We start from the raw sequence: 71,496 nt of genomic DNA, 5'->3' as shown, positions 1-71,496 counted from the left end.
GGGTCATGCTGGGGTGGCATCCCATATGCCACAACTGGAGGGACCCACAACTAAGAATATGCAACTATGTACTGGGGGGCTTTGGGGAGAAAAAGGAAAAAAAAAAAGATGTGAGCTAGGTCAAGTTTAAAAAAATAATAATAATAAAAAAATAATTTGCCAGGAAATGCACCCTGTCCCAGTGTGCCATAACTGCATTTGGCTTCGTATGTGATGTCATGTCAGGAGAGCACAGTGGTTGCATGTTCCTGTGTCTGTCTCTTGGATGTGTCTGTGACTTTGGGCTCTTTTGAGTTAAGGGAAATCTCTGCACGGCTGTTTCCGCCCCAGTAAACGGCCAGCTTTTAGAAGTCTGCTTGTCTGCACCCAGTTCCACAGCGGCTCTCCTCCATCGTTGGTGACCAGAACGGATTCTTACAAAACAGTCACAGCAGGGGGTGTGTTCACACTTACAAATGCTGAACCCACTAATTCAGGAGGAAAGGCACTGAGGTTCCAGCCCAAAGCAGCTTCTCACCTGCTGGTCACAAATTCCAGCATGTTCTCCCCACTGGAATGCAAGCAGGTACTCTACGTTTGAACAGGTTGACAGTGGCTGTATCACTTCTGGGGGCTGCCACACTGAGAAATTTTCATCGTACATGATCTTCAAGCAAACAAAAAATGAGATTTCTAACTAAAAGCAGGCCGTGCCCATCAGCCTATCCCACTTTGCTGCTTCATTTTTCTCCATAACACTTACCACCATCATATATAGTAGATTTTAAAATTTATAGTATAAAGATTGTTGATCACTATTTTTCTTTTTTTTACCTGTGCTCCTGCATTGGTTTCCTGTGGCTGCTGTAACAAATCACCACAAACTTAGTGGCAAAAGCAATACAAATTTATTGTTTTATAGTTCTGGAGATCAAAGTCCAAAATGAGTCTTGCTGGTCTCACTGAAGTCAATGCATCAGCAGGATTGCATTCTTTTCCAGAGGCAGAATCTGTTTTTTGCCTTTTCCAGCTTCTAGAGAGTGCCGGCATTTTTTAGCTTCTGGCCCCTTCCATCTTCACATCACTCCAACTTTTGCTTCCGTCATTTCATCTCCTTCTCTTCCTCTCACTGACTCTGCTGTCTCCCTCTTTCATCTTTTAAGGATACTTGTGACTATATTGGCCCTACCAGGATCATCCAATTTAATCTCCGTGTTTCAAAGTCCACTGATTAGCAACTCTAATTTCATCTGCAATCTTAATTGCTCTTTATCACGTGACATACTCACAGATTCCAGGAATTAGGGCACGAACATCTTTGGGGGACCCTTATTCTGCCCACCACAGCCTCCTGTCCCCAAATGTAGGCTTCGTGAAGGCAGGAATTAAAATACGCACGTGATAATGTCATTTCCCTATTTAGCCTCCTTTTCGGGGTGATGGTGCCTCAAAGCAGTGGAGATGCATGGGACACACCTCAGAGTTGCCAACCCAGAAGGTACGGCAGCTGGGGTGTGCATCTTCCAACTCCTATTGAGGACGATTTCTGCAGGTGTTGACTCCCCTGTGCTCCTGGCTGAGACAAGTCTTCAGGGGGAGCCGAAGGTGCTTTCAGAAGGACGTTGATGGCTCACGAGCACAGAGGGCATTCACTGGGGTACCTACAAAGGTGGCTCACGGTGCCAGTCAGATCTGAATACGATTACTTCTTGTGTAAGATAGGTCCATTTTACAGCGAACTGCTACAGCTCCATGCAAATCCGAAGCTTCTTGAAGATGCTTAGGCACTGCCAGGATGACTAACTCATCCCAGTTGGCCTAGGAATTTCCTGGTTTTCGCACCGAAAACTCCCCTCATTTCCAGGAAAACGGGGATGGTAGGGTCACCTATTTGGTACTGACTCATGGACAAAACAAGGATGAGATGAGCTAGTTAGTGACTTATAGGGCTCTGTTTAAAGTTTGCATCTCTCCTGGAGGCACTGGGGGCTGGCTTGTCTACACTGTTTATCCATGTAGAGAGTGATGCTGGACATCTGCTTTAACCAGTTCCATAGCTTGGTCTGGCTCTGAAAGACCCAGCTCTAAACTGGCTGGTGCCCCCAAAATTGAAATAATGTGCACACATCTTGGTGGTTCATAATTTGGAGACAAGTGCATCCTGCGTAACTGAGGAAGGGCCATGGGGGTCTGTGACTGGAGGTTTTTGGCTCTCTCCTTGGTTGCCTCCATTTTCTCTTACTGTTGTGCTGTATCCTTCCCTTTATTAAAGCCACGTGTGACTATGCGGACGTCTGTGAGTACTTTCAGTGACTGGATCCTGTGTGAGGGATGTGCTGTTCTAGGCTAATCCCTCACCTCTCCCTCCTTACACTCTCCAATGCCCCAGAAATAGGGCGTTTCTAGCCCTGTTGAATGTGCTCTGGACCTTTGCAAGGATTTTGCCCTCATATTTCCAAATGCCTTTATTAACCCCCCAGGCTTACAGAGCTCCCCTCCTCTGCTCTCAAAGCCCATGGTACTGGCCTCCTGGCACTTACGGCATTGTTTCACAGATGCTTGTCCTCTTGCCCCAACCCCTACTGGACTGTCTTGGTCAGCTTGGGCTACCATTAAAAAAACCCACAGTCTGGGGGACTTGAACAACAGAAATTTATTTTCTCACAATTCTGGAGACTGGAAGCCTGAGATCAAGGTGTCAGCAGGGTTCAGTTCCTAGTGAGGGCTCTTTTCCTGGCTTACAGATGTCCACCTTCTTGCTGTGTCCTCACGTCTTTTCTCCATGTGTGCAAAGAGAGAGAGAGATTGAAAGAGAGACTGGGAGATCTACCTTCTCTTTTTTTATAAGACCACCAACGTTATCATTGTAAGACTCTACTCTTATGACTCCGTGTTACTGTAATTATCTCCTAAAGGCCCTATCTTCAAACACAGTCATCTTGGGGGTAAGGGCTTCAACATATGAATTTGAGGGGATGCAATTCAGTCCATAGCATAGAATGTAAGCTCCTTGAGGGCACAGACTGTGCCTCATTCATCATTGAGCTCCTGGTACATAAGTAGCAATAAATAAATATTTACTGAGTAAATGAATGAATGAACCGATGAGGATGTCAGAAGATTCTGGCTATATTCCTTCCAACACCTCTATGAGGTAGCGTGGCACGTACGACAGGTCTCGTTCATTCATTTCAACCTATTCCACCAGGTTTTCCTTTTCTGCAAAGGCTGGAGAGGTGAAAACTGCATTTTCCAGGCTGCCTTGCAAACAGGCTCCACGCATGACTCGGGATCGGCAGATTAGATGCAGCCAGGAGAGTGTTGGATTTGGAACAGGATTAAGTGCATAGAGAGCTGGCAGTCAGGGGCATCCATTTGTTTTGCTTGTGCAGATCCAGTAGGTGCAGAGAGGCCACCCAAAGCGTTCTGTGGCTGGAGGCAAAGGTTGACTCAGAGGTTCCAGCTGTGCAACTTCTTGATCCCAGAGCTTCCTGCTGGAGTGAAAGAGGCATCTCCCCTGCTGAGTTAGTTCTGCGTTATTATTCTGTGAGTCATTCCTCGAAGCCTCACCTGCAGCCTGCTTCTCCAGCCCTCTTGAAGATTTTGTAAGCACATAAATTTGGTATTAAATCCATTTCTGCTTGAGATAGCTAGACTGGTTCCTACAACTGTGAGTGGACCCTGCCTGAAGCCCATGGGGGGAACTGTTACACTCACTGCACAGATGAGACCTGAGAAGATGAACAGCCACTTAAGGACATAGAGGTCATAGGTGCCTCCGCTGGTGTTTGAACCCAGGAGTGACCCCCGTGAAGAAGAGGCCCATGGAGTGGTGCGGATCCTGAAGACACAGTGGACTGGGTGAGAGCTGGAGCATACATCAGCAAAGGGGAGACAACGGAGTGGGGACAAGAAGAATTAAAAGAACAAATGACCACAGACACCTGCACCTTAGAAGCTGGCTTAGTAGAAATGGAACATGAGGCCTGGGGATGCCACAGGCATGAGGGCAAGGAATGAAGCGTGGGGTACATGTGCATCCCTCTGGGCCAGGCAAGGCCTCGAGTTTCAAGGGACATCTGCTCCGGGTTTCAGATGTAAGGTTGATTCAAAGCTGTCTTGTGTTTCTGAGCTTCCCAGGAGCTAGTGGGTAGCGGTGGTGTGACTACGCTGGAATCTAGTGGCTGACAGTCCTCTTTCAGAGACACGCAGCTTAGAAATTCCCAGAGACCTAAAGCTGAGGGCTGGAGAGGGCAACCCCTCCCCCGCCCTTGGAAGAATTCACAGTGCCCCACCTGCAGGTTCCAGGACGTAGAGAATGGATTCTGAAGCAGAGCATGCAAACCCACCAGCATCAACCAGGAGCTGATGTAGCAGCTCATGACACCTGAGGCCAGGTGGATTTGATTGTTCCCCTGATGGTGGAGCTCAGGAATTTCATCATCCTCTGATGGTCCTGGACCTGACACCTCAGTTGTATTTGCAACAGGACTCAAACGACCCTAAGTGTGAGAAGAAAGAGGACTCTGATGATGGTGTGTCAATGATTGGTGCAGGTAACCTCCTGCAACACTGTATTTTGTTATGGGGCCATTTGCCAGAGTTGTTGAAGCCACTGTGAGATTTCTAAGACTGTAGACATCCTAGTGTTGATGTTGATAAAACTGATGTTGTGACACAATTTGAAAAAATGAACTAATAGCTTCTAACAAAGCATAACTTCTTTCCATCAGGAAATTGATGTCTAAGGCAGGGTTTCCTGAATTGGATCCAGTGACCACATGCATCTGATACTGGGGACGTGTGTTAAACACTCTGATTCCTGAGCCCAACCTAGACCTACTGAATTGAAATTTCCAGAAATGGTGCATTTATAAAAGACTTAGACGATTTCAATTCATACTAAAATCTGGAAGTCACTGTTTTTAGGCATTCCTGTCATCAGAATAATCTGAATAATAATAATAACCTGCATAGAGATGTCCCCACTTGCCCTGCATTTGGTCATCTTTTGATTCTTCACAATGTCCAAGGGTCTCAAAGCTTTGGCCTGAATTGGGGCTGAATCCAAAGACCCACAGAGCTGAGCTGTCAGTGTGGGGGCTAAAGGCCGTGGTGAGTGGAAAAGTTTCAGAAAAAGCACCAATAATGAAGATAAAGGCCTGGAAAGGCAGATGGGTTGGACAAAGGGAGGCCTGAGGCTGAGGACTCTGATTTTATCCTTTGGTCAGAGGGGAGCTGTCCAATGTCTCTGAGAGGGCAGAGCAGTGGACTTCCTATGAGACACAGTGTTTTGCTGTGGTTGTTTTAAGAAAGGTGGGCTGCGGACCTGGCCCCATGGTCGAGTTCACTCACTCCTCGTCGGAGGTCCAGGGTTTTGCTGGTTTGGATCCTGGGGGCGGACATGGCACCACTCATCAGGCCATGATGAGGCAGTGTCCCACATAGCACAACCAGAGGCACTCACAAGTAGAATGTACAACTACGTGCTGGGGGGCTTTGGGGAGAAGAAGAAGAAAAAATAAAATAAAATAAAAAAGAAGGGCGAACTAGCATTTTTGCCCCACCTCACTCCCCAGCTACTTCATAAATTCTTTTTATTGTGAGTTACATATTAGATATAAGAGAGTATAAAATATATGCACATATGGTTCATGAGTAATAAAACAAATATCCGTGTATCTACCACCTAAATTCATAAAGAGATCTTTCCAGTAACTTAGAAGCTCCAGCATATCCTCCCTGCTCACACTCACTCCCCCAGCCTAGAGGTGACCCCTATTCTGATGGCATAGAGGAGGGATCGGGGGGCCACATAGTGGAAGGTGCAGGCGAATGTAGCTGAAGGACTTCCCAGGAAAAGAGTGACTAGAACTTCCCTTTGGGACTTTTTTGCTGATGGTACTGCAACATACCTGCACAGGCAGACCCGAACCTGCATCCAGTGGGCACTCTCACTTGTTTGGGGTAAAAGGTGTTGGAGGTGTGTTCCATACACTTGCATGGGTCTGTGGAGGAGAATAGCCACCAACGGTGAGACATGAAGGCATTGGAGACTTCAGGGGAGACAGGAGTATGAAGCACAGGTCCCTGTTTCGGGATGCTGTTGGCCATAAATAGCAGATTGCCCAACTCAGACTGGCTCCAACAAGTGGCTTCCTGATTGACTCACCTAACGGTAACTGTAGGTCTAGGACCTCAGCCCCCTCTCCCATAGTTCTCTTGACTCTGCCCTTCCATGAGATGGAGGCAGTGCTCTAGATCACTTCCAGGCATGACAACATCCTAAGGAACAGGAGAGTGTTTCCTTCTGTGGTTTTCTCTAAGAGCAAAGGATCTTTCCCAGAGTCCCCCCAGCAAACCTCCTTTCACTTCCGTCACCCAATGGGTCCATGGCTGAACGAATCTTTGGTGTGAAAAATACCACCTGTGGATTGACTCAGGCTCAAGTTCTTGAATCCATTGCTGATGGGGACATGAGATCACCATGACCAGCTTAGATTAATGAGACTCAGCCCTGGAGTGGAGGCCACCATTACCATGGGAATGATTGTTATCCCTGGAAAATTATCAAGATATCAGTGAGCACGTTGGACTTCTCTCCAGATGAAAGATAGGGGGTTCATGTCAATTTTAGGTTACAAATGTTATAACAAAAAAATTGAATATGTATTCATTTATTTCATCCTCCAAGCCCCTTTCCATTACCGTTTAGCATCTCACCAAATACCTCAAGCAAACAAGTGTGATTAATAGGACACAGCCATCCTCTCCTGATAGGACAAAATCAGCCTCTTCATACGCTTTCCCCTGAAGAGCTCTGAAGAGTGATAGTTTAATAACACGCCAAAGGAAGCATCACATCGCTACGATATAAAAAACTGGATGGAGCCCTAGGGGTCAGAACCTAGAGATGATGGTCAGAGTGGACTATCCTGAGGGACTCGGGGGTTTAGGAACAGCCTGGGAGAAGCAGCAGCTTTCAGGGAACGCTAGAACTCTGCTCCTGGAGACCTGTTGGAGACCAGAGCAACAGAGATCTGTCACCCCCGTCTCGCCTCACTTGCAAGTCCCACTCCAATGTGGGGAAGAGGTATTATATATCCGTATGTGTATGTTTTACTGTTTTCTCTATCTTGCTTCTTTCACTTAATACTACCTCCTGGAAATCAATCCACAGGTGTACAGGGAACTATTCCTCCTTCATTTCTACATCCCACTGTGCACCTGTGCCCTAGCTTACTCAGCCAGTTTCTATCTTATTGAACCAGTTCCCTACTGATGGACATTTGGGTTGTTTCCTGCCCTTTGCTATTGACAACAGTGCTTCTGTGACCAGCCTTGTGCATAAATCTCCTCTGTATTTTGCCCATATATCTTTGGGAAAGATTCCCAGAAGTGGGATTTCTGGGTCAAAGGGCAAATGCAGATATAAATTTCCTGGATAATCCTACTCTGTAGTATCATACCATTTGAGTCACAAGGTTTTATGTCTCTCTCTCTTACACTGGTCAACCAGAAGCTTTATGTTTAACTTATTTGTACAATGTCTCACTGAGTTAGAGAAGAAAAATCCAGTCTTTCTGTGTGTTTCTTTTACTTTCACGCAGAACACTTCTGACAGTTCTGATCATTAAATGTGTGGGTTTGTCTTTTGCCCCGTGCCAAGCGCTCCTGTGGCACCAGCTAGGTGTCCTATAATTTAACTCAATTCTGACACTATCTACCTGGAGGTAGTACCAAATCCTTGTAGGAGTGAGGTTCAGGGCTCACTCCTACAAGACTTCCCCCTCCACCCACCCGCGCTTCAGATGCCGGTCGCAAGTGCAGATTGTTGCCTGAGCTTCTGACCTATTAGCTATAAATCAGAGGTTCCCATGACCCCCTCCTAGCTTTGATTAATTTGCTAGAGCAGCTCACAGAACTCAGGACAACAGTTCAACTTACACTTACTGGTTTATTATAAAAGGACATGATACAGGATTCAGATGAGCATCCAGATAGAAGAGATGCATAGGGCAAGCAAGGTATGTGGGAAGGGGCACAGAGCCTTCATGCCCTCTCCAGGCCCACCATTCTCCCAGCACCTCTACGCGTTCACCAACCCAGAAGCTCTCCGAACCCCACACTATTGGGATTTTCATGGAGGCTTCCTCACGGAGGCATGATTGATCATTAACTCCATTTCCAGCCCTTCTCCTTTCTCAAGAGGATGGGGGGCAGGGCTGAAAATTCCAAGCTTCTCATCATGGCTTGTTCTTTCCAGTGACTAGCCCCCATTGGGAGCCCACCCAGAGATACCTCATTAGAACAAAAGACACTCCTGTCACCCAGGAAATTATAAGGGTTTCAGGAGTGCTGTGCCAGGAACCAGGGGCAGACACCGCTCAAGAGAAAAACCATGTTGACAGACTAAAATTTTAGTTCCTATTATAGGTTTCACTCAATGTGTCCATGAAACAGTGTCTTTATTAGTGTATGACAATAAGCCAATTTGGCTACTTAATTATTAGGCACTTACAAAGGTGCCCTAATGCCCTACACTGGGAAATGTTAATGGCTGGCTATTTCAGCTCATTAACATATTTGCACCTTGAAATTATTTCTTTTTTTTCTTTTTTTAAATATTTTTCAATCCTGGTTTTCTTTTTTTTTTTTTAAGATTGGCACCTGAGCCAACAACTGCTGCCAATCTTTTTTTTTTTTTCTGCTTTATCTCCCCAACCCCCACCCCGTACACAGTTGTATATCTTAGTTGCAGGTCCTTCTAGTTGTGGGATGTGGGACACCACCTCAACGTGGCCTGACGAGCAGTGCCATGTCCACGCCCAGGATCCAAACCCTGGGCCGCTGCAGCGGAGCGTGCGAACTTAACCATTCTGCCATGGAGCCGGCCCCCGAAATTATTTCAATAGAAAAAAAATGCATGCTGTCCCCAGGGGGCAGAATTCTGGTGCTGGAGTGTCCTCTGAGGGCATTACAAGTCCCTCAAGTCCCATAGGAAAGGAAAACTCCCTCCTGCACCGGATGTTGAATTTCCTCCTGCGTCCAGTCCCCTCTTAGCTTAGTCCCACAGGTCCAGCCAGGACTCCAGATCCTCTTTGCCTCCCATCACCTCCAAAAAGAGTCAGCTGAGGGCCAGCTCCTGGAAAAGTGGGAAGGCTTTTGGTTCCATTTATCTGGGCATAGTGGAGGCATGCCACCCTGTCTGATACAGATAGGTGTGTCATAAATTCCATGGGCTGACCCCCCAAATCAACCAGTTTGGGCCCCATGATCTAGGGCTTTGGGGAACAAGTCAAGGCTTCAAGTTCCTGGAGGTTGAGCCCCTGCCAAGAACCCCTTCGCAGGTGGATGAGTCTTGAAAGAAGGGCTCACACACCTTGGATATATGATCTGTCCTCTGTGAAGGCACTTGGTGGCCTCGGGAGAAAACAGGAATTTTGACCTCTCGGAGCCTATGGATTCCAGGGAGAGATCAGGTGATCGACTCCCTCAAAAGCTTCCCTGTAGAATAAATACGTGTCACAGGTAAGTCCTGGAACAAAACAAAGTTCCCTGAAACCAGACCACTGTTGGCCCCAGGAAAGATTAAACCTTCCGGGTGAGCTTTTTTAAAGAAATAGGGTGCATATCAGCTGTGTCAATTTCACAGGAAGGGACTATCAGGCAGTACAGTGTTTTGATAAAGATGCCACCAATAAATAAAGATTTATTAAGAAGATGAGTCATCAGAAAAATCCAGAGTTTACAAATGAAGTTCAGAAGCGATAAAAGTTTGGAAAGCTGAATTGCTAACCTCTTTTAAAAAATTAATTAAATATTGTTAGTGAATTGGGAAAAAGAATTTTTAACATTTAATGTTTAAAAGTTTTAATATAATTAATTGAAGGTACGGGATTCAAAAGTCAAAGCCCCACTAAAAAGGTGTTCACAGAGATGACTCACTCCCCGCCCCCCACCCCCTGCCCAGTACCTATATCTTGTTATTTTTCCTGCGTTGAGTCACCAGCCGGCTGCAGCCTTTCTGGGAATGTGGGAAAGGAAAGGAGAGAAAGGCTTGATGAACACGACCCTCCCCTTCCAGTTCTGGCAGGGAAGCGGCATCTTTCAACCAGGCTCCTTTCCCTCCAGAGCTGGCAGGGGTCACCCTTACCTTGGTGAAGGGCGGAACCTCTTGGCAAAGGGGAGCGAGGCCCCAGGACTGATTGCTGAAAATCGAATCATTGCCAATTGTTTCAAGTCTACATTTGCCATAAGCTAAAAAATCTCTTTAAGGGAAGGAGTTGAATTTTGGGAGGGTAGAAACCTCTGGTCTAAAAAATTTTAAATAAAACAACCATCCCAAATCACCCCATTCCAGAGCTTATGCCAACCAACAGTCTATAGTCAATGCCAAGTTTTGTGGAGTTTTTTTGGTGAGGAAGATTAGCCCTGAGCCAATGCGGGGTTTCTCAATGTGGGCACAATTGGCATTTGGGGCCAGATCATTCTTTGCTGTGGGGGGCTGTCCTGTGCCTTGTAGGATGTCGAGCAGCATCCCTGGTCTCTACCCACTAGATACCTCTAGTACTCTCCCAAGCTGGGACAACCAAAAGCGTCTCCAGATTTTGCCAAATGCCCCTGGGCGGCAAAATGGCCCCAGCTGAGAACTACTAGTGGGAAACCACAGCCCCACAGTTGGGTGACCCTTTTCAGATGTCCCCTACCTCCCCCTTACTCTTCGATATTGAGCCCAGTGCAAATATTCAGGCCCTAGACCTCCAGGTTGGAGCCCTCCACTCTTTAGAAAGCTGTTGCATCTGATCCGTAGAGAAGGGTGGCCAATGCCCTCTCCTGGACCACAGCCACATCCTCCTAACTCATCTTCTGCAAGTGCTTTCTCTAGAAGCACATCAGTTCATACCAGTCCCCTGGTGGACAGCCCTTCAGGTACCTCATTGATCTTTGGATAGAGCCCAGACTTTCTGACTGGGCTCACAGGGACCCCATCAACAGCTAGTCCTTGCTCCCTCTCTAGAACCTAAGCCCTTCACCAGCCCGCCCCCGGCACCCCTCCACGCTGTGTTCCATTCACACTGAGACGATTTGTTTTTCTTGGCGTACTTCTTGCTCTCGGTTTTCCCCCATGCTCTTTCCTCTGCCTGGAATGCTATCTCCCACCTTCTTTTTGGCCAGCTAAACTTCCAGTCTTCCTTCAGTTACCTTCAACCTGACCAGGCCTCACTCCAACACTACTCAGTGCCAGATCAGGGTTGGGTACTCCTCCAACATGCTCCTGGACATGTGGCCCTCTCCTCAGGGAACATTTACTTCTCCAGGTTGTAACTGCTTGTCTAATTGTCTGAGGCCTCCTAGGGCTGGGGCTCCATTAGGCATAGGCTATGAAGCCTTGTCACCCCGGGTCCCCAGCCCCAGCACAGTGACTGGCATGTCAGCAGGTCTCGGGGCGTATCTGCTCAATATGTGCACACACTGTACAGTGCCTGGCACTAGGCACATGCTTCCCAAATATTAGGAGGGGTCAAGTTCACAGACTGGAGCCAGGCTGTCTAGGTACATGGCTGCTCTTTGCTGTTTTCTGATTGGGTGTCCTTGAGCAAACTCCTTACCTTCTCTCTTCCGGTCTTTTCACCTTTATTGTGGGGTGGTGAGAAGTATTTACCTAAAGGATTATCATAAGAATCGTATGAGTTAGTATGTGTTATGTGCTTAAGAGTGCTTGGCAGACAGTCAGCACTACCTTTGTTGTTAGAGTTTCTGAAGACTCAATGGAACTTACAGTAAGAGGATAAGAATTTTGGTAAGAGGGGGACAGTGGATGGTTGAGATGAAGGGGGGATGGGAGACAAGGTAGGCTGGGAGTCTTCATGTCAGTAAAAGAGAAAACCAATAGCCTGGAATTCTTAAGAATAATATTAGGACCTCAGAGAGGAGTGCAGAAGAGGGTGGGAAGGTTCCAGAAGCTCACTCATTTTTACAATTATTTGGGGTCCAGGAATGGAGAATGAAACTCTCTTTCTTCCTTCCCTCCTCTCCTATTTGGCCCTCTCTCCCCAGGTCTCACATGAGGAAGCTTCTCTGGTCACCTGATCAGCATTTATCACATCGTTTCCATGAGAAAAATGCATTTCAAGTTCCTACGTTTCCGCTTGTCAACACATCCATTAGAAAAGAAGGGACTGCCAGTTGTATGAAACCGTGGTGCATTTGGTTGAAATGGAAAATTCAAATCTGCCTTGGAGGCATTTCAAATTCTCCATATTTATGCCATGGGACAGTGAACTAAAACCTGAATTCTCCTTCCACATTTTCAGTTTGCATTCACAGGTCTGGAGTTAGAAACAACCCGGTGTGGTGCCAAGCCTAGGTTTTAATGTCTAGAGGGGAAACAACTGCAAACTTCTGAACAAGGTTATTCTGGCTTCTGAGAAGCCAAGAATTGGAAGAGTGCTTTGATTCTTGAGCCTGCTTTCAGAAGCTCATCCTGACCTTGACTGATTATTCGAGCTCATGCAGTTGCAAATGCAATGGAAACAATGGGGTTATTTGGCAGCTGTTGAGTTAATTTGGTTGTTTGAACAATTAAATCAAGCAGCCAGACAGCAAACATTTGCCTGAAACCTGTGCTAGGCGCCCTGGGACAAAGCGAGGAAGGGCAATGGCAGTTCTACAGGTCAACCGTGCTGTCCCAGAGACCTGAGTCAGACTCCTGGCTCTGCCTCTTTCTAAGGTTATTTGTTGCCTCTGAAACTCAGTCTGCTCATCTTTAAAAGGGGGATGGTAATTTCAGCTACCTCACAGAGCTCTGAAAGGATGGAATGAGATGATCCACACGCGGAATTTAGCACACGAATGTGTCACTAGGCATTAGCTGTTAACGTTACTCCCTCTGTTTTGGAGTTCAGGAGCAGACAGAAGGATCCTACCAGGGGAGAGAGCTAATTAGCAAAAGCCCCTTGATGGGCCTTCTGGTTTTGGAATAATAGCTCTCGGCGTAGGCAGATGGGGCCGAGGCAGGAAACAGAGAGTGGGCTAAATGGCTCTGTACAACAAACGAGTAGGGATCTGGGGGAATCCAAAAAGAATTCAGGACGGGGGAAGAATTCAGGACGAGGCCAAGAGGAAGAGTGGGCGGGTGTTACAAGCTAACGGTGTAACCAGTGAAAATTCCAGGAGCTGGGGATGGCCTAAAGCCCTTAAGAATCTTTATGTCTAATTTTCAACTTTTTGTCATTTTTTTTCCCTGTTGTGGCTCTAATGTAACCAACCCCAACCACTGCTTATCATTAGCCCCAAATCTTAAGTAAATATCTCCCATGTCATGGAGCTATGCATCCTAATTTGTTAGAACAGTCCCTTGGTTTACGCCTGTAACCCCAGCATAGTTACTTTTGATTTTTACTGAGTTTGGCTATAAATTGTGTCCTAACTATGCCAACTACCTTTTGTGAGGTTATGTGTTTCAAAAACCAAGGAAAAGACACTGGGCTCACCTGGGCTGCGACGAAGAGGATGGGAGAGCAGGGCGGGTGGAGACAGGGTTGGGGTGGGACAGACAGAGGCACCCAGAGCCAGAGGTGACCAGGGGAGACGGAGTGGAGGCAACGAGAAAGATGCTGGGCTGCCCTCTGTGCTCAGGATGAGGCTTCTGGTTACTTACATCTTTGGGGAGAGCTGGAAGATGGGGGATATTCAGGCAACTAGTGCATGGGTGACAGTTGACTTTTTAGGTAAATTTACATACATTGAAATGCAAAAATTCCATCAGCCTCCCCAAAACCTGTGTGTCCCTTTGTCTGCAATTCTGACCCTACTCCCTGCCCCCCCCCCCCCCCCCCCCCCCCGCCAACTGTGGATGTGTTTTCTGTCTTTATGGTTTTGGCTTGGAAATAGTGTCATATAAATGGGATCATACGGCATGTAGCCTTTTGACATTGGTTTCTTTCATTTTCATAATGCGTTTGAGATTCATCCATGCTGTTGGTGGATCAGTAGCTTATTCCTATTTCTTACTGAGAAGTAGTCCATGTATGGATATACCACAGTTTATCCATTCCCCAGTTCAAGGTCGTTTAGGCTGTTTTCATTAACTGTATAATTTTGACAAATCGATATGCCTATGTAACTTGCAGTCCTCTTAAGACATACATATATGTGCATCTGAAATACCACTGAGAAACAAGTTCTAGTTCAAGGGTTCCTAATCTCTTCTGAGGTATGGGTCCCTCTGCTAGTGTGGTGAACTCATCTCTGAATAACGTTTTTAATGCGTAAAATAAAATGCATAGGATCCCAAAGGAAGTCACTTATATTGAAACACAATGATCAAATGTTAAGAAGAAATTGTGATGTGGTAGCATATGTATTTCTTTACGAACACATCAAATAAAATCCCAGGCAGGTCTAATATCTATTGAAATTTCCAGGTAATGATGAGTGTAAGTGGCACTTTGAGATAACTCACTTCTGGAATGAGATATACAAATATCTGTGATTTTTATTGGGGACAAAGTCACGGACACGATAATTACTACTGTTGTTTGATTCTCACATTCATAATTGAAGGAAATGATGTTTCAATTTGAGGTTCATAAATATAAAAATATTTTTTCCCATGAAGTCCTGAATTCTATCCATATAACCTGTGGGGACTTGGATTCTGGCATCTTGCTCTAATTAGATCATGCAGCTCATTTTGTTGGTACAACCTTAAAAAGGGAGGAGAATCAACTCCTTGTTGCTGACGTCCATACCCACTGAGATAGAGCCGGGTCCTTTTCTCTGCTGGTTCACAGCTGTTGATGAGTGTATAACCTACCTATTTTAAGCACGTACCTGATCCCTAGTCATTTCTGTGACTTCAGAAACTGCTCAGCTTACAGCAGCCTAACAATTATGCCTTCATGTCCCATGAAAGAGAACAAAGCCCCCAAAGTCCTCGGAGAGGTGGACCGTCTAACGCGATCTCCACAAGGAGACCTGCCACCTGCATTTATAGCAGTGTACACGCTCTTAAAGCAAAAGGGTGGGTGGAGGTGGGGGGAAGGCAAGAAGAATTTAGCTTGGGGTAGAAAAATACAACCTGTATTTTGTGAGCTCTGAGTTTCTATTGAAACATGAGCCCGTTTGATTCTGGGAAAATTCAACTTCCTGGTCTGGAGACGGGCTTAAAAACCAGCTTTCAAGTTTTACGTGTATCAAATGCTCCTGCACTCACCCAACGGGCTTTTTTCAGATGTAATGAATATAAGTGCACCAGAGACACAGACCAGTAATCCCTAAAGACACTGAGATTTATGAGGGGAAAAAAATGTCCAAAAAATAAAATCTTTACTAAATAGGATTGCTTTGAAGTTTAGCTTTTCACCCTTTTTCTCACACCTCCAAAAAAATCTAGGACTTTCCCCTTGCTACCACGTGCCTAAACTGCTTTTAGTCCTACCAAATTCCTTATTTGCTTCCTCACTATAAAAACTCATACGGTCAGAATATACCTTGATTGTATTCTTTCACCCAAGGTCCCAGCTGGGTTAACTCCAGGGAACTGTCACAGATGCTCTACCAGAATAAAAATAGGTTTCCTGAATGAAAAATAGGTTTCTTACTTGATCTTGGGTGCCCTAAAAATTTAATGGGTGCAAAGCTTTTATTTCTCAAGTAGAGATAGGACTGAAAGCGCTAATACCCTTTAGCGTAGTAGCTCATTGACCCGAGTTCACATCCTCAGGGCTGTCTCCCCAGTCCTAGAAGACTGTGAGACGTTCCTGTGGAACCTATGGAACGGACACCAGGGCCTCAAGTCTGACGGATCAGACAAACCACTTCCGGAGACAGGGCGTAGAGATCTTTCATTCTGACACGCTTCCCTGTCATTCTGAGGCACGGCTGAGGTTGGACCCCACAGGCTTTGAGCACCAAAAGTCTGATGAAGAATGCCTTATGTCTGTGTGTCCACAGTTTATGGGTGTTGTTCACACAGACTTCTTGTTTGGGCCCAAATAACCTTGTGAGGGCAGGGCAGAGTTCACTTCCCGAGAGTACAGGTTGGGGAAAAATGTCCCGAGGTGTTTAGGACTCATCCAAAGACACCCAGGTGCCAAGCTCAAGGAAAAGAGAAAGAAAGAAGGGCTGGGTCTGCCCTCAGCTTATTTTGAAATTTTGTTTAGAGGCAATCCTAGATATTAATAAAGGATTATGAGTGTCATCTGTGAAATTCAGGGGTTTAAATATGAAATGGAATTTTTAAAAAAGCAGTCTTTCATTTAGAAATGCAGTCGGGAGCCTTCCAAAGGAGGGCTGTGTTGGATGTTAAGGGTGTATTTTTTTTTCTTGGTGGGAGAAGCTGCCATCCTCAGCAGAGGAAGGGCTGGTCAGTTATCTGGGACTCACTGAAAGGTGGGTGCAGAGGGGGTTGGCCTGGGTTACCTGGGGACGGTAGAGTAAGAGTGGTTTTGTTTTGAGGGTTTAAAAGGAGCTAGCCTACTCTAGAGGAGGCACCGTGGGGTGCTGGTACTGGGTTGCATTCAAACCTCAGACTCTTGGGATCAGCATGGGCCCTGGGAAGGGGCCGGGTGTCCAACCCACAGAGGACTGTCTGAGAGCTGTGATGTGGGGCACTCCCTCAGAGGCCATGGAATTGGGTTGTCTCCCCTCCAAGCTTTACCCCCTGAGGCTCGGTGGGGACTGGGATGAGGCCTCTCTGCAGAAGCAAGAAGGGTCCCTAGCTTGAGCACCAGCATGGGTGAGGGTGGAAAACCAGAGCAGTTTCTCACTCCTTTGGCATGAGGAGACTTCTGGGGTTCTTGGGTAAATCAAATGAGAGGGAGGCCCAAGAAACAGATACCTGACTTCCTCTTAATGAGACAAATGAGTCCTTGGAAAGAAAAATGAGAGGGCTGTGTTTTGGTCTTGACTTTATAGACAGTTCAGAAGCTAAGTTACTAGTTCACCTCCACCTGGGCATGAACGACAGAGTAACTTTGCCAATGAAAACATCTTTGATGGTTGACTGACTGAATGAATGAGTAAGACACTTGCTCCCTAAGAAAAAACGTTGGCTTTGCAAACAGTCCTGAAGCATCTAGTCAACTTAGACAGCAAGTCAAGTCAGTTCAATCAAAGTAACATTCATTCATAGACCAAGTGATTATGGAGAGCCTTCTGGGACCGGGCACTGTTCTAGGTGGTGACCAGACACCAGTGAACCAGAGGCGTGCTCCTGCCTTCCCCTAATGGGGAGATAGACAACCAACAAAGAGAATAGAGCTGGGTAGGAAGATGGAGAGGGAGGTGTGGACGGGCAGCTGTTTTCACAGGACAGTCAGGGAAGGTGGCCATGAGGAGGCGATTTACGTTCTTAAAAGAAATCAGAACGTGAGCCATGTGGAGAGAGGGGTAGGGAGCTTCTGCCAGGGGGCCTGGTTTAGATCCAGTGTAGGACAATGATGGGGGACAGCAAGGCAGGAGAGGGAGTGGGAGGCGATGCCAGGTTACACACGCAGAGCGTCAGAGCCCCTGGAATATCTTTGGATTTAGTTCTAACTGTAAAGTGAAGCCATTGGAAGGAGTCTAGTGGGGGAGTGACCTTATTTGGTTTGCATTTTTAAAGGATGACTCAAGTTGTGGCGTTGAGAACAGACCTAGGGACAAGCGTGGAAGCAGGAAGAAGAGTTAGGATGCTCTTCTAGTGGTCCAGGCTAGAGATGGAGATGGCTTGGACCATCATGTGATAAGCTAGTAAGAAGGAAGCCAGGGTGACACATCTGGTCCAATGCTGCCCCAGAACCCCACCTGCTGCTCTGACACGCTAAGAGGGCCAGGCACCATAGGCCTCCACGTCACTTGTTTTTCAAATTCATCTGCCAAGAACACCTTTGGCATTGAGATCTTTCCAGAACATCTTTTTATTGTTTTTAGGCTGTAGTACAAGGTCGGAAAAATACGCTGCCTCTCATTGTTGCTCCCAGTGGGCCAACTGTTAACATGCTGAAGAACAGGAGACCTCAGATTCTGGGGCTCCCAGTAGGCTCTGTTTTCAAGAAGAAATAAATAAACAAAAAGAAAAGAAAAGCCTATTTAAAAGAGAACAGAATTTAGCAGTAGTGTTTGGAAGGCTGGCAGGGGCCAAGGGAGGGATTTGGGTAGCGGCCTTCATGGTGAACCTGTGTGAGGAAGGCTGTGGTCCAGAGCCAGCGATTGGCACAGGGAGGGAGACGGGCTCCCAAAAGAGAGCTCTACACAAAAGTGCAGCACAGTCTCACTTACATGCGGAATCTGAAAAAGCCGCATTCTCAGAAACAGAGAGTAAAGTGGTGGTTACCGGGGGCTGGGGAGGGGGAAATGGGGAGATGTTGATCAGAGGGCACAAACTTCCAGTTATAAGATGACTAAGTTCTGGGGATGTGATGTACAGCATGGTGACTACAGTTCATAACACTGGATTGCATCCTTGAAAGTTGCTAAGAGAGGAGATCTTAAATGTTCTCACCACACGAAACAAAAAGGTCATTATGTTAGAGGATGGAGGTGTCAAGTAACCTTACCGTGGTAATCATTTTGCAATATAGGTGTGTCAAATCACATATTGTACACCTTAAACTTACACAATGTTATATGTCAGTTATATGTCAATAAAGCTGGGGGAAAAAAGGGGGAGCACAAAAACTTACGTCATGACGCTCAGGGATATTTATATTTCTATCTCCAGCAGGATTGTTATGGCTGCTCCTGGTGTCAGAAGTGAAGGTAACGTGAGAATGAGAAGCCAGCTTGTCATGACAGCTACATACGCTCCCACCCCGTCCTTCTCCTGGGGCTGACCACATTCTATCTGAAGCCCGCAACACTCCGTCTTTCCTTTGAGATTATAGACTATCTTTCCAGAAGGGGTTTCAGCAAGTGGTTGGTGATAAAATTCTGGAGACTTCTCCTCCTCCCCCCACCAACAGCCACTTCCTCTTCCTCCTTCTCCTCCTCCTCCTCCTCTTCTTCTCTTTATCTCTTTTTAAAAATTTCCTGTATCATCCAATAAGCATTTGTTCAAAATCTAGTTTGTTTTAAGAAAACTGCAAGAGCGTGTGGAAAGAGAACAGACAAAACTCTCACTAGCTAGATGAGTTCAAGGTAGGGGGACCAGATAATTCATTGTCCAAATTAGGATGCTTTTGAGAGTGACAGGGCACACTCTTATGATCACACTGCTGAGACAACAGGCATAACCCAGGACTGTCACGGGCTAAGCGGAATGAAGTGTTACTCTGGTTCTCTGTGGCTCTTCCAGCCCTTTAATATACCATCCTGTCAAGACTCAATAACTCTGCCCTCTGCGACAAGACTAACAGCCAGGTTGTAATGTTAACAATAACAAGAGCTGTGCTGAGTATGGTAAGGACATTCTCTGACTTAAAACTCACAATGGAAACGGTCCTATTACAACACCCACTGTTCTAGATGAAAAACTTAGTCAAGATCACACAGTTAATACAAGGCGAAGTGAGATTTAAATCAGGCAATGTGACCTGAGAACCCATCCATTTCACCACGGCATTGTTCACGTTGTGTAATGTTCTCATTGTCTCGCAGGATGCTATATGGTGCTTGAGTCCCTGCCTCCTAGGTTCAGCCTATTCTGCAGCGACATCCTTCTTCTGACTCTAGTATATCTTTAAAAGGAACTGAACGAAGCCAGGCAGGTTTGGGGCCATTCTTAGGTGAGCAGGAAGAGCTGTTTGAAGAGAAATCTTTTGTTCTGCCATCAGTGCATCCTGTGATCTGAATGTTATCAGTACATCATCATCCCAAGGGCTCTTCTGAAAGGAGCAGAGACCAGCTAGAGAAAGAGGGGATCTCTGTGGAAACGAGTCTGTTCATTCTGGAAAAACAGCAAAAACAACAAACCTTTAAATTGTTTATTTATAAGCCCTTGAGGTTTTCTTTGTAATCCCTGAATTGCCCTGCTTCATCATTCCTGGTAATATATGGTAGGAAAACTATGATTCCTAACATCTACTTAACTATCAGTACTTTTGCCTCTTGCTTCCCATCCTTGAATTTGTCACCTATGTTTAACACTCCTTGGTATTTAAATAGCTAATCTGGTGCTGGCTGCCGAGTTAACAACGTGCAAATCTCTTCGTGACTTCATTGTCACCTTCACGACTCTGTTTATTCTGTATTTCCTTTTGTGTTCTTTATATGAACTGACTCGGCCTTTGCTAATGATTACAAGTATTCGCTGAAGTATTCACCAAAGTCAGTAGATAAGAATTTCTGTGAACAGTGTGTCTTGTGACACTAGCTTGTCCCCTGTTGAATAAAACCAACTGAGAACAGTATTTTTGAAAACTGGTTCAGGTTGATACATATGTATATGAAAGCATGCATGTATTCATTCATTCAGTAAATATTTATCGAGCTTCTCCTATGTGCCCAGTCCTGTTCTAGGCAGTGACAAGCAAAAACCGATGGAACCACCATCCCAGTGGGGTGAAACAGGGGAGGGAGAGAATAAGTAAGTAAAATATATTAGATGTCATATGGAAATAACTGCTTTGGGGAAAAATAAGGCAGAAAAAGGTGACAGAGAGTAGGAGTGTGTTTTAAATAGAGTGTTTATCCATGTTCATGGCAGCATTACTCAAAATAGCCAAGATATGCAAACAACATAAATGTCCTTTGATGGGTGAATGGATAAAGAAAATGTGGTATACACACACAATGGAATATTATTCAGCCTTAAAAAAGAAGGAAATCCTGCCATTTGTGGTGACATGGATGATCTGGAGGGGATACACTAAGTGAAATAAGCCAGACACAGAAAGACGAATACTGCATGATCTCACATATATGTGGAATCCAAAATAGTCAAACTCATGGAAACAGAGAGTGGAATGGTGGTTATCAAGGGCTTGGGGGAGCGGGAAATGCAGAGATGCTGGTCAAGGGTGCAAAGTTTCAGTTACATGAGATGAATAACTTTTGGAGATCTAATGTACAATAATGTGACTATAGTTAACAATATTTTATTGTATATTCTAAGAGGGTAGATCTTAGGTGTTATCACCACAAAAAAATTAAAATAAAACAGAATAGGGTGCTTAGAGAAAATAGCTCACGAAAGACCTCAACAAGGTAAAGGGTGAGCTACAAAGATATAGAGGGCACCCAGGCAGGAGAATGCCCAGTAAATTCTAGAAACCATCGAGGCTGGTTGGTTAGGAGCCAATGAAGCCAGAAAGAGATTGGGGTGCTTGATTTCATAGGACCTCATACTTGGTGTGTAAAGACTTGACTCTTTCTTGGTGCGAGACAGGAAACCTTTGAAAGGTTTCAAGCATAAAAGTGGCATGGGTGGACTTGTGATTTCAAAGGAGGATCCTCTGGCTGTTGGGTGGAGAACAGACTGAGGGAGGGCAAGGGAAAAGAAGTAAGACCAGTTAGGAGGTGATGGTGGCCTGGGTCAGTGTGGTAGCAATGGAAGTAGAGAGAAGAGATTGGATTCTGGATATATTCTAAAAAGTGGGGACAACAGGATTTACTGGAAGTTTGGATGTGGGCATGAGAGAAAGGAGTTAAACTTTTCAGTGTGTGCATGCACATGACTATTTGTCTATATAAAGCTTAATATTATCCAAAGGCATTTAGCTAATTGTTTACTTATTTATTTTTGCTCCACTCCAAAGCCAAAGAAGGGACCTTCTCAGTCTTATTCATTCGTGCATGCCCAGTGTCTAGAACAGTCTTTCTCGCTCAAAAATGGAGAAAGTGTTTATTGTGGGTAATGGCATTCGAGAAAAACTGTAAAGAGCTCAGTTATTGTCTGTCTTTCTTATTTTCAGCATTGAGCCTGTATTCATTTAACAATAATACATTTTGTTTACTTATAGAAATTTTCAGAATTATATAACATAAAATTGTTTTAAATTCCTTCTTAAGACTATCACTAAAAAGTGAGAGATTCTGCATTCTACAGATGGAATGATGTTATTTTGAGAGCCAATGTCATGAGCAAATGAATCCAAACAGTATAAAGGAATAAGTCCAAATCCTATAGAATAAAAAGCTTACGTGATACACAGGATTGGGTACCAGGACAAAATTTATTAGTGTTGGCTTTCTATTCTTTTTTTTTTTCCTCCTCAAAGCCCCAGCACATAGTTGTATATCCTAGTTGTAGGTCATTCTAGTTCTTCTATGTGGGATGCCACCACAGCATGGCTTGATGAGCGGTGTTACGTCTGCACCAGCAGTGGAAGCAGAGCGCTGGAACTTAACCACTCGGCTGCGGGGGCCAGCCCTTAGTGTTTTGTCCTACGAGCACACTACTGGGGCCAGCTCTCAGCCAGCCAGTCAACTGGATGGAGTCTGCATTGATTAGTTAATCACGTCTCGGCTCAATTCAAAAGGAGCTTTTTCTAGAAATGCCTACCTTCCTTTAATCGGGATGTTTCTATCAACTTTGCCTGAATTAAAGTTTATGGAATATTATTATTCACATAAGTATGTGCCTTTAATTTGTTTGTTTTTTTTGTGTGTGTGTGTGAAAGTTGAGCCTTGGAGACCACTTGTTATTAAGAGCAAACTTACAGACGTAACTAATCTTGGATGTTTCCAACCAGTGCAATATACCTAGAACCTTTCAATGGGTCGCAGGACCCAAATCCATTATATATATTCTGAAATCCAAAGGGCTCTGAAAAATGGCAAGCTTTTTGGGGAGCTCATCTGGAAGCAAAACCAGAGTGACCAGAACTCATTTGATGGTGCACTTCAACGAGAAGACCTAAAGCTATGTATGGGTTTTACATATCCCACCTGATGGGAATCTTCATCTGTTTCACTGCAGGATATTAATGTGTTTGATCACAGGTTTATGTGCAGTGTTACATAATATAGACTATAAGCACTCAGTTATCTTTGTAAGAATTCTGTTTTCTATAGCACATCTGGCCTCATGGGGTTTGCATAAAGGACTGTAATCCTGTACTGTGTTTGCTGTTTGGGGCTGAATGTGCTGGCTTCACTCTTCCTTAAGAAATAAGGCTGATGGCTGTTTTCTCGCCTTGTGAATGGAGCAGGATTTCTTTTCTAGGTGCCTGGAGCTTCTGCAGAGCAGGATCTGGATCTGACATGTCTGTCTAGCTCACATGTGTGAGTGCTTTGTGATGATGAAGCTTCTTCTTGTTCCTTCCCAGACAGGGCACAACCTTGGAGAAAGGTAGCATGAATCTGGGTGAAACTGGGTTCCTGTTTTGTTACCAATCAGTGATTGGCAATGGGAATTAAAGGGAAACATCCTGATGATGGGCCAAATGTGTGACTCCAAGCCACATCAAAGACACCCCCTGACCTTTTAGTGATAACAGAATCCTCTGTGGTCCTGATCCGATAATGTGTCTCAGGGCAGTATGAAAGCCATCAAGAGCCTGACAACTCAAAACAGTCTTGAGTTGGGATCCTTGCTCCATCACATGTAGACTGGGCAACCCATTCCTCACCGTAACCCACAAGATCTAGCCTAGCTCATGACAAATTTACTACACAGTTTTCATCATAACTTCTTTTATTAGGGACAAGATGTCTAGTCTGCGATCTTGGGAAATTCCTAACCCAGTGAATTCCACAGCTCTCCTCTGTCAAATCTTGTATTTTCTGCTCCCCAAGCTTTTAACACACAACTTTGAGGGTGAAGCACTGGGCAAAGGTTTAGAAAATCTAGGAGAATCCGCAAGATAAACAGACTTTTAGGGGCTTCAGGAACTAGAGAGATGAAGGATGTAACCTTCTCCCATCACGGGACCCTTTGTATCGGGCGAGGTTGAGCACAACACAGCCCATTCCTGACCAGAGCACCTCGACTGGCTCCTTCTGCTTCTATATCGGGGCCTCTGGAACTTCTCAGGAGGGCCTTGCAGAAATTGGAAGGTGGCGGTGTGGCCTCCTCTTCTTTCTTCCAGGATCCGCCACCTTGCTCTTGGACACGGAGACACGACATGGGCATCTTCAGTTGGGTACCAGCTGAGCTTAAAACTTGGCTCCTGGGTAAGCGGGGATTAGGTGTTTGGGTGTGGGACTGTATGTTTGGGGGGTGATTTAAATGGCTCTGGAACTTGAGGCTGTTACAGAAAATACCCAAGCGGCCCAGATCTTTTCACTGAAATCTAAAGGGCCATGAGAAAGGCTATCATTGGCTAGGCTTCCAGGCCTTTCAAACAAGCAAAAAGGCGGGGGTGCAAACCCCGCCCAAGCCCCAGACGGATGGAGCTGGCACCAAGGACTTCTGGTCAACCCCAGGACAGCGGGCCAGGCACGTCAGAGGGTGCAGGAGGGCAGCGGCCCACCGCCTCCAGGGACCCCGGGTCGGAATTAGGGTCCGGGTGGGAAGCAGACGCGGAGCCGGGGAGAAGCACGAGCCGAGGAGAAGAGTCTAGAGAGCTTAAATCCGGGAGAAGAGGCACAGTGTCTCGGGGCGGAGCGGATTTCGCCTTGCGCGTCCAGCGCACGGCCGGGCGCCTTCAGAGCCCGGAGCCGGGCGTCCTCTCCGAGGGGGCGCAGTGGCCACCCGCGCCGCGCCCTTTGTCCAGCGCCACCTGCCCCTTCAGCAGCGTCAAGGAAGGGTCTCCGGTCAAGGACTGGGATCTACGGCCATGGCCGAGGCCACAGAGCCGGAGGGGGGCGCCCCGGGTCCCCAGGGGCCGCCCGCGGGCTCGGCGCTTCTGGCGGAGAGACTAGGCGAGCAGGAGGCCGCCGGCCCGGAGGCGGAGGGGGAGGAGGCCGGCGAGGGCGCCGAGGGGGCGCAGCGGGCCGAGGGGGCGGACGCAGCCGCGACGGCCGCGGGGAAGGAGGGAGAAGGCGCGGGGTCGGCCGGAGGGCGCGCGGGCGAGCTGGCGCCGGGCGCGGGCGGGGACGTGGGGCCCGAGACGCAGGGCGCGCGGGCTGCGCAGGGCGAGGCGGAGGCCGGGGAGGGCGTCCCTGCGGGCCCCGAGGCACCCCCGGGAGGGGAAGCGGCGAGCGGCGCGGAGCAGGTGGAGGAGGCGAGCCTCGAGCGCGGCGCGCAGAGCGAGGCCGCGGAGGAGGCTCAGGGGGAGCCCGGGGACCCCGCGGCTCCCGAGGCGGAGGGGGAGGCGGAGCGCGGGCCGGAGGAACCGGGAGGCGGTGCGCCCGGGGTGCCGGGGGCAAGCATGGACGCGGAAGGGCCGGCGGAAGGGCCGGAGGGAGGGGCGCACGGAGCCCAGGGTGAGCCCCGGGACGGAGGGCACCGCAGCCCCCAGCCGCAGGCGGAGGCGATGGAGGCCGCAGTGGCGGAGAGCGAGGAGCACAGCCCCGGGGAGCTAGCGGCGGAGCCTCGGGGTGCAGCGGGGGAGGCGGGGGCCCCCAGGGGAGAGGAGTCGGAGGAAGCGGCTCCCGGGGAAGGGAGGGCAGACGCTGGCGAGGACGGGGACCAGAGTGGGGCCCAGGAGGAGATGGAGGAGACAGAGAAGGAGAGGCGAGAGCAGGGTCTGGAGGAGCGAGGCCAGGATGCTACAGCCGGGGACGAGAAGGAGCCCCTCGACGGCAGCGCGGATGGGGAGGCGGCCACGCCGACGGGGGCCGCGGAGCCGGAGGCCGAGCTCAGCAACCACCTGGCGGAGGAGGGCAGCGCCGAGGGCGGCGACGAGACGGCGGCGCGGGTGAACGGCGGCGGGGAGGACAGCGAGGCGTCGGAGGAGGGGGCCCCGGGGCAGGATCACGACATTACTCTCTTTGTGAAGGTAAAGCTCGCTTCCTCCAACTCCCGGGACGCTCCCTCCCATCCCTAATCTTGGTCTTCCAAGGGGGAAGCGCCGCGAGGGTGCCTTAATGTCGCTTCTGCTCACGGGAGGGAGGTGGGACAGCCTGGGGTTCATGGAGAAGAGTAAAGGCGGGTTTGGGGGAGGACAAGATGGTTTGGAAGCAAAGAAGTTGGAGTGGGAGTGAGGGGAAAGGGGGATGTGGGGCCAGCATCCCACTGTCCTTTGTCCTGAAAATCCTAACTGGCCATTCTAGACAGGAAGTTATTAAAGAGTAAACTTTAAAAAGAAATAAAAAGCGACACGCCCTTATTGATGTTCAAAGCAATTTCTGCCGAAGGAAGCTCGAATACTTGAATTGAAAAAATGCAAACAAGTAGGTTGTAAGGTGAGAAATGTGCGTGCTTCCAAAATCCCAGAGGCCCAGAGCTGGCCAATGTTTTCAGCTCCAAAAACGTATCCCACTTTGGTAGAATCGATGAGATATGTTTGGGAGAAAGGTGGAAGTTTATTTAAATATTGTAATGTTTAGTGGACATTTTAACATTTATTTTGGAAGAATACAAGACGGTGGTGACTTGAACATCATCTGCCTTTGTGTGCTATTTTCCACCTTCCTTCAAATGGAAAGAGAGCAATGATTTTGTTTAAGAATCTGCACAGACGTGACGGAGGAAGTATTGAGTTTAAGTAGGCATTTCTACAAGGTATCTAAAATGAGGGGCAGGGCCCAGCGGCAGCTCACGTGAAGATATTTGTTAAAAAAAAAAAAAAGACCTGCTTTCTGAAGACCTTTGGCCAGACCGGGAAAACAGCAGATAATAAGGTCAAGAATGTGCATTGCATGTTGGATCTTAATCCTTCCAAAATACTTTCAGGCTTGTAGAAGCCAGTTATGACCTAAAACTCCTTGACTGAAATGTAAGCAAATTCTAATAAGCAAAAAACGAAATGTTCCCAAAGTGATTAACATCAGAATTTCAAGAAGTGTTTGGGTGGCAAAGGAGTTAGAGAAGAAAGGGCACGCATTACTTTGCCCTTGAGAAGGTGCTGTTCTGAGCAATTTTTAAGACCCTGAGACATTTTAAGATTCTGTGTTGGGACGTAACCTGAGGGGACGACCCCCAGGAAGCTCACTGGGAGCTGGGAGTCTGCAGGGCCCTTAGGGGAGGGCGAGAGCTGAATACACGGCTGCTGTGTGTGCCCCAATCTGCTCCTTGGTTTAAGAAATTTCCCGTTGCTCTGCTCGCCTGGTTACGTGATTCCAGCCTCTTGTCACAGTTTTGAAATACAGCTTCCGAACTAGTCTCTCTGCTTCCATTTTCGGCTTTCTTCCACCTAGTTCCTTCGCAATAGCCAATGAGCTAGGAATAAAAGATCTGATCATTTTGTTTCTTAGTGTAAAATTCTTCAGTTGTTTGTGGCAGAATTTCAGATAAATCCACATGCCTTAGCCAGGCCACAAGCCTCCTCATGATGTTATTCCTGCCTCTATGACATTCCCTGGGCGTCCCCACCCTTTGTCACCTGTGGTACTGCTATGCCAGTGTAGCGCATTACTTAGACTTTTCCTTGAGAGAACCACATTCTTTCCTGCCTTGAAATTTTTTAAGTGCCATACTCTCTGCCTGAATCGAGCTTCCTCCCCCTTGCCCCTCCCTCGACCCCCTGCCTTGTTATCTGCTGTGTGTCCAAGATTCAGCACAGCGTCATCTCCTCTGGGGAGCCTTTTCCAACCCCAGTCTGGGTTGGGTGTCCCTCTGTTAAGCTCCACTCATACACTCTGCATGCTGTATCTCTTCCCTTGACTGTGTGCAGTTCATCTTATATCTCTGATGTGGAGCCCAGGTCTGGAACGGGATGAAGCTTTGAATGGGTGGCTGCCTGCATGAGGTAGTATACTGTGGTATCAATAGCACGGACATAGGCCAGTAGGTCTGGGATCAAATCCTGGCTCTGCTGCTTTCTTGCTGTGTGACCTTGGGCAATTACTTAACCTTCCTGTGCCTTTGTTGCTTATGGTTAAAATAGGGACAATGACAGTATCTACCCTATGAGATTGTTGTGGGGATCCAAGAATTAGACAGTATAAAGCACTTCGAACTGGCTTGAAATAAACATAGTATAGTGTGGGTTCTTATTGTTACGTCTACTCTGCTCCCATCGACTTTCATTGATTTTGCAAGAAACAATCTCCTTCCTATTCCATCCCTGAAACTTTATTAGTTTTTTTTGAGGGCAAATCTCTCTAGGTACCTAATTACCTCCATTCTTGGGGGCTAAGAGTGTTGTGAAAGTAAAAACAAGCCGTTTTCTCAGATTCTGCGCAGGGGTAGTTCGTGTCAGCAGAGGCAAGAGGCAGGGCGTGGAGAGCGTATCCGGAATGTTGTGCTCTGATGATTAGCTTGGTGCTCAATCCTTGTCTTTTTTTTTTCTTTAAGGAAATAAACATATCTCGAAATAGATTAATTTTCAAGCAACTACTGCTTGATATGACTTCTGAGGATCCTTTAAGAGGTGCCTCATAGGTGCATCTCACTTTCTTCTTATCCTACTCATGATTTTCTTTAAAAAACAAAACAGAAGACTTCAAAACAGAAATCAAGCAAAAGCTCTATAGACTGTTATGTATTTTGAGTTTTTAATACTTGATTTAAAATCTTTAAATCAGTTCAAAGTAGGATTTTTTTTTTTTTTGCCAGATTTAGACCTTTCTACCTTCTTTCTTTGGCCTCCACTTTATTTGACTCTGTATTCCATAGTGGACACCTGACCTTCTAGGTTTTGTAAACATGTCAAGGCAAGTGTGTCGTGGTGGGTTTTCTATGCCATCGCTGGAGTGTATATTCACACCACTGTTCTTTAAGGAGAGTACTGCATGTTCTTCTAAACATTCTCCTAGCCTTCATAGGACAGCCTGGTAAACACAGTTTTAAATTCATTAGCCCATATTCTATTTGTGAACTTTTACATTTCTTCCTATTTTGAAATAAACATGTTGGTTACAAATATACCAGAAAGTAATGACATATGGCCCAGTAACACATAATAATAAAATCTACTTCTAATTTTAGCCACCCAATGGTTTATAGTCCCCATCTTTATGAAAGTTATCTTCTTAATTTGTCATTTTGTTTTATTCTATAAGTAGGCAAGAATGTATTTTTGGGTATAAAAGAGCCAGAAATGTCTAGAACAGGCCAAGGAAAACCTCCTTGAATTATTGTATGGTAAATTAATTGCTGATCATGCTAATTTTTAGTTTTGTTTTCTCAAAGAAGTGTTAATTACTTGTCATCAAATTATAGGGTAACCTTGCAATATATTAAGAAGATTCTTTTCTTCTTTACTCATAACAACAAAGGGCAGCAACATAATAACTTCATAACAAAACGACAGACAAAATACCAACAACGAAGGATAAATTAAGGACTTCAGCAGCTGAGGGGATTTTGTCACCAAGGAAGTCTTGCTTACAGGTTTCGTTCTTCTAATCCCGCCTGTATATTTGCAGGCAGGGTCTAGCGGTGGGACAGTCTGAGGTATGGATTTCCTGGCAAATTTCACATGACTTAAAAAACCTCAGCGTGACCAGTCAAGAATCCTGGGTCAGAATCTAAGAATTTCGTAAGTTGTGTGCTGGACACCATACATTTGACTACAGACAGGTAATTCCTGCTGAGCTCGAGAGCTTGCATTTGCCATCACATTTGAGTTCTCCAGAGAGGTGAAATTGGTGATGGAAGAAAGTAAAATCATGGCCTTTGAATAAGCATTATCACTCAAGAATGCACCCCCCCCCCCCAAAAAATAAATAAATAGAGCCACCCAGGCGATGGCACACCACGTGGAGGGATGGAGGGGGCTGGGAACATGTCCCAGCATCTGACTGACGCCTGGTAGACCAGTAGGCTTTAGCTCTCTGTGCACACCTCCCAGGCAGAGAGCAGGTTAAGACCTGTTCTCTGGGGCTTGGTCTTCAAGGAGCTTGAAGGGAGATGTTATTTTCCTAACTGTGTGTGGACTATGTGTTCTGAAGGGAAATGAGCAAAGATGCATTTCTGCGACTTTCATTCTCCCTAAAAAATGACATTTTTTTGGTAATTTATTTTCTAATTGTCTTATACAACTTGCTCACAAATTGCATACATGAAATCATACAGGGTTGTTTGGGGTGGAAACCGAGGTAGAACGTCATGTTTTGCTCACCTCTTACACACATGGGCACACACATGCACACTGGGAGTAGGGACCCCTCTCACCACACTGACTGAGACGTCTGGCATGGCACTGGCTCATGGGAGGCCCTCGATCAGTGCTTTTTGGTAATGATAGGTAGATAGCCAGATGGATGGATGGATGATTGAAGGCGACTCAGCTAGTGAGAAGCTGGACACAAGCCCTGTTCTCCACTGTCCCAGTCTAGTGTTCCTTGTGAAAGGGCTGGAGCTACTCTTCTCCATGAAGACTTCTTGGTAGCAAAGTTGGAAGATGCTAGAATCCCCTTGGGGCTGTGGAAATTTGCAGCTCTGCCCTGCCATGTGTGCAGATCATCCTGCCCTTGCCTGGGCTGGTGGGCCGTGTGCACTGGACTCATAGGAGTAAGTGAGCAATTGTGTTTCACCTTCAGCTTGAGCTCCTCACATGGGGTCTCCTTTATCTCTTCGGTTTCATGTGGCCAGCTCTTTTCCATTCAGCCCACTCAGATATCCTACCTCCTTGAGCATCTGATGATCCACAGGAAACCTTCAAAAACGCCACACAGGGTTCTTTAAGCATGGAAATTTACCCTGTTGTTTCAGATACACAGAAAAATAAAACCTAGAATTTGAAGGAGCGTGTAAAATCCAAACTCTGGTCCACATTTTAGGTTCAAGTGGATCACACTGCTCTAGATTAATCCATTAACTCAGCACATGTGGATTTATCACTGATTGTGTATCAGGCACTGTGCTAGAGTCTGGAGACACAGTGTCCCTCAGACTGACAAGGTCCTCACCCTTACAGAACTTACCATCTAGCACAGAAAACAGAGACTGAGCAATGTATTATATATATCAAGTGCATGGAACATCTCCACTGGGGTGAAACTTGCAGTGGGAGGGACCGTATAGTTTTTGCTCATCATTGTTCTCCCAGCCCCCAGCTTAGGGTCTGGCACACAATAAGCACCCAATTAATGCTGGTAGGAAGGGAAGATGGCTGACTCACATTTTTGCTGGCAAGAGCTTCAATTCCTCACCACTTAGACTCTCTCCATGGGGCTGCTCTAGTGTCCTCACAATATGTCGTTTGGCTCTCCCCAGAGAAGGGACTCAAGAGAGGAGATGCCATAATGCCTTTTATGACCTAATCTCAGAAGTTACGCAGTCACTTCTGCTTTATTCTATTCACTAAGTCCTGCCCTCAAGAAGAGTGGAATTAAGCTCCACCTTTTAAAGAGAAAGTCAAAGAATTTGTGGACACATTTTTAAAAATACCATACCTACCTTTTTCTTTTTTTCCATAAAAAGTAGCACACTGGGTGTATTTTGGGTTACAGCGTGCTTTCTTTACTTAACAGCATATCCTAGAAATCATTCCCTATTGGTCTGTAGCTCTCTCACATTCTTGTTAAAGATTTCGTAGTTTTCTAGGGATATTTCTCTACAATCAGTTCCCCAAGGATGGATGCTTAGGTAGTTTCCTCTTTTTGATATGTTAAACGATGCTGTAGTGAATGTCCCCCGACAGATGTACAATCATACACGGAACTTAAATTCTTAGAAATGGTAGTGCTAGGGGAAAGGACATGCCTATTTAAGATTTTGATAAGCTTTATCAAATTTCCTCTTCAAAGAGGCTATAAAAGTAGCTGTCCCCTGACACGCTATGAGTGCCATGTTTGCCTCACCAACCTTCCCTGCTCAGTGTATTACCCAACTTTTTGAATCTAAGAGATGAAAAAAGATGCCCACTGTCATTTAATTCACATCTATTTTAGTATGCATGAGACTGAGTATACTTTTATATATTTAAAAACTGCTGGTGTATGTTTATGTGAGTTGGCTATTTATGCCCTTGGCCCATTTTTTAAATTGCCTTTTCGCCTTATCCTTTTTGATTTTTATATTAAGGAAATTTGACCTTTGTTGGTCATATGAGTTGCATATATTTTTATGGGGCCCTTTTGACTATTTGTCCTGGAGCAATTTATCATTTTAGTCTTAGTAATTTCTTCTAATTGATGCATGGGAAAACAAATCATAGATTGATAGCGCTTTTAGAAACGTTCACTTCATTTACTGGAATCTTTAAATTCTCTGTTTTGCTTTATATTCTATAATGTCCTAAATCCTGGGGGATTAGGTATTTCAAGTCCTGCCTTTCTCCTTTTCTTTTTAATTAGCAGGTTGCGTTTTATGAAGCACATGTCCTTCAGGATCAAACTCCTTCTTACATCTAAGAATTCCTGTTCAAAACAAAGTTTACAATGCATAGACAGCAGGATCATTTCACGCCCACACTGCTCCAGCTGAAAATGTAGGCTGTCTCACTTTGATCTTGGCTTGCCGTCTACCGAAATGAATTTGATTCCAGCCAATAAAAACCGTGGTGAAAAGTAATCATCTATGATGAAGTGATATCAAAATATTGTTTCCAAGGTTGTGTCTTCTAGCCAGATGTTCTGTTTATGCTCCCATCTGTTGAAAGAATTGACCAAGATTTATAGAGAATGATGACAAATCCTATTTGTAGAGGTCTGTGGGGCTGTGGAAGCCTACCCACAGCCATGTTTATGAGTGAGAGGGAGAGCTGAAATACACAGATAGCAAAAGTTGTTTGGAAAGAAAATTTGAATCGTTTGAGAGGGTAGCTCCGTGAAGAAACACAGACCATGTTGACGTATACTTACTCAGTCTGTGAGGGTAAATCTAATCTTATATATGCACGCAAGAAATCATCAGGTTAAAAAAAAATTCTCTAATTTTTACTAGGTTTGTGGACTCTGCCCCCAACTCACCATTTCTCTTCCCTTCTGCACTTGGCTATCCATGTGAGAGTTGACTGCTTTGATGTGGGGAGGTCTTCCAAACTGCCAAGTGGTGTTTTGGACCCAAGTGGCTATTTAAAGCAAATATTGAGTACCTGTCATGAGTCATACTTTGTGCTTGGGGTTGAGGTTACAACAGTGACAAACACAGCTCCTGCGTTTCTGGAACCTTAAGCCTGGAGAATGATCCAGAAGGAACCAATTGCAATACTGTGTGAGGCAGGGGAGCCCGGGGGGTTCCTGGACGGGTGGGAAGGGTAGGATGGCAGGCTGGGCAGTGACCACCTTAAAAGGCAAATTTGACCTCTAGCTCTCCGACTGCACGGGCTCTGCCCTTCTGCTGCATTCCCCTCTATTTGGCAGATTGTGCTGTGTGCCAGGGATGGGTCTATGAATGATGGCAACGTAAAGCGTGGCTACTATAGAGAGTGGAAAAAACTGGGTGGTCAGTTTTTAATGATGTATTTTGCAGAATGTAAATTTTATAATCCCATAAATTCTTTCCATCTAAGCCAGCAATGCCTCACCAGTCAGACTGCATTTACAGACATTAGCTTTTTTCTGAGCACAGTCATTGAACAACTATTAAAGTACTGTGCATGTTGAAAATCACTTTTACCTTTCCATTTCTACAGCAGGAGCCTATAGTAAGGAATACAGTTGAAGACCAAAATGGGGGAGAGTGACAAAGGTCGCTCAGTGGTGTTCAGCTGGAGGATGGGCTGGTCTGAGGGCTCCAAGACAGCTTCACACACTTGTCTGGCATCTTGCTGGCGTGGCTGGAAGGTGGCCTCAGCTGGGACTGACAAATGGAGCCCCTACAGGCAGCCCCTCCAGCATGGGGGCCTCAAGATGGTCACAGAACAAGGCAGGAGCTGCATAACTTTTTAGAATGAAAACCACACAGCATGGGTCCCACCCTACTCTACTGGTTACCAAGTGTCACAAAGGTCAGGCCAGGTTCAGAGCGGGGAGAATCAGAGCCCGTTTCTCAAAGGGAGGAGGGTCAAAGACTTTGCAGCCATCTTGAATCCACCACATTATATGATTTCAGGGTGTGCTGAAATGCTCAAATCATTTACTTGTAGATGCAGTTCTTTGCTAACTTGAACTCGTTTAAGAAAAGTTTAGCAGTACCTAAAAGCAATGGAGTTATTTTATTTTGTATTCATTGATGGGCAGAGCAATGTATCTGCAGGACTTACCACAGCACATCTTAATACCATACAAACACCATATAAGCCGTAGTTCACAAGCACAGAGGGCCTTGAGCCAAGATCTGGGCCACTCCATATGCCCTTTCTATGGTCATTTCTTTGTTGTCCCTAAGACGCAGCCATTTATTCTTACAAAGGAGAAGCAATACAGTGGTGATTAAGTGATTAGGGAGACACTAGGCTCAGTGCCCCCTTTTTGTTTCTGAGTGTGCGAGTTCAGAGCTGCCCTGGAGGAGAGTTGGGTCTCCTTTGATAAAGCTGTGCGATTCTGCCTCCGGCCAGCGGGACTCTGCACAGGGGGCCAGCTGCTGGGAGAGGAGAAAGCCTCAACCCATTCTGGCTTTATGTTTGTATTTTTCTAAACCTCCTGTGGGCTTAGGATGCTGCAGTCTGGTAGGAAGAACCTCACAGGACCCCTAGCGGTGCCCCCAGTGTGGTGTGGGGATGAGGAATCAGGAGTCATCCCTGGGTGGAGGCACCCCAGGGGTTCTGATGGGGCCCTTCGGACAGTGGCCACGTGCCTGCCTAAGACTTCCAGCATATCCCAGCTGTCATGTGCTTTGAAGGCTGCACAGAATAAAGGTGTTGTGGTCTGGACATCCAGGGCCACCAGCCTTTCTCCCCAAATGAGGAAAATTAACACTTTTCTGGTGCTCTCGGTGTCAGGGCCTTGGAGGCGGTGAGTTCAAAGACTCTTGGAAAGACTTAATCTCTCCCCCAACTTTGCTCCCTTTGTTTGACCTCTAGTCCCATAAACGGTCAGACTGGATGAAGGTTTGGGTTGCACTCAATGGCTTCTTTGTGTCATTTAACTCCCCAAAGAAAGAATTCCATACTTAAGAAAACTCAGAGGTGTTGACACATCAGCTATGGATGGGGGCCTTTTTTGTCATCTGCCATTTTGACCGATATGTTATGATTCTTTGCATCATAAACGGCAGCAATAAAGTAAGATTGCTCTGCCAGTCTGCAGATATTGAGATTTGCTGTAGTAAGCCCGGCAGATACACTTCTCTGCCCATCAATGAATACAAAAAAACCCGCAAAAACCCAAAAAACCTCCATTGCTTTTAGGCACTGCTAAACTTTTTTTAAACCGGTTTACATTAGTAAAGAACTGGATCTATAAATAAATTATTTGAACATTTCAGCACACCCTGAAATTCATATAATGTGGTGGATTCAAGATGGCTGCAAAGTCTTTGACGCTCCTCCCTTTGAGAAACGGGCTCTGATTCTCCCCCCTCTGAACCTGGCCTGACCTTTGTGACACTTGGTAACCTGTAGAATACGCTGGGAGCCATGCTGTGTGATTTTCATTCTAAAAGGCTGTGCAGCTCCTGCCTTGTTCTGTGACCATCTTGAGGCCCCCATGCTGGCAGGGCTGCCTGTAGGGGCTCCATTTGCCAGTCCCAGCTGAGGCCACCTTCCAGCCACGCCAGCAAGATGCCAGACAAGTGTATGAAGCTGTCTTGGAGCCCTCAGACCAGCCCATCCTCCAGCTGAACACCACTGAGCGACCTTTGTTAATGCCACATGGAATAGAAGGACCACCTAGTCAAGCCTTGTCTGAATTCTGGACTCACAAAATCATGAGATTATAATAAAACAGACTTTGGCCTGCTAAGTTTGGGGTAATTTGTTACTTGGTAATGGGTAGTTGGGACATGTGGCTTATGTCTCTCCTAAGCTGGTGAAGTCTATGGAGGTGGAAAGATAGGACCAGGTGAGAGGTCCGGAGTGCTTTAAAGCAGTTCCGAGATTGGGGGCCGGTGCACAGGAAGGAGGGCTCTGTGGCCAGCTCTTCCATTCGGTGAGTGACATTTTCCCCCTTGAGTCTCTATAGGGATTGGAATATTCTCAGTCCTTCAAGAATGTACACCACTAGGGTATATGAAAAACAGGCTGCATCATTAAACAGCTTTCCAGAACAAGGTGTTCCTTTGTTGTAATAATTCCTTGTGAGAATATTACAAGGAAATAAGCTTTTCATCTCCATGTAAAGCCTTCAGTTGGTATCAGGCCATATTATTAAATAAGGATTAAAAATAGCCCTGGCATTTTAACACATAATTCGTATATGAGGATAAAGAGCCAGTTTCCTTTTATTCATCCGCATTCTTCTTATGACTCGGTCCCACTCACTGTGACAATGGACACTAACATAACCAAGCCTCTGGCCAGAATTTAAAGCTAAGAGCAGTATGCTTCAATGGTCAAGCTATGTGGATCAACGGTAGTGAGCCAGCTAATCCATCTAAAAATACATCGATTGTTAGGACAGTTGAAAAGAATAAATACTATACATACTTGGGAACATATTTAGGATTAATAGGCTTTTTGAAAAGTTCCTATCTATGTTTCAAAGTTTTAAGATCTAAAATTTCTTAGGACCTAGGTGTAATGATGAATGATATTGTTCTTAACTTTAAGGAGATGGAAGAGAGAAAAGCACGTTTCAAGATAGAGCAGAATCCCCTTTGGGGCCTGGAGTGAGGATCCTAATGAACACATTTGACTAAGGACGTGCAGACAATGAGTCCAACTCTCCACTCCGCTGGGGAAACACGGCCTGAACCATTGACTGGGTATGCATGCAAAGTCAATCTAGAAAGTGCTATCAACTGTGCGGGCTTTCATTTATTTAAGGAAAACACACTCAGTTTGTCTTTTCTAAAATAGACGTTGCTGCAATTATGATACATTTTTCCTCTACAGGCTAACACAAAGTGTGATGCATAATATTTGTGTCAGGGGATATGCCAGTCAAATAACAATGAACAATAGCAACAAAGAGATGACAATGAAGGGCATGGCAGCCTTTCCCTTCGCTGCTCCTAAGTGCGGCAAAAGAGAAGATCTGTCGGTTTGATTCAATCTGTGAGGAGCCTCCTTTCTGGCTCTGGGTTTTGTTGGTTGTTGGCTATTTTGTTGTTCCTCTGGAGGGCAAAAGAGGGAAGATAAGGAACGGAAGGCTAGGGAGCCAACTGGGTGGTTTCCTGTCCAGTTAGGCTTCCCTCTGCCTTGCAGAAAAGTTAAAGAAACTGAGAAGCCTTACAGATGGTCTGCACTGCGTGGGAGTCATGGCGATGGGACCTCTGGAATCATTGGCCCGTTACCTGCAAGCAGCCCCGTACAGCCCTTCCTGTTGACCTTGGCAGTTACCCTGCAATCGGTGGTGTTAACAGGAGTCCAGCAGGGAGGGCATGGTCTGGCTGTCTGCTCTCTTCCCCATGGGCCCTCGTCCCTCCCAACTGCAGGATGGTTTGTTCCCCCATCCCACCCAACAGGGCTCCATTCTGCATCTCACCAAGAGGTGGGGATAAGACCAGCAAGAATTCCTACTTTGCTGAAACAAACTATAGAAGGAGGAGGAGGAGGGGCAGGGGGGGAGGAGGAGGTGACGCTGAGCTGAGAAAAGCTAGGGCAGAGGGTGCAGGGAGAAAGCTGATCGGCCTCAGTCAGTGGTGTTTCTCATGACTGATGCAATAAAACTGGTTTCCCTCAGTCTCTATGGGAGACTCAAAAGTAGGAATTCCAGAATTCGAGCAGGGCTATCGAATTCTAACGGCTGCAGTGTCAGAATCTCCCCAAAGAAAAAAGCTTGCCTGCATTCCTTGCCCCTTCCAGAAATTGTGAAATTAGTTAAGAACTGAGCACATTAGGGACTGGCGCTCTCTGTCACATTTCTATTGCTTTTTCCCCATGTCATCTCTGTCACCCGCTCAAGTGGTTTGTATATCCTGTAGAACACTTGACCTTTCATAGGGCGCTCCTCCTGCAGTTTTCTGGTTGACTGGGCATTTCTATAAAAGGGGTTCCTTTAGCTTTTGGCAAAGAAAACAATGTTCAGTTGTATCATTGTTTCATGGGAAAATCAGCCAATATATCAATTCACCTCACATCATCTTTCCCAGGATCGAAGCTTCCTTATTAAGGATGTTCTTCCACTAAAGGGTTTCAGTGGGGGATATTTCAGTAACAGAATTTTTTTTTTTTAATCTGCAGTCCAAGTTTTCAGAACTATAAGTCTACAGCATGCCTTATTTAGGTGAATTAGGTGAATTAGCTTTTCAAGGTTTGTAGGGTATCATTTAAGTTCTTACTTCCTGCACCAATAGGATCTGAATGCAACATGCATCTGAATGCAAAAAAAAAAAAAAAATGCAGAGAGTTAAAAATATCCTGAAATTGTTCAACTTACTCACAGAGAATAATGTGTGATGTGAGTCTTGGCTCTGTATTTCTCTAACACTATCCACTGTAGGAGGGGTTTTGGAATGTTCTCAACTCCACGGGTACCCTGAAACTGGGTCAGGAATAAAGTGTGTGAAATTCTGGAAGCCAACTCTTCTCTGAGTGGGCCTCTCCTCTTGCTCCATCGTCTCTGCCCCCTCGACCCTGAAGATGTGTTGACACGTCAAAAACACTGAGTGTTTCTGTTCACAGTGGTGGAGAGCCTTGATGTGTTTTGGGCATCATCGCTCGATTGACTCATGTATTCATTCACTGATTCAGCAAGCGTTAGTAAGCATCCCAAATTCGATAGGAGAAAATCTTAGATTATTTTTGCACAATTTTGTCTTTCATAATGAGGTTTTGTGTTTCTTGGTTTGAGGGGCCCGATGTTTTATGCTCTTTTCACTCTCTTGTCTTATTTTGTCAAGTAGACGTTTATCAAGTAGACTCACAGATGAGACAGTGCCCACCAAGCTGCCCTCAGCTCCTTCTTCTGGTGTCGTTAGAGGGTCTCTGTGATCCCGGTCACGTGGATGATATGGATTTGGATGCAGACGGGGTCCAGGGAATCAGAACAAGTCTGGTTTAGCTGGTGCCCGAGAGTGGGCTAGACGAGCTGAGGCATGTAGCCCCCTTAGGGTCAGAAATACCTAAGACCCAGCAAGTCGTCTTCCTTTAAATCCCCTGAACGCCCTCATTTTCGTATTTGTGCGGATGACTTTATTTCAGCCATAAGTGAACGAGAGCCCCACAGAGGCATGAAAATAAGGCGTTGGCTTTTATTCCAGTAGGGACTTTCTTTCCATGAACTCAAAGCACTTTTATAAAGTTGGCTTCAGTGTGGAGTGGGACAGCTCCCCCGCGGGTCAGAGGGAGAGCAAGGGGCCACTGTGTCACCCTTCCCCTGCCCGAGGGAGCGTTTGCCTGCACCCCCATCTCCGAAGCCCCCGTCCCCCTTGTTTCTTCCATGTGGGAGAGGGGAGAGCCACAAGAAGGGTCCGGATTTCTGGGCTCGCCAGCTCCTCTTGGTTTCTCACTCCTCCAGGGGTCGTGGTCAGACCCACTCTGAGGAAGAACTTGTTAACACTCAACACATGACCCCACAGGTGTGAGGCAAGGAGCTTGTTGCAGAGAAGCCCAAGTTAAGTGTTGGGGACTTGGCTGAAGAGTGATATTTCCCTTCGGGGATTGGGAGGTGGGTGTGAAACAAAACCAGAGACTGCTTCCAAGGTGTTTAAGTTCCAAAGCACATGCCCTGCATCACGCCATCCATTCTGAATATTATTTTCTATGATCATTTTCTACCAATTCTGATTTCGGGTCCCCTTTCTTATGTGGAAGGGGCTCTAGCATGCTTCTCGTTTGTTGTGTCAAGGGATTTGAAGTTCTTCTTCCTTTTTCTGAGAACTGTCTGGGACTGGGTTGACGTTGGTGTCCCTTAGTATTGCTTGGCAAAATTCCCGGGGCGCTATCCCCCCAGCATAGACTGGAACATGAACACGCCCATGACGTCGTGCCACGCTGCTATCCGGGGACTTCTCTGGGGACTGCGGCTCCTGGAGATTTTTCTTTTGGGTTCACTTTCTGAGGTTTGGCAAAAACTTTCAGACAACTCCATTTGCTGGCTCCGATGTTTCCCTGAATGCTTTATCATTTTTGATTCGCCTTCAACACGGCGTGACATGATGTCCTTCTCTCCCTCATACCGTCCCGACAAGTGCTCACGTCTCCGTTGATGAGCCATCCTCATTCTAGCTCTCCAGTCTTGAGGCGAGACAAGTTTCTACTTCCTTATTCCTATGAAAGACTGTCCCATTATTTCCCCAGTCTATTTCCTATAGAGGGATCACGGGAGCTTGTCGGGGGTTCCAGGAGGGGCATCCAGATCCTCATATGCTCCCAAACAAAGTGCAGATCTCCTGGGGGTGAGGCTGGGGTTGGGGGCTTCTCTGGTCTCGCTCACAGCTTGTGATGGGTGAGGGAAGAACACGGCCTGGAGATCCTCTGGGGATTGGTGGCGTCCCCCCAGATCCCAGCCAGATTGTCTACACATTCCATTTTCTTCCTGAAATAGAGAGCACTTGTCTTTTCCTATTTAATGACCTACAGGCTCCCTGGTGTAAAACATTTTCAAGTTATTCTCTTCAAAAACTAACATTTTGCTGCCTCATCTCTGCGTTCCAGCTTTCCAAGCCTTCCTTTGCCCGTTAACATAAACGTGAAATACGGCAATTCTTAAGGAACTGGACCTGCCTAGGTTGGATTTAGGATAATAAACGAGCATCTTTAGAAAACCCCAGGTTCTCCTCCTGTGGTGTTGGTGGGTCCAGAGTCTCCATGAGGCAGATGAAGCGATTCATCGCCCTGACACCGGATTGCCACCGTTACAGTATGATTTGCAACAAATGAGGGACACTGGTTTCCCGGCCACTTAGTATAACTGCCCCTTTTGAAAACCGGAGCCTCAGAATGGTTTGCTCCTCAGCTGGTTTGTGGGCGTCTATGTGAAGCTGAGCTCGGGCTCACCGTCTTCTTTAACTAATGGGTCGGGGTTAGGGAATCCTGAAACAGGATAGGCCCCCCTCCTTCTCTTTTCCCAGGGGTGAGGGTGGGGAGGGAGTTACGATATTTGCCAAAAATGCATGTGGCACAGAAAAGACTTCCTTATGACAAAGCCTTGGCGTTAACCTTGACCTTGGCCAGCCACTTTGGTGCTTCTCCTAGTTTGGAGAGAGCTGATCCCCTTGGCCTTAGGCCACAGGCCTTCCCTGTTGCGTGGGTCACACCAGGCCATAGAATATAGTCCTGTAACTAACAGTGGGAAATGTGGGAAGGCGAAGCTTCCAGATAATCCTGTAACGACTGAAGTCTCTTGAATCTCTCCGTTTAAATTGCTCACATCTGCAGGGTGGTACTGCATGTCTCTGCTCGCTGATAAGGACCTTGCAAGTTCAGCACATTGATTATCCATGACCTAGGAACCTCTGGCCTTGCAAGGATATGGGACTACAAGGAAATGCAAAAGGAAACCTGATTGTTAAAACTGGGGTCGTTATACTCTTGAGCATAGTTCTAGAAAATTTTGTGATTTTCCTCAACGCCACATTTCTTTTTTTATTCCGACTCCAAATTTCTTGCTTTTGAAGCTTAAAGCCAACTTTGCCTCTTTGATATATAATACTATTTTGTGTATTCCTGATTGAGTCTTTTGTCTCCTTTCACCAGTGCAAAATGACAGGCTGGTTTGAGTCCAATGCTTGTGAAACCTCAGGTTTCAGTGTAGTAATGCAAGCTCAGCTTCGGCTCTCAGTGGCTGGGAGAAAAGGGAACAGCCTGGGAAATTAGCAAGCGGATGTAGCTTAGGTTTTTTAAACATGAAGATACAGGGCAAAGGATACCCAATTTGCATTTAAATGAAAAAATACCCTCCCTCTACACGGCTGACCTGGGTGCGGTCCCATTGTGAGTTATGCAGTTGCTGCTTCTCTCCTTTACGAGTTTTGTTGTGCTGGGAGCTGTTCATTTGTTTGTTATTCTTGTTGGAAGTTGCAAAAGCCATTCGGGGATAATTCCATTATTCTATTAAGCAAGACAACAGCAGGAGAAATGGATTACCTAATGGACTAGAAATAGCTCTGTTCTATTTGTCCTTTAAAATCAAGCAAAAATTTTCAATGAACATGTCATCCATAGGATCTATTATGAACTTTAATTTAGAAAACCACATCTACTTAGTACCCTAGGGTGCTGTTTTTCAGTATACCACGTGATTTCGTTTTAGAATTTGAATCTCTTTCATAGCTATAGTGACCATCAGCGGTAATTAATATAGCTTCTCAAAAGCACCTTGAACCTTTTGGAAAGAGATCTGACAAGCATACTCTTACAAAATGAAATTTAATAAGACAAGAGTGTTCATCTGGCTTTGCCACTTCCTTAAACACCCGTAGTAAAGTGTAGAAAGAGTCCCCAAAATGGACCCTTTCATGTTGTATATGAGGAAATGGACAGGCAGTGTCAACTTACACTGGTGCAGTCTCCTAGACAAGAGTAACCACCACCCCTTGCCTTAACAGACTGTGGCTTTTTTCTAGACAATTCTCTGAGATTCAGGCTTTCAAGAGAGGCTGGCGTAGACATTTTTAGACAGGTGGATTCTTCCAGATCTCACAAATCATATCACACAGGTAATTCCTGCTTTTCACCTGAAAAGTTAACCACAAAGCCTCTGGTTTCTACCACCTTTCAGTATTAAAAGGAAAACTTTAAGAAATCCACAGTGGTCCTAAATCCTATCTCAAAAGAATTCCCTCAATAACCCTTAAGGTATTTCTAATTATCTGACTAGTGTCAGTCTGAACAAAGAGTCGTACAGAATCCCAGCCTCTCATCCCCCATCCTGACCTGCAGGACTTTCCTAAGTTGGTCACGGAAACCGACCTGAGTATCTCTGAGGCATTAGACTTTCTTTGTAAATAGATAGTTCCAGGTCCTTAGCCTACTTAAAGTTTGTAAACACTGCAAGGAAAAATAAAGAGAAACCAGCTACCTGTTTTTTTGTTTCTTCAGGAAGCTACGTTATTTCTAAAGAATTTTGTGGAAGGGCCAGCAAATTCTTAGCAAATTGAGAAAGTTGAATTTGAACACTCCTAGAGATCATGAGAATTCTGTTTCATGGTGCACTGTGCCCACCTTATGGGGTGACCCTACTCTCCCACCCACCACGCTTCCTCCCACCTCTCCCCATTCTTTTTCAATGAAAGTCGAGAAATAATTTACAAATCTTCAGTTGTTATTTTCCCAACGAGAGCAAAGCAGGCACAATTCGGCTGCTGATCTCAAATTCAGATGCATTTTTAAAGGCATACTGTTCAGGGCCCAATTGTGACCCAGTCATCACAGCACCTAAGACAGAGGGACAGTGCTTTTTTGGGTGGTTTTCCCATAGAATCTAAGAGGGGAGTCAGGGGTAGAGAGACCAACACGCCCTAGTCTTTCCAAAATTTTCCCGGTTTTAAAATGGAAAATGTTAGGTAGCAGGAAACCCGAGTCCCAGCAAATCGGGAAGGTTTGGCCCCCTAAGGGGACTAAAAATTAACCTGTGACATTTTCCACCTGAACGTTAACTAGAGATGGACACGGTGAAAATGAACATGAGTTTGAATGTGCATCTCAAGACCACTAGGGGGCGCCAACAGCCTCTTGAAGTTGTTCCATGGCTTGATGCAAAAGGGCCTTTCGAGAAGGCGGGTTTTAAAGCCACAGTCAGGAACCAAGATTAAAAAGGGCAAAATGTTGTGGGTGAACCCTTCCTCCTCTTGAGGTGATGATCTGTGACGGTGCCCTGTTAGATTTTTGGCCAGATGGATCCTCAAATCAGTCTTAAAAAATTGGGGGGAAAATATAACCCTTAAGTCCAAGTAGAAAGCGATGTTGGGGGCTCCTCCACCGGAGGCTGGGGCCCCAGAGGTGACTTGGAGGAACCAGCAGGGCTCCCCACAACTCAGGTCAAAAAGGTCGTTGTAGTTCACAAATCCACATGGAGGAGTTGTGGGCTTGGCATGACTGTTGGTGGCTTCGGTACAGAGCTTCTTCAGATGTGACTTACATACCCTGCTTGGTGCTGAGGCTGTCACGCAAACCCCTGGCAAATGAGATGAGCGGCTACGGAGCGGGTATAGGAAGCTTCTAGGAACAGGCTAAGTGCTCCTCTTCAGGGCTTGTCCCTCTGCAGGACTGATGAGTGGTCGTTCCACTAAACTATCTCAGGGGAAGGCTCAGAAATCCCATATGGATCATCGGCTGTATTAGTCTCCCATTGCTCGTGTAACAAATTCCCACAAACTCGCTGACTTCCAACAACTCACATTTATTATTTTACAGTTCTATTGGTCAGAAGCTCGACACAGGTCTCCCTGGGCTAAAATTAAGGTGTCCACAGGCCTCCATTCCTTCTGGAGGCTGTAGGGGAGAACCCATGTCCTTGCCTTTCCTAGCTTCTAGAGGCCGCCTGCATTCCTTGGCTCATGGCGCCTTCCTCCATCTTCACAGCCAGCGACGTTCATCTCCCTGACCACCGTTCCCCGGTCAGATCTGCCCTGACCGCTCCTGGGATGGTTCTCACTTTTGTGAGACGCATGTAGTCAGACTGGGCCCGCCTGATAATCCAGGACGTCTCCTCATCTCAAATCCATAACCTTGATCACATTTCCAAAGTCCTCTTTTGCCATATTCTCAGGTTCTTTCCTCATATTCCCAGGATGAGGACCGCACTTCTTTGCGGGGCCATTATTCAGCCTCCTGCACCAGTAAATAGTCTTAAGCTTGTTCTTTCCCATTCGGTCATTGTCACCCCAGGCCGTGGCCAGAATGAGTTGTGGTCAAGGGGTAGACCTACTTGGAAAGTCAGTGGGTGGTTATTTTCCTGGCTGTTTCTGGGAGTGCCTCCCTGGCCCTTCACCAATGCCTTCTCAGACTCTGAAACGACAAGAGCAACTCTGGAAAGCCGTTTGTCTGCAGCAGGACATGGTCTTGCCTCGTGCCCCATGCTCTCTGGGGCCTTTTATGAAAGCTGTTCAGGCATTCGGCCTTTCCTGCCTTAAACAAAATTCCAGACCCCCACTCTCTGGCCACACGACGTGGAATGTGCTGGATGAGCTGCGATGGACTGGATTAGAGCAGATTCCACAGGATCTTTCCAGGAGCACCTCGGCCCAGCCTGCCCTGCTGGAAGAAGAGGTGGGGCTCTCTGCATGGCTTTGCAGGACCCCCCAGTTTCTGCAGGCGGATGCCAGCCCTGCATGGGGGTGTAGGGGGGCTCTAATGTTAATCAGGCAGAAGGACTGTTTGCATCCAGATGTGAGGATGGGGGATGCAATGCCAAACTCATTGTCACCTTGAGTTCTAGCAAAAGTTTCTTAGAGAGGGAACAGAATAGGTAGCACATGGCCAGAGGGCTCCCCCCGCCCCAGCCCACTTGGTCACCAAAATTGCCCCCAGGACTGTCAAATGTCCAAACAGCTGTTTGTCCTTGGCACTTTCCACTTGCTTCTCATACATCTTCTCTTATTATTATGGATTCCTGTAAGTTGCTTCCACACCTTACTGAAAAGGGGCACTCACATGGCACCCCGTACTCTGAGGAGGAGCTGCTAGAGCCCAAGCCCCTCCCTTTGCACATAGGCCAGTGTCCAGAGTGGGATGAAGAGGATGGACTCTAGCCGACTCCTCAGTTCAAATCCTGCTGTGTGACCTTGGCCAAGTTACTCTGCCTCTCTGTGTCTTAGTTCTCTCACCTGTAAGTGGGGATAGGAATAGTACCTGCGTCTAACAGGGTTGCTGTCAGGATTACTTGAGTGAATATAAGGAAAGTGTTTAGAACAGTCAGTAGTAAAGAGTAAAAGCTAGGTGTTAGTTGCTATCATCATCATCATCGTTTCACAATGCAGCCAGTTTGTTCCTACTGACATTTGTAAAAGACAGATCTGGAATCTGTGATCTTCCTAAGGCCTCAGGTGAATTATTTTGAGAAGATGCATCTAATTCTGTGTCCTTTTTTTGGAATGAGAGGGGGAAGCTAAATTCCAAGGTGATTGATGCCAATCCTTGCACCGCGGAATCCCGCAGACGGGGCTGACGCTCCATGCGCCAGGCTTCTCAGCAGCTGCCGCTGACCTAGGGGACACCTGGAAGCTTGTCCTATTCGACTGGGACAGATGCTTGCTCTTCTCTTTAGTCCAAGGGGTAATATGGAGGATCAGAGAGAGACGGTGGCATTTGTCGAGAGCGATTTAGGGATTTAAGAGTGAGGCGGTCCTGGTTTCTGACCGATTTGTGTCGTGACCTTTAGAGATCCTGTTGCACCCAGAGATGGGCCTTTCTGGGGTTGCTTTGCCACCGGAACTGGACCGCTGGTTTGAACTGCTCCTCTTTCCCAAAGGTGGCCTGACCACCAGGAGTGGAAAGGCTGTTCCCGTGTGAGCTGGCTCTGGGTAACTTGGGGAGCTTGCCAGGCTTGTCTTAAATTCCCACCCGCTGCCCCCACAGGCCTCACCCCTGTCCATCTGCTCTGCTCCCAGGGAGCCCATCGCTCCATCCCCTCGGCGGTCAGGGCGCCCGCTCCCTACCCTGACCAGTGCTTTACATTACTCTGTGCTGATGCTCTGGGCAGTGCGGAGCGAAGTCCTGTTCCTGGGTCACCTAGGAGGATGTTAATAATGTCTCCCCCCCAAAAAAATGAGGCTGTCACCTGGACAGACGATAGAGTGACCAACGGTCCCAGCTTGCCTGGAACTTAGCAAAGGGGATGTGAGATTTCTATTTTTAAAATCAGGACAGTCCTGTGCAAACCAGGTGACCCAGAGATTGTCATTTTGGGGGAATGGAGAAAGGAGCCCCGTGACGGGCAGGCTGGGGGGATGTTTGGGGACAGATGAGGCTGGACCTGCCGCTGTTCCCCTCAGGGAGGAGGCATGGTTCCTTCGACTTTAAAGGGACTTTAAAGGAACTCCGTGTGATAAGGAGTCTCCTGGGATGTTTGAGGACAGTGGCTACTTGCTCACAACGTGAGTTTTTATGGCGTACCTTCCGTGGGCCTGGGCCCATGCCATGGATGCCATGGGGAGAGTGGGAAGAGAATGAACATGTTGCAGGCACTTTGAGGGGACAATTTATCGCCTCTTCTGTACAGAAGGCTGACATGGTCCACCCTGAAGGAATGGAACCAACAGGAAATAATTAGTCAACAATCTGGTGCTAAACCAGGCAGAGCCGATTATATTGTAAGCAGAATTCAGAAACGGGAGAAGGAAATGCTGACCAGACAGTCACAGAAAGGGACATAGAGTGGAGAACTGACCCACAGGCCGGAAGCAGGAGGGAGGTGGCAGTGGCCTGGATAAGAGGGATCTCAGGAGCTTGACGTAGGACAGTGAAGGGCGCAGCTGTTGGCCTGAGAGACGATGGCATTTGAGGAGAGTGACCAGCAGGACTGGCATAGATTGGAAAGTGGAAAGGAAAGGAAAGACGGAGGGAAGGATAGAAGGAAGGAGATAAGGAAGGAGGGAAGGAAGGAAAGAAGGAGGGGTGGAGGGCAAGAAGGAAGGAAGGAGGGAAAGAAGGAAGGAAGGAGGGAGGGAAAGAAGGACAGATGAGAGAAGGTGGGAGCAAGAGGGAGGAGGTAGGGCTAAGCAGGGAGGGAGGGTAGACAGACTGCTGACTGTTTCCATGTGCCAGGCATTGTTCTGTGTGTTTTCCACTAACATCTCGTTAATTCCCCCCAGGTCGGAGGAGTAGGGACTATTGTCTTACATTGTAAATGTGGCAAGAGGGTGCTAGTCGGTTAGGTACTTGCCGGTGGTCTCACTGCTTGGGAGCAGTGTAACTCGAATTTGCACTTGAAGAACGTTCCAGCAGAGTGATCTAAGGCAAACAGCATTTTATCAGGGTTAGCCTTGTCCAGATTACAGGAAAGATCAGAGGGACAAGGATTCCTAGGCAGAGAGGCCCAGTGGGAGGCTGCCACAGGAATGTGGGTGTGAGGCTCGAGATCTAGGCCCGAGAGATTTCAGGGGAGGAAAGCCGTGCCGGGGGACAGTCTGATGTTCAGGTAAAGGTGGGAAACAGTCTGGTTTCCATCTTGAGAACCTTTAATTAGATCCAGTTGGGGAGAACAAGAGAGATCTTTATTCATCTGACCCCGTGTGTGTCCTTGGACAGCTTACTTGGCCTCTCTGAGCCTCAGTTTACTCATCTGTAAAACAGGAGTGATAACAGGAGTGTGAGAGGCTCGAGGCCCATAAAGTCCGTGAATGGTTCGGAACCGTCCTTGAACTCAGAGGAGGCATTCAGTGAGGGCTCGCTATTAGCGGTTTTGAAAAATCACCTTAGAAATTGCCGATTTTGGAGACCATTCCTTCAAAAACATTCTTCCAAACAAGGAAGGGACGGGCTAGTCTGTTTCTCTCCCGACTTGTAATCACCTTTCTTCATGTGGATCTGCAGTCCTGGCATGTTGTACTTCAAATCCTGATGGGGGTGGTTGCCACCTTCTCTCCTTCTGTGGAATTCACTCTCCCCGACATGACGGTGGAAGAAGGCAGCCAGCTCTGCTCAGCTTCCCTTTGCGCCAACTCCAAAAGCCAGAAAGAGATCAGCCTCTCCCCTCGTACAAGCAGAGTGCTTGGCTGTCATTTCTTAAACAGAAAGCACTTCCCCTGGGCTCGTCAGCCCTGCCCGTCCGTCAGTCAAGATGCGCCAACTCTCCTGGCTCCTCGGGACCTTTCCCCGAGAGGTTGGTGTAACTCCCACACACCAAAGCCAGGCCAGGGCCCTGCTATTTCGCCTCCCAGCTGAAGATCCGTTTGCTTTTGCAATTAAGAAAATGACTTCGGTTCTTAATTTTCACTTGGAATAGATATAGGAGACGTTACTTTTTGAGAAAAAAAAAACAGTGGATCTTTAAGGGCTATACGGTTTGGCATGAAAATCACACTAATTGAGGCTTGTTAAAAAGTACTCTAAATTCCATAATTGTCTGTTCGGGTGCGCTCAGGTTGGAAGAGTAACGATGATGATGTTGATGATGATAATGATAATGACAATAATAGCTGCCTTTATTGGGAGCCCAGGAGACTCAGGTGTGTCACCCCAAGATCCTGCAAGGCCTAGGTATGTTTAGCTCAGTTTTTCAAATGGGGGAACAGAGGCTCAGTTTCTTGGGCAAGAATTGCCCAAGGCCACACAATTAGCAAGTAGTGGGCCCCCAGTTCACATCCTCTCTTCCTGGCTCCCAGGCCTGCACCGGTGCCCATGTCTCCTCAGGGACACCTGGTGCTACCCCAAAATGGAAATTTCAACTTATTGGGCAAATGGAAAGTATTGTACATTTTTTAACTTGCAGAATTATTCAAAATCAGGAAGTCCCAGATCTATTTAAATATTGCATTTTAAGTCAAACCATTAGACCAAGAAGCTTGGGGAAGACTTTCCTGCCCATAACTCAGGCCCTCCCTGTCTCGCTCTCCCTTTCTCTGTCTCTCTAGTCCACCTTCCGTTCTCTTCCGTGTGTCACTCTCCATGGAGGATGTCTTAGTAGTGAGAATTTGGGAACTTCTGAGAGAGAAAAGCTCGTGGACGTTGGCCCAGAGAAGAAAGAGCCATGAGGCGCTTTCTGAAGTGGACCAAGTGCATTGGAGCAATTGGACTCAGGCCCCCAGGCATTTTTCACGTGTTTATTTTGTGCCAGGAACTCTGCCAGGGCCTGTGGGAGCTGCCCCGATGAATGGAGATGGTCCCTGACTCCAGACACCCACTGTTTCAGAGTTGGAGAGGTCCCAGCTCGCTCGCCTGCTTCCACACGGGAGCAGGAAGAAGCCCAGTAGGAGTGTCCCCCACCCTTCCCTGGTTTGAGACAATTTCCACGGCCCCATCTGCTCCAAATGGCCGGCCCTGATGCAGAGACACGGTGGGTGCAGGCTGGGCAGCCTGGTGAGCAGTGACTGCTCCCACATTGCTCTGTCAGGACCAGCTGTTCCACATGCCACGTGCTGATGGCTGATAACCCGCAGGTCCTCACATACCACGAGAGGTGTTCATCAAACCTCAGAGTCAACTGTACATGAAATAAAATTGCCTGTGCCAAGGGAAGGGGGCCCTGGCCCCTGTGGACATGTCCAGGGAGAACAGCAGGACGAGGAGGACTGACTGTTCAGCTCGAAGGCCAGGATCTTTGTGCTTGGCCATGCGGTGTATGTCTGGTTGCCAGGTCCCAAAGCATGTGAAGGCCATCATGCTTTCGGCAAAGGACGCGGGAAGAATTCAGGGAAATCTGTAGGCGGGACTTGGAGGGAGGCGTTGCCTCCCATCTGGTTGGCTCTAACTGTTCCTCTCTGGCCGTGTTGTGTCCAGCCTTCTGCTGGGCCAGCTGCCAACAGAAGAGAGTCCTGGCTGGTCCTTTTGACCACATTGTTCTTCTTGGAGGAGAACTAATTCTGGTGGCCACCCATGGCCTCCCACATCAAACTCTGCCTTCCGACTCTTGCCTTCTCTGGTCAGCTACTGTTTTTATGCAACCTAAAGTCCCTCCCGAACATTGGAAATGGAACGGCCCGTCATTACTCCCTGATTTTCTCCATTTCCCTGTGATGGAGCCAACCAAATTAGCTATTTGCCTCCAGATGCCTCCTGGTTTTCTCCAGGGACTGGAATAGCTCCCCACACACAGGATACACATCTGGCCTCCTTGGTTGAAAGCCAGTTATCAGAAAAGGGACAATTAGAATATTACTGATCTATTTCCTCTTCTTTTATCTTCTCGCCACTCCCAAAATTGTTTTTGATTACATTTGGGTAGAGTAGGGAAAAGCGCTTACTTTATAGAATGTGTTTACCATTTAGGCCCATATAGAACTTTCTAGAAGGTGGAGCCAAGAAGGTGGAAAATCAAGGTGGTGGGTGTGTGACGTGCTCTGGCAGGAAGGAGAGGGTGGGGTGCTCAGGAGCCACCAAGCATATCTTGAGGGGGTTATCACCCCGTTGTCAGGTCTGGACTATGATGCCAGGGGCCCATTGGATCCTTCAGAGGCAGTGGTGGGACTGGAATCATTTTCGTGGAAGGTGGGGCGTGGGTGGTGCCCCTTACATGTAGCTCCAGCCCAGCATTGGAGAGGTCATTTGCCTGAAGCAAGAAGAACTGAAAGGGAAATTAAAAAAAACACAAAACAACTTTCCCCACCAAGTCTGAATGGAGGTAAAGATGCTTAGTAAGTGGGAGAGCTCTAATTTGAATCAGGCCTGCAGTGAAGAGGGACTGCTGACCTTTGTAGCGATATTTGGCCCCTTACCCCTCGGAGGGCCTCTGGGAGGAGGAGGTGGGCACAGGCCGGGACTCAGCAGAATTACTGGTGTTCTCAAATGCCACAGCTGGTCTCGGCTGCAAACAGAATTTCTCAGAACCTGTCAGAGGCATTAATGTTTTTCTTTTGAGAATTACCATCACAGGCGCTCGAAAAAGTTACATTTGAAAGGCAGACGTACAATGCTGGGTTATCCCAGTGCCTGGGTCTTCACTGGAAACAAAAGACACTCTGATCTCTCAAATGGCTTAATTTGATTTTATCAGAAATGTATACATATAGAAATTTCCCCTGTAGGCTGAGAGCCCCGCTGAGAAATTTTAGCCCAGAGTGTAATTAGCTGGAGAGAACTAGCAGCATTGGAAAATAGAGCTTCTTATGATAAAACGTCCCAATTACGGCGATGGTGTCACTTATTTGCTCCTAATATATATGTATTTATCCATCATCTTTTCTGGTTGATGAACGCGACCAAGACCTGCTCTCCTGGTGTTGCTCAACAGTGGGCTATGGAGATGGCATATCTTTGCCTTATTTTTGCTGGCACATCCTAGCACTGAAGCACATTAAAGTAATGAGATTAGGCAGCATGGCGTCCTCGTCACTCCCACCATGTTCCCGTAACCCCCTCACTTACAACAGACCAGGAGAGAAAAAAATTTTTTAGAGCAATTTAAGATGAGGCAACACTGGATATGTAAATCCTGTTTCCTTGGCAGTGGAGCAGCTACTTAATTCTCCTAAAATGCCTAACAGTCCACCAGCCGTGCTGGGCTGGAACAACTCCATTTTAAGGCCACAAGGCGGAAAATGTACAATCGCAACTTTTACTACTATCTCTGGGTGCCGTGGCCACGCAGACCATTGTCCCACCCTCCGGCCACATGTTTTGTCCCAGTTGCAGTTCCGGGAAGGAGCCTGTTAAAAAGTTCACATTTTGCCCGAGCTGGATGGCAAAGGCAGTTGTCATTTTTTAAAAAGCGTATCGCTCCTACCCACTTTATTTCTCCCAAAGAGTAGCTGGCTGGGTGCAGGAAATCGTGAGAACAATTTCAAGGAAAAACTTTGAACTTGAATTTGAGTCTGCTAAGGACACAGAGCAAGATAGAGAGAGACCTGGGCAACAGAATTATTCCCCAGAAGTGGCAGCAGCGAGCAGCTGGCTGCAGAGGCCGGTCGGCCGCAGACACTGGGCCCTTTGTGCTGGGGATCTTCACCGAGACACCCAGCGACCGAAGCGAAGGACGCCCGGGCTCAGCGGGGATTTGTGGCATTCGGAATGAGTTCTAACAGGATTCCCAAGGTTAGGGAGACAAGGGAGAGAGAGAAAGAAAACAATTGCCCCACTCTGCAGAACTTATCTCAGACTTTACTGTGCTTAGTGTAACTGCCATAAAAATAAGAGGTTTAAAAGCTGCGGAACAAGTCAGGACTGGCCGAAATATGTGGCTTTGTGTCCCTGTGCTTTCATCTCCCCCCTCCCCTTTCCTTGGCTTGACTCTGCCCAAACCTGCAGGAGTTAAGAAAGCACCGTGATTTCACAGGCATCCCAAGTAGCAAGCCGCTGGGAGTTTTCTAGAACTCAGCTCTGCACTTCTTGCTCCAGAATAGAGAGAGGAGGAGATGGGCAGCCTTCAAAATGGCCCTGAGGCGAAGGGACCCTGAGGTGGGGAATGGCCTCAGGTGGCTGAGGGGGCGCTATTGCAGGGCCCTTTGGGTGCGTGGGTCCTAATTGTCCACTTCCCCACCCGTCAAGCTCCCAGCAGCTTCACAGACTGCAGCCGAGGGAATTCTCAGCCCCTCCCCTCTAGCAGGTGGATGCTGGGGCAGGAAGGGAGAGAAGAGGAGCTGGAAGAGTGTGAAGCAAGCGCCCAGAGCTTAGAGGACTCGGAACTCAGTTATCTGAGTGCATTGGCGGCTGTGTGAGCATATTAAGTCCACCATCATCTTCATGGCTCCTTGACCACCAGTATCCTATCCCCTTGGAGGAGCTTGTTAGAAATTCAGATTCCTGGGCCCCATGCCAGACCCACTGGATCTGACTCTCAGTATTTTTTTTTTTCTGAATTAATAGTTTTACTTTCTTTTCTTCCGTATTAAAGTAAAACATGCAATAAAGTACCCAAATCTTAAGACTCTGTCAGTGAATATACCTGTGCGGCCACCACCCAGATCAAGATACAGAACCTTTCTACCTCCCTCCCATCTTTCCCGGAAAATAGGCAGCTTCCAGGGGCAACTGCTATTCTGACGCCCGTCACACAGGGAAGTTTGCCTTCACTTGAACTTCTCCGCCATTGAGTTATCCAGGGTCCCTCTGAGTCTGGTTTCTTTCTCTCAAGATAGTGAGTGTGAGATTCATCCACACTGCTGCTTGTAGGAATAGCTAATTCTTTTCCATTGTGGTGTGGCATCCTATCGCATGAATGTACTACAATTTGCTTGTTCATTCTACTCTTGATGGTATCTGGGTTGTTTCCGGGTTTTGGCCATTATACTGAAGCTAAGAACATTTGTATGTGTGTCTCTTACGCCCATAAACGCGCACCGCTGTTGGGAGTGGAACTGCTGTGTCACAGGGCAAATGCAGATCCAGCTTTGGTAGATTGCTGCCTAACAGCTTTCCAAAGTAGTTCTGCCAATTTGCACTCTGACCAGCTGTGAATGGGAATTCAGCCACTCTGCATTCTTGTCCACACTTGACATTGTCAGATCTTTTCATTTTAGCCATTCCGGCAGGTGTGTAGTGGTATCTGTTTGTGATTTAATTTGCATTGCCCTGCTGGCTAATGATGTTAAGAACTTTTTCATGTGCTTATTGACCACTTGGATTTCGCCTTTTGTGAAGAGGCCGGTCAAGTCTTTTTAAAATGGGGTTGTGTGTCTCTTAGCCTCTTAATCCGTGGGGACATCCTGTTATTAATAGCCTCTCCAAGTGACTTAAGAACACTACTATCAGAGAACTGACTCTCTGAAGTACTCCTTAAGTTGTCCAGTTTTCTTGAGGCATCTTTTTTCCTTTCTTCAATTCCCAAACCGGCAGCTCACTTTCTGCCTTGTGTCCTTCTGTTATTTGAGTCATAGACATGGTGCTTTCCTCTAAACTTTCTTTTGATGACATTGGCAGAAATGGACGTCACGGGTTAAGTGTGGCTGCGTTTTGATCATTGAAGTCCGGCTGAGTGTGGTGCCTGGAGTCTGGGATGCGAGGAGTGTGTCCAAGCCACCTCTCTGCCTTTCCAGCAGCGTTTTGTTCACACTACAACCATGTCAGCCATGTGGGGAGTGGAGAAAGGTGGGAAGAGAAAGAAGAGTTTCGGAACTTCCTAGGAGTTTCGAAGCCCCGCATGTCACTTCTCTTCCCCAACATCTGCCTTTCCCCTCTGCCGGGAGCCCATGAGAAGGGGGATGTGTGTTCAGTATGTTTCCATGCCCATGTTTGAGCTATGTGTGTATGTGACCTGCCTTGGGTCATCAGAGAGGAACCGTTTCATATCCTTCCACCCTCGATGCCAACTGTGCAATAATCTGCCCTCTAAGTACAAATGTCCCCCATCACTCTGCCAAGCCGAATCAGAGGAGGGGACGCAGAAGTTTTATAATGTCCAGGGATCATTCTGTAGACGAGCGGAGCAGAGACTATGCGGGATGGTGTCCCGGTGGGAGAGTCTGCCAGTCTCTTTTTAAATGTGATCCTCCTGGAAAGAGAGATGTGTTGCTTCTGGAGAGGATCAAGAGATGGAGGGAGGGAAAGAACATGTGTTTCTTCTTTGCCTTGAGTAGCAAAGGGCGTTCCCTCTTGCTGCTCTGCTCTTTCCCTCTGTAAACTGCTACTCGGAGGCCCAAGGTGGCAGGAAGTGGTGAGGTGGTGGGAAGGTAGAAAGAAAATGCTCAGTGCAGCGTAAGTGTGTGCCCCCTCCCCTCTCCCCCCTCCTCCCCCTGGCAGAGAAGCTGAGTGAAATGGCCCCAGAAAGATATTTATAGTATCGTGACTATTCACAGAAATTCATAATGATTTTGTGTGCATGTGTTGCGGAATACAACTGTGAGACTGGCTCTGAGAAAGATTTCTTTTTCAATTTGTAGGCTGGTTGCGATGGTGAGAGTATTGGAAATTGCCCATTTTCTCAGCGTCTCTTTATGATACTCTGGCTGAAGGGCGTTATATTTAATGTGACAACAGTGGATCTGAAAAGGTAAGACAAGGTTTCTGCATTATTGAAATAACCGTGCCCTATTCTCTAGACACACACACACACATACACACTACTATACTAGGACCCACTAGACCATGTCATGGCATGTCCATCCACAGGCAGGACCCTGAACTGAAGCTTGAGTGTTGGGCGAACAGTAATTACAGGATTGGATCAGACGTGATCAGGGAGGCGTAAAGTGGGGGTGTCATCAGGAACCTGCTCTGCCAGTTACTGGTCAGCTGTGAACCTCTGGAAAGCCCATCTGAACAGTACTCCTGGTTGATAGCACTGGGGAGAGTTAACTTTTCACGTCCATATCCAGAAAAAGGGCCCCACTTTCATCACCAGTAGGACATTTTGCAAACCCACAACCTGCTTTGAAATCCTCAAGGGTTGTTTCTCTCAAGTTGGGGCGGGCATGGCTAAGCCTTGGAAATGAACCCAAACTCTGTGGCTGCCTGTAAACACCGCCGTTCCCTCCCACCCAGGAAACCCGCGGACCTGCAGAACCTGGCGCCCGGAACAAACCCTCCTTTTATGACTTTTGATGGTGAAGTCAAGACAGATGTGAATAAGATCGAGGAGTTCTTAGAGGAGAAATTAGCTCCCCCGAGGTAGGCCTCATCAAAACAGCCTTCACAGCTCGATCGTCACTTTCCCCCTTCACAGACCATGCTAAAGCTCTGGGCTTTGTGTGTTTGGTTTTCTGCGGCCATGGTGCTTACTTCCTAACTATACCGTGGTGTGCTGCAGAAAACACAGAGCGAGGTTGGAACCCTTGAGTTAAGGTGGCTGGATTTCTTTGCTCTGCACCTGCAGGCTGGTGATTAGGGTTTGACAGCAGGAAGTGAGGAGGAGGAGGTTGGTCAGTGTTGTGTGGGTGGGTCATTTCCTAGGTACATACACTGCTGGAAGGTAGGCGTGTGTGTTAGCAGACAACGTCATGGGTGCTAGACCTGGAAAAGAACCTTCTGGTCCCTCACCTTCATTTTAGTAGGGAGGCAATGAAGCCCAGCGAGGCCAGGTGGGGCCCTGTGTCCCAGGATGAGTACAGTCAGTTTCATGCTTTCCCTAGAATGTGCTGCTTCCAACCTTGAAGATAAAAAGATTAGGAAGATATTCAAGGGGAAGGTTTCATTTTTATATCCACTCTGAGGAAGATACTCCCCCCTCCCCGTTGTATTATCCTAACTCAAACGCTGCTTGTGTGTGATCCTTCCATTTTGAATTTTTCAAGGTACCCTAAGCTGGGAACTCAACACCCTGATTCTAACTCCGCAGGAAATGACGTGTTTGCCAAATTCTCAGCATTTATTAAGAACACCAAGAAGGATGCACACGAGAGTGAGTAGCTCCCATCTTCCTGTTCTCGGTTTGCAACGTGGACCTCCATGCAGCCTCTGATGGGGCTTCTTCTGAGATCCTGGGAATTCTGACTCATTTCACAGCGGGGAGGGACCTGTGTCTAGAAATAAGAAAAAGTCCTTCCAACTTTGAGTCTGCACATGGGGTTCAAGAGATTGAGCACTTCTTCTAGAGGTTGAGAGCCCAGAAGATGACATTTTTTAGGGGAAAGTAATCATTACCAGGAGTTCTCAGCTGGGGACCCAGCTGTTCAAATGAACCTTCTGCCACTGCCTACTTCATTATGGGATTTCCATGAAGATGTTTGAAGAAATGAATGTGTTCTAGAAGTAGCAGTGTTGTGTAGACACCAACATTCTTTTCAAGGGAGGAATGAGTGATTTATTCAGATCTTGTAAATCCACCTCCTTCTTTCCCAACTCCCCACTGCCCACCGGCCATGTCTTGGGAAGGAAAGGGGACAGTCTCCTTCCTTCACATCTAGAGAAAAGTGACGCTAACTCACATGGCTTATCTTAGTCCTTTTTTGCCTTTCTGTTTAGTTTATGAAAAGAACCTGTTAAAGGCCCTGAAGAAGCTGGATAATTACTTAAATAGCCCTCTGCCTGATGAAATAGATGCCGACAGCACTGAGGAAGTTGCTGTTTCTGGAAGGAAGTTCCTGGACGGAGACGAGCTCACGCTCGCCGACTGTAACCTCTTACCCAAGCTCCATATTATTAAGGTTGGTCGTTCCTCCTACCGCGGTGCTGAATACATGAATGGGGCTTTGTTTTATTTTGTTTGACTTGTGTTTTGGCCAGACATCAAAACTATCTAAAATGTGGACTCTTGAATTAAAAAGTCTAGCTTATTTCTGTGTGAGGCAGCCAAACCCCAAGTTTCAGATATATAGATATTCTTAGGTATTCTTCACATATTCTCCAGAAGCATCTGCAAACTTGGCTTCCCTTCCTCCATCCTCTCTCCTTCTCTTTTCAAGTCTTACCCCCACAGACTAAGGAAAAGTTGTGTGAAAGCAGCTTGAGGGAAGGCTTAGAGGTGATGCGTGGAGTCTGTGAGTATTAAAGTATGAATTCAGTCAATTGTTGGTGATAATTGGCGTAAACTAAACATCCACCTTCTACAGCGAGGGAGTAGCTGACAGCTCCTTGGCTGGGCCTCTGCCAGATTGAGCATCCTGTCTTCTCATATAATAAGAGTCATGGGTCATATACTATTAGGGTTTAAAGGTTCCCTAGACCAGTGATTCTCCAACATTAGCAGGCATAAGAATTGTTAGAGGAGCTTGTTAGAAATGTAAATGCCCTCATCCAGCCCCTGACCTACGAAATCAGAACTTCCGGGGATGATCCTGAGATTCCAAGGCAGATGGCCCCACATTTGCTTGGACTCCTTGGTTACGGCTGTCTCTCAGTAGTGCCCCCTGCCTCTCTGTCACTTACAGGTGTTAACTCTGATTATCACTGTCGCTATGTCCTTGGCCCTCAGTAGCCCAGATGCCCCAGGAAGAAGCCCAAGACTTGTTCTGAGCCATCTCGATGATGAAATCCCACCAGGTGTAGAGCTAGGCCCTTGGTATAAGGATAGGGCAGTTGGGAGAGAAGACACAGAGGAATACAAGTCAAGGGCCCTGTGTTCTGATAACGCATTGAATTGGCATTAGAAATTTACCAATTAGGGTCACACAGTCTGTGGCCCTGAAGCTCCTGTGGGCTCCCAGCCACCACTGGTTACCCACGTCATTCCCTTGTCTTTCTCTTCCTGCATTTCTTCTTCCTTCCTTATGCCCCTCCCAATCCTTGCCCCATTTCTCCCCTTTCTTCTCTTTTCCCTGTTGTACTCAAGGAGTACCAATTTGAAATCCAAGCCTTAAATATGTTGCTGATCCCACACATGAATGTTCTTTTCCATAACTTTGCCAGTGCCCCGACATCTAACGTTTAATGAAAGCCTCTCAGCCCCTCAAACCTGCTACATTGGTGATTGTCCAAATTGGAAGTTTGGGAGCTATTTTCCAACAAATACTTATGTAGTTGTGTTCTGGTTTAATCCCTTTAGTGAATGTGTTCTAATCATTTCTATGACTAGTGTAGCATCACAGAGGTACACGGATGTTGGGGAAGAGCAAGAGAAATACCCCAGCCAAACAACATCAATTGCAACTTGTTAAGGCTCTATAAAAAAGGACTATTTTAAGTTTTCAGTAGAAAGGGTAAACTTCAGAGTAAAGTAAAGCAGTACATGGCTCCAATGTAAGACCTAACAGCAAAATCTTCAAAGCCATTTAGCACTCAAAATATCAAACAGCTTAATAATCTTCCAGGATGGAGCACTTCTGAAAGGAAATGAGAATCAGTCTAAAGGAATTTATGGTAAAAGATGAGAGAGTAAAGGAATTCATAATTTATTTCCCTTCCTGAAACCCAGCAAAAACAATTTGAAAAAATAGAGCATTAGCTTCATCTTTCGTAAAACCAGAAAAGGACCGATCACCAACTCAAAGATGAAGAAATTTCCTCCAGTGCAAGTTGTCACAGAGCCAAGGCGTGGTTCTCTATATCTTTAGCAAGGTTTCGATTTTTGTAAAAGTAAATAACACAGTCCTTAAAAACCCAGCCCAGACTTCTCTGTTTGAGACGTAGGGCATGGAGTGGGCCACAGAGAAGTGAAGAATATCCCTACAGAGATCATTGTCAAGCTGAGATCTCTGGGGAGGCAGAGTTGAAGGAGGAGCCATACAGAGGAGCCATCTTTGTTTTCTGCCATCTGTCCTCTTTCCAAAGGCACAGGGAGGGGAGGTGGAGTGGAGGAGAGAAGGGAGGCAGGATTCTGCTTTGTGACTGCTTTGTGAGCAGAGAAAAGAGAGGCAGGATTCTGCTTTGTGACTGCTTTGTGAGCAGAGAAAAGAAACAAGCCGTGAACCAGTTAAGAGAGACTATGAATTACCAGCGCGTCATTTTTAGCCATGGTGACCTCCTGCCTAGTCTTTGAGCCTCAGAGTGGAAGATGCCCTAACCCTAAACCTAACCTTGACCCTAAGCCTGACCCTAACCCTCACCCTGACGTGTCCCTGGGGCAGAGTACAGATCAGCAATTGGGGAGAGGGTATTTGAGGGTAAATATCCAAATTGGTCTACCAGTTGCCCCATCTCGGTCTCTTTGCGCTCCACACTATTTTTAAGGAATAGTAGGACCAATTGACCTGCCTCATTAAAAGATCATTAATAACCAGAAAGAGTCCAAGTGGGACCTCCATGTAGACAAAGGAGACCAAAAATGGGAGGGGAAAAGGGATAAAGAGAAGGAAAAAAGAGGAAAAGGCAGGTGAGAAACACATATCTGATGAAGAATTGCTCCAGTAGATGAAAGAACATTCCAGACAGAGACTTCTCTATGGCTTCAAAGAAAAGAAAGAGAGCGTGGATCTTTTGAGAAGAAGCTCAAAGACAAGACACAAGATGCCAAAAAAAACATAACATCACAAAGAAGATGAAAATCAGGCTGGCAGAGCTCACGAAAAAGACAAGGACAAGATAGTTTCAGAAATAAAAGTTATATTAGAAGTAGCAAGAGAGAGAAAAAGACGTCGCAGCAATCGGTCAGGGATTCGGAGGGTGGGTCTGAGAAAATCATCCCAAATCTAATGCAGAAGAAACAAGAGACAAAGGAGATTAGAGAGATCCCAGATGTGCAGAGTCAGGAACAAGAGAACAGGAAAGGAAAAAGAAAGAAAGGAAGCTCCTGGGGAAAATGATTTTGAACCCAAGGATGACTTGACCCATCAGTTTAAACAACGTGCTATGATTAGAAAAATATTGTCCAGAGCAACCAGGACACTAAGACATGTTCGATGAGGTCCTGGACTGGGAGGATGCAAAAGAAGCCTTTGGGCACTCAGACAATGACAACGACAACGATAGCACTGATAGTGAAATAATAAATAGTAAAGCCACCTACAAAGGGAAGAAATTCAGACTGGCCTCATAAGTCTCCATGACAGCATTAAAAACCGGAAAACAGTGGTTTAATATTTATAGAGAATTAAGGGAAAGGATGTGTGATGTAAGAATTTTATATCCAGGGTAAATTGTCCTTTTTACCTAGACTTCTGGTCTCAATAAAATAAGCACTCTTGGGCCATTTTTAAAAATAGTATTGCTATATGATGAAATAATAAAACGAAAATAAAAGTAAGGATCCAGGAACAGAGAAGATGTGTGGTATAAAAGGATTGCTGGTCAATATAGAGCCTATTTAAATGTAAAACCAGAACTAAGACTAAACAACAGTGGGAATTCTAGGTACAGGACAGAATCAAAATACACAGTAAACTTGGATGTGCTTACAACCAACGGGAGGGGCAGAAGGGAGAAGAAATGGAAAGAAGTGTAGTTATGCTAATTTCCTCATTTGTCATAGTCAGGAATAAATAGAGATCATCTAAAGTTGATCAATCAAGAAATAGAGAATTCCCTTTATTTAAAGTTATGTAAGAAATGACTGGAAGAATTGAAGCGGACCGTGAACTTTCTAAACTACCAGAAAGGGAAACACACACACAAATGCACAAATATACACAAAAAGATGGAAAACGAAGTAAGCATTAAATTAGAAACTATAAAAACAAGATTACATCTATAAGAAACATACATGTAACAAATTTACTTAGAAATGTTAAAATAAAAAGATGGACAAAATGCACCAGGCAAATGCAAACCAAAGGAAAGCAGAGGGGCCGGCCCCGTGGCCGAGTGGTTAAGTTTGTGCTCCACTGCAGCGGCCCAGGGTTTCACTGGTTCGGATCCTGGGCGCAGACATGGCACCACTCATCAGGCCATGTTGAGGCAGCGTCCCACATGCCACAACTGGAAGGATGTGCAACTAAGATATACAACTATATACTGGGGGGATTTGGGGAGATAAAGCAGAAAAAAAAAAAGAAAGATTGGCAAAAGTTGTTAGCTCAGGTGCCAATCTTTTAAAAAAAATAAAAAGAAAGGAAAGCAGAATTCTTCACGTTAAACATCAGTAGGAGCAGTAGGTTGAATTCAGGCAAAAGGTGGTAAACACTTTAGGGCTTTCTGAACGTTATATGGTCCTGTTTTGTTGCACCAATAGCTGCTAGCCTCCAAAATCTGAGAAATAAGTCCCAGAGATCTTCTAATTTGTGGTAAGTCCCATGTTCACGTCATTCAGACATCCCAAGGCTGCCTTTGTAGCCCTGGGTCCCTGTTAGGGGGTGAATTGTGTCCCTTAAATTCAAATGTTGAAGTCCTAGCCCCTCAGGACCTCAGAATGTGACCTTATTTGGAAATAGAGTCTTTGTGGATGTAATCAGTTAAGATGAGGTCATATTAGAGTGGCGTGCGTGGGTCCCCCATCCAGTATGACTGGTGTCCTAATAAAAGGGAAATTTGGGCGCAGAGACACACACACATATTTGGAGATTGGAGTGATGCTGCCACAAGCTAAGGAATGACCAGAAGCTAGAAGAGAAGGACCTGGAACAGATCCTTTCCTAGAGCCTTCGGAGGGAGTGTGGCCCTGCCAACACCTTGATCTTGGACTTCTGGCCTCCAGGACTGTGAGAGAATCAATTTCTCTTATTCTAAAACACCCAGTCTGTGGTCCTTTGTTAAGGCAGCCCCAGGAAACTGATACAGTCCCCAACGGTATACACCCTCCTTTGTGACTAATTCCCCAACGGCACCTCTCCAGCCAAAGGAAACATCCCACACCATTGTGTTGCCCACGATGCTTATTCTCAGTTGCCCTCTCCTTACATCCACTATTTCCATGAGGTAAGGATTTGTGTCCATTTTGTTCATGAATCTATCCTCTGCACACAGAAGATGCACAATGAAATGATCCTGTCAGTGGCAGGATGGTGGACATCTGTAGGAATAGCATACCCCGATATTTGGGATTTCAGGAGGTAAGGCTGAGCAGGCAGGAGAAAGAGGACAGTTCACAGTGGTCCTGGCACAATCTGAATTGAAGATCTGTCACAAATCTTTAGGCACCAAATAACACAGCAGCAGAACACAAAGAGAAAACTGCTGGGGACATTAGGAGAAACCCACTGCAGGACAGAGCACGTTCATGTCAGCGCATCACAAGGATCATTGATGATGAACTGGTGGGCAGGATTGTGGGGAGCCACTGTTTCCAGTCCAGAACCTTTACAAGCTTTCCCATACCCAGTATGACCCATGCAAAGTCAAAATGCAACTCGGGGTAGCCAGCGGGGCTATAGGGTGACGTCCTGAGAAAGAGAATCTACTACACGCCTCAAAGAGTGGATTGTCTGATCTAAGTGCCTACGTTGGTGGGTTTTCCTTTTGCTGATTATTTCCTCTTCATTTTCAGATTGTGGCCAAGAGATACAGAGATTTTGAATTTCCTTCTGAAATGACTGGCATCTGGAGATACTTGAACAATGCTTATGCTAGGGACGAGTTCACAAACACGTGTCCGGCTGACCAGGAGATCGAGCATGCCTATTCGGACGTTGCGAAAAGAATGAAGTGAAGCTGGGTGTTCTCCGTCTTCTGTCTCAGTTGTACAAGCGAGGCTATGAGAAGATGGTGTTCTTTGCATTTTCCCCCAGTAACCATCCTTTGCAAAATAATGCCTATATTTTAACAATATCCAGGATCCACTCAACACCAAATCATACGTGGCCTTGTAATTTGTCAACTCACTTGTGTATCTGAGTAATCTCAGTATCTGTTGTTATCCACACCAATTGCCCAGTTTATGTTAATGTACGTCTTTGCCCTTCACTGACATTGTAACCCATGATATTTAGGGCACGTGTTTTTCAGTTTGTTTCAAAGCAGATTAAGTTTGGGTTCAATTCCTCCTTCGATTTAAAAAATTTGTCTGTCTCTGATAGTTTTCATAATCATGCATAGCCTGTTTTTCTCCTGTAAAATAGTAGTTTAATTTTTTTTTAGAATGAAAATACTGTTTCTGTAATTACAAAATGATATATGCCTATTTTAAAACAATGTCAGAGAGTATAAAGAAGAAAGAAAAAAATCACCGGAAGTGTCACTACACTTGGATAACTACTGGTGACTTATTGGTGAGCATCTTCCCCGGCTTCAGTCTCTCTCTCACACACAGACCTTCACAGCACACACAGTCTCATTCATGTGTGGTCTTGTGTCACTTTATTGTAGAGGGCTGAGAGGGAACCTCTTGGGAATGCCTTGATGATCATCCATAGAGAACACAAAACAAAGAGATTCCGCACTGCAGAGCTAGAGAGGATGCTTGTGATCAGGTTTCACAGGGGTGAGAACTGTAGAGTCCACAGACCCACAGGGACCGGCAGGGACCAGGAGCCATGGAGGGTCCCCACTCTGCCTTGTCACTGCCTCCATAATGCACTGCCTCTGGTTCCTGGGAAGGCAACGGGGGAGAGTGCCTGTCTGTGTCTTTTGTTCCAGCTCCCTTTCCGATGCCTTCTCTTGCTCCAGTCCCTCTCACGGAGACCATGCTTTCAGGAGGACTCTTAAAATCAGCTGCAAGTTGGAGAATCTCCCTGCCCGGTGTTGAAATGTGAATCAAGCACACCTTGATTCCTTCTAATGACTGCTCTCTCTAAGACCTAACACCGTACTTCTCCAGGATGATGGCGTGTGGGGCTAGCCTGGCTCTGTTGTTTTTCTGCCCTTTATTATCTCATTTCGAGGTCAGGCAGGGAAAATCCAAGGAGTTTAAGTTCGTGGTGACTACCCTCGGGCAGTTCTGGTAAGTGGTCAAACTGGGGAAGAAGTGGAAACTGTTGACTCAAAAGGGTTTTCTGGTTTGTCTGTGGCTTCCCCTCCACCATCTTTGTAGCCAGCATCTCATCAACAGCTGTGTGTGTGGGCTGGGTTGCTGGGCTCCAACTCAAGGCATGGAAGACAAAATGGGAGGCTGTTTAGATACTCATCAAGACCTCACAGGGGTTGAGCATTATCTGCCAGGCTGTGTTCCTTTGACATTTACGCACATCTTACAGAAAACCCTCTTGTTGAGTTGGTTGTAGCGTGCGGTTGATGCTAAAATGCTCATTAAAAAAAAAAGTATACATCTGCTCTATGTCAATTCATTTGGAAGAGAGTAAAATTCATTAACAGTAACTGCTCTGGGATTTAGTGGAAAATGTCTAATAAGAGAAACAAAGTCCTTGATACTATGGTCACTTTCTGTCCCTGTTACTGGCTGCTACAGATTTATCTGAGCGTGAGAGACTCCAGCAGTCTGCTTTCTTTTTTAGCCATACAGTTTTGGAGGTTGTGTCTAGTATGTGTCACTATTGTTCATGTTTCACATCTGTTTAGGAGTGAAACAAGATTTACAACGTTGCCCTTAAACTTGGTAAATGAAGAGACTACCATTTGTTACTAGTGCGAACTTTGTATTCTTAGATGTTAAAATGATTTACATTAACTCCATGTGCCTTAAAAATTGAACAAATTATAAAAATGTTTACATGGAACCAATAGCTTTAATTTCCTTTTTTTACTTTACATTCCCCACTTAAAGAAATAAAATGAACAGAAATGGGCTTTCTTTAAAATGGTGACAGCAACTTTGAACCAGAGATGATTGGTATTTGAATTAGAGATGATCTGTATTTGAATTGTGAACCACAAAGACATTTTAATGGAGCCTTAAAGAGGTCTGAAAAGACACACGTGACTTTGTCCAGGTGGCTGAAATAGAGGCCCTGAAGACTGTTCCATTTTTAAATGTAATTGTAGGAAAGCGAATAGGTCCTGCCAGTCTTCCCCTCCCAGCAGCCTGTTCACAGGCCCCGAAAAAGTTGATCATATGTGGGAAGGTGAGAAATATTCCAGGGTTGATCGGCTGCCTTAAAATCTCTATTATACTGTGGTTTTTGAAACAAAATGCACACCATACATAGTGCAAATGTGGACGAATTGTGAATGAAGCCCTCCTTTGAGGCTGATCGTGTGAAGCTTCTCTGATGCAGGGGATGCCGTTCTCGGCTTCTAGTTGCCCAAGAGGCCTGACAATTAGAAAAAAATTAAGAGCTGGCCCTGTGGCCGAGTGGTTGAGTTCGCACGCTCCACTTTGGCGGTCTGTGGTTTCCCTGGTTTGGATCCTGGGCGCAGACATGGCACTGCTCATCAAGCCATGCTGAGGTGGCGTCCCACACAGCACAACCAGAAGGACCTACAACTAGTATATACAATTATGTACTGGGGGGCTTTGGAGAGAAGAAGAAGAAAGGAAAAAAAAAAAAAAAGAAGAATTGGCAACAGATCTTACCTCAGGTGCCAATCTTAAAAAAAAAAAAAGAAAAAATTAGCTTTACTTCTGAACACAGAATCTCCAAATGTGGGCTGGAGGAGAATACAGAAAACGTCGCAAAGTTATACTTTCTGATACTGCCCAGAAAATGGGGATGGAAGGATAGAATTTAGCCCAGGAAAGGACTTTTAGAGACCAGAAATCTGATCTATGGGTCCATCCCCAGGAATTGAATATACATATGCCCGAGCCCTTTGCTCCCCAGACACACACACTCACATCCATGCACACTCATATATGTACACACACACACAGGTTCATATATGTGCACACTCACAACACAGTCACACTCATGCACAAACACACAGAGGCACGTTCACACATACAAACCCCTACAAACACATTAAGTGCCAACAAGTTAAACATGTTACTCTCTCTTTTCTATAAGAAGCTTCAAGGCAGTGGACATGTTTCAAAAACCACAAAACAAACAACAGCAGACACAGAGTCCTGAGTCTGCCCCCGATACTTCTGACACGTCTGAATGATCATTTAATCTCTCTGAGCCTCACTCTTTGCTTCTGGAAAATGGGAACAATATCTCCCAGTCATGTAGGAAGCAGCATGCTTAAAAGTTCGCTGTGAAAGCTGCGATGTGTCTGGCTGCACACACGTTATTTTCTGGTATTTGTTCTTCTTACCTGGATTATGTCAAAATGGACTGGGCACGAGCTTGCAAGTTCATGGGACCTTGAGCCTTTCTCACAGAGGTGGAAGGCAGTTAAGCCCTGACCTCCCGCTTTCCTACAAGGAAGCACCATGTGTGGGATGGGGGTTGCCAACTGTTCAGCTGTCCCGTTTGATGGGTCCCTGTGGGCCATCCAGGGCTGGTCCTGTGGTCTGTCAGGCACCCTGTGAACTGGGCTGGCTCCACAGTGGCCTGATGGCTCTCTCAGGACCCTTCCCATTTGGCTTGGAGACCCTGTTTTCAGTTGCGGGACATTTACTTGAGGCCCCAAGAAGTGGAAAAGCAGATAAGTCCATGTGAGTGGTCTTCAAGCCAGAGCCCAAGCCCCACCCATTCTCCTCACCAGTGGGTGGGGCTTCCTCCTATTCCCAGAAGCCGGGAGGCCTCATCCCACCTGAAGCAGGAATTGGGCTTCAGAACGGGTACCAGTTGGGTTGACGCCCCTGGCCTGATGCAGATACAGCTCAGGACGTCATCCAAACCCAGTCCTGCCTTCTCAGTGTCAGTTCAGGGCCGCCCATGTGGCACAGGGCGGTTTCCAGGGCCAGAGAAGCAAAGGATAGTGTGATCCTGCTGGTCTCAGCCTGGTTTCCCAGAAGTCCACACCCAGATGGTCAGGTTGCGTTTTCGACTGCGCTGAAGGATGTCTGTGAAGGGGGCTTCCCCTCTGCCCTGCGGCTTTCTGCCCTGCCTCGGAAGTGCCCTCAAGGACAAGAAGCTCCTCGCCGTGCCCACCTCTAACACAACTTGGTAGCCCCTCATTCATTTCCTGTTTGTGCAAAGAGATATGGGGTGGGGGTGGGCACTGCCCTGTAGACTTCAGGAACTGAAAAGAGCCCCTGGGTCGTCCCTTGCCCTTCTCCTCTCCAAGCTCCATGATCCCAACGCTCCCTGCTGGAGCCCAACACATGATGGCTCAGAGATGCATGAGGGTTTTAGAGAAGGGGCAAATTCCTGGGTCTCAAGAAACCTACAGTGGCTAAGATTCCCACTTCCTCTCCTCACGAACCTTGGCTCCTGGAGTCAGCACACCTCCCTGAGTTGACTTGTTCTTACAGCCCTGGGCCTGGAAGAGGGTGCCAGGGCACTTGTGCAGTTGTTGGTGGGAGGAACCATCCTCCTGCCTCCATCCTGTGGCTGCGTCCCCTGAACCTCCTCCTGGCCCCTCACCTGCCCCAGAGGGGTGGAGGGGCTGTGCACTGTGTTACTGAACCAGGTTCATTTTGCCCACTGCACAGATAGGCCAATCACCAAGATGACAAGTGTGCAGCAGAGAAAGGGTTTATTCACAAGGTATCCAAGCGAGGAGATGGGAGCACTAATCTCAAATTCACCTCCCTGAAAATGCGGATTAGGGATATTTATGGGACAAAGGGGCAGAGTGGTCTGAAGTGTGGAAATAGACGATTAGAGGTAAGGAGAAGTGAGGTAACCCATGATCTGCGCAAGCGTAGTCAGGCTTCATGGCTCATCACAGGAGGTGTGTTCACAAAATGGCGGCCTTACCATGATCTGAGTGTGGAGTTTTCAGCTCCTTGACAACAAAGGGTAACCTGTTGGTCACCTGAGCAGGCCCATTTGATGGTGATCTTAACCAGCCTGAACTGGACAAGGAGTCGACTCTCAGTTCCTGAAAAACTCAAGCACCCATTACCATGGTGACCCAAGCATCAGAGACATTATCTATAGGGTGGGTTTTAGTAATGCATCATCGAACTACTTTTGCAAACAGACCACTAACTGAGTATAGTTAAAGCAACTTGGTCCCCCGATTCAGGTGTGAGGTCGGAGGATGGGGAATGAGGTTCCTCTGCCAGCGGGAGCCTGCTGCTTGACCACCTACTTAATTGTTCCCGAATCAACTGCCAAGCAATCAATAAATCCATCCATTTGATTTCACGGTAGAACTGCATCAAAGGCAGTTGGGCAATCTGGACCACTGGTCCTTCTGCTCAGTCCACAGTCCTTGGACTGTGTTCCAATCCATTTTACTGCCCGAGAAGAAGGAAAATGTGACGACTGCTTGTGACTTATTTATGACTGTGTTACTACGATGCAGTGAGCAGCTTCTGTCACCAAAGCCCACCTCTTTTCTGGCTCTCTTTTGCATCCTGGAGCGCTGACTTCTTGAATGCATTGCTTAGTGGAGAAGGATGGTTGACAGCCTTTCATCAAACCGGAAGGCAGCTTCCTCACAAACCCACAAAGAGCAAACCAGGTAGATTCTTTCTGTGTCCTTCTGCTCAGAAAAAAAAAAAAAAAGGCAAAATGAAGACAGACTTTGGATTTTCCATGAAGAGGATTCAAAGGGAGAGAGAGAGAAATAGAGCAAGAGGGGACTCCCCGGTAGGGGTGGACTGGCTGTGGAGCAGTCCACTGGTATGTGAGAACTTTCTGGTGCGTGACAGGCCTTTCAGGAAGCCCTCAGAAATGACACCAAAACTGAGTTAATTTAGCCACAGCTGCAAATTGTCTAGTGTTGAGGTTTTCAAATTGCAGAGAAGGCCAGAGGCCCCAGTCCTGCCCTGGAACTCTGGGCAGTGTCATCGAGACGACCCTTCCTAGTCATATTTTGTGCCAAAGTATTTGAAATGTACGTAACCATTTGCACACATTTTTCCCAACAGTGTGGACTGAACTAAAAGAAATAAGAGAAAAGAAAAACATAGGTCATTTTAACAAGGTTCTTGTCTCTTGATTTTTAAATCTGTGATGACGCTGAGGTGTAGATGCTTGTTCATGTTATGGGGCTCCTTGTCGCCATGATCTTGGGTTTTCATAAGTTTGGAGCCAAGAGGAAGGAGAAATGGGTTGGGAGGATAGCTGGAACTCTAAGGGAGACTGGGCAGAAGGACTTGTCTTGCCTTCATCAGAATCTTTCAATTTTTATTTCATTTCATTTTTTTGCAGGTCACAAATGACTCACTGGTCCCAAGAAAAAGTATTGTTCAAAGAAAATCTCAGGGTCATTTAGTGGGGATTCAGGTATTGGGCAGGCCCTTTTGATGCCTACTTTGGTGTTTTTTGCTAGTTCAGGAAAGGAAAAGAAAAATTTGTTGCATCGATTATGGTACTAGAATACACAATGATGAAAAAGAAGTGAAAAAAAATGCTCTTTGCTTTTCAATAATGTGCAGTTACAGTGAGAAAATAGAATAGCGGCCAGAAAGATGCCCAGGAACACGTGTAATGGAAACCAAATGGGTGAGTGGGCAAAGTACACGCTTAAGGATTTTTATGACATTACTGAGAGGATGCTACCACAAATGAAATAATAGAAGTGACTAAGCACATTTGTATAGCACTTTACAGTTTATAAAGCCTGCACAACATAAACAGTTTCATAGGTTATGGCTGTGTGTTGGTATTAAGGAGGATGATGTTGCAGCACTGAGGTGGCTACCATTTTGTCTCATGGTGGTGTTGAGGTCTATTTGCTTCTCTCTCATGAGTGGAGAGTGTGGCCCACCACACGCGCTTTGTTCTGTCAACTCCGGGGGCCTTGTACCATTTAGAAGGAGCAGGACATTCCAGTCAGAGAACTGACATTTTCCAGGCTGGGAGGTGGCAATAAATGGAGGGGAAGGGGATGGCGAAAGGTTTGCCTGCCTCAAGTCTTTCATCTGAAGACTGACGGATTGGGTTAGATTGGTGGGTTTTCAACCTTGACTGCACGTTAGAACCATCTGGATAGCTTTAAGAACTACCAATACCCAAGCAACACCTCACACCAACTGAATTGGAATCTCTGGGGCTGTGCTTTAAAAATCTCCCAAGGCAATTCTCTTGTGCAGCTAGGATTAACAGCTCTTGGCTAGATGCTCTTCAAGTTATTTCCAGCATTAACTCTCTAATAGATCTTGGGTTATATGAGTCCTGGTAGGGGGTGGGTGAGGGAGAGGAATGATGGAGAGGGTCGCACATTCAATCTATCTCTACTCTTAGGGTAGTTGGTTGAGCCAGCCAAGGGCACACATGTAAAACCAGTGCACTGGGTTGAATAGTGTCCTCCCAAAATTCATGTCCACTCAGAACCTCAGAAAATGATCTTATTTGGAAATAGGGTCTTGGCAGATATAATTAGTTAAATTAAGATGAGGTCATATTGGATTAGGGTAGGACCAAAATCCAATGTGACTGGTGTCCTTATAAGAAGAGGAGAAGACACAGAGACACAGACACAGAGGGAAGAGGCATGGAGATGGAGGAAGAGACTGGAGTGATGTAGCAACAAGTAAAGGAGCACCAAGGATTGCTGGCAAGCACTGGAAACTGGAAGATGCAAGGAAGTTTCCTCCCCTAGTGCCTTCAGAGGGAGCAAAAGAGAACAGTAAGAGAACGCATTTCTGTTGTTTTAAGCCACTCACTTTGTGGTACTTTGTTACTGTGCCCACAGGAAACTAATTTACCCAGTGAGGTCGGGATCTCGGAATGGCTGAGTCACCTCCTCATTACTTAGCAACAAGAGACTCTAGAGCTGATAGCACAGCTAAAGCAAGAAGCAAGCTGGCCTCTCGGAAGAATTAGTGTCATGCTGCCAGCAGAGCAAAGACAGCCAGGTGCAGGCTGAACCAGGATCAGAAACTGATGCTCTATTTGAGAGAGCTGGAGATTTAACCAATAGGCAGCGCGTGGGTCATTTTGAGGAAAGGTATCCAGACGGGAAATAGTTGGAAGCCCTGAGTTTTGGCCTTGCCCCTGCTGGTCTGTCTGGGGGGCTTTGAGAAAGACAGCTAACCTCCCTGGGCCTCAGTTTCCTCATCTGTCAAATGCAGGAATTGGATGATATAATCTTCCATGTTGTTTCCAACTATTCA

The 71,496-nt window shown here is 46.5% G+C and overlaps 1 protein-coding gene across 1 annotated transcript; it reads left to right on the top strand.

The window, feature by feature from the left end:
- The first annotated feature begins 24,565 nt into the window (after positions 1-24,565).
- Positions 24,566-65,118, top strand: LOC124234295 (chloride intracellular channel protein 6-like). The gene is made up of 6 exons (XM_046651585.1): positions 24,566-25,730; positions 55,178-55,287; positions 55,779-55,904; positions 56,528-56,634; positions 57,198-57,379; positions 63,028-65,118. Exons 1-6 carry the CDS (start codon positions 24,627-24,629, stop codon positions 63,187-63,189), a joined length of 1,791 nt encoding a protein of 596 aa, XP_046507541.1. The 5' UTR covers positions 24,566-24,626; the 3' UTR covers positions 63,190-65,118.
- The last annotated feature ends 6,378 nt before the right edge of the window (positions 65,119-71,496 follow it).

Source organism: Equus quagga, unplaced genomic scaffold, assembly GCF_021613505.1.
Source record: "Equus quagga isolate Etosha38 unplaced genomic scaffold, UCLA_HA_Equagga_1.0 73442_RagTag, whole genome shotgun sequence".
NCBI classification, from domain to species: Eukaryota; Metazoa; Chordata; class Mammalia; order Perissodactyla; family Equidae; genus Equus; species Equus quagga.
Note: the sequence above shows the minus strand (reverse complement) of the source record. Positions and strands in the feature narration are given on the sequence as shown.

Coding starts and splice junctions, on each gene's coding strand:
- LOC124234295 (XM_046651585.1), top strand. CDS start 24,627: ATGGCCGAGGCCACAGAGCCGGAGGGGGGCGCCCCGGGTCCCCAGGGG. Junction 25,731..55,177: donor ACATTACTCTCTTTGTGAAG/GTAAAGCTCGCT, acceptor TTCAATTTGTAG/GCTGGTTGCGATGGTGAGAG. Junction 55,288..55,778: donor ACAACAGTGGATCTGAAAAG/GTAAGACAAGGT, acceptor CCTCCCACCCAG/GAAACCCGCGGACCTGCAGA.